This window comes from Mixophyes fleayi, chromosome 7 (assembly GCF_038048845.1).
Source record: "Mixophyes fleayi isolate aMixFle1 chromosome 7, aMixFle1.hap1, whole genome shotgun sequence".
Lineage (NCBI taxonomy): Eukaryota > Metazoa > Chordata > Amphibia > Anura > Limnodynastidae > Mixophyes > Mixophyes fleayi.
The window spans coordinates 4,164,757-4,236,845 of NC_134408.1; the positions used below are offsets into that span (position 1 = coordinate 4,164,757).

General features: G+C 39.0%; 1 protein-coding gene across 1 annotated transcript; it reads right to left on the reverse strand.

Moving 5' to 3' along the window:
- Positions 1-994: 994 nt before the first annotated feature.
- LOC142098579 (uncharacterized) lies at positions 995-36,854 on the reverse strand. The gene is made up of 8 exons (XM_075181418.1): positions 36,794-36,854; positions 28,188-28,258; positions 23,312-23,659; positions 20,510-20,731; positions 15,797-15,834; positions 11,122-11,172; positions 3,863-3,913; positions 995-2,008 (listed from the first exon to the last, which is right to left on the reverse strand). Exons 3-8 carry the CDS (start codon positions 23,577-23,579, stop codon positions 1,754-1,756), a joined length of 885 nt encoding a protein of 294 aa, XP_075037519.1. The 5' UTR covers positions 23,580-23,659; positions 28,188-28,258; positions 36,794-36,854; the 3' UTR covers positions 995-1,753.
- Between the last annotated feature and the right edge of the window lie 35,235 nt (positions 36,855-72,089).

A 72,089-nucleotide genomic window follows, 5' to 3' on the forward strand; every position in this document is an offset into this window, starting at 1 on the left:
TTGATGAAATATATATACCTATAAAAATATATGTATAGAGAATACATCTTAATAGAAAAAATAATTTCATTACCCACTTTTGGCCATTTTAATTTCCCCCTCCTACAGCCATTGCCCCCCTGCAGACATATTCCGCTCATCATCCCCCCTGCACACATTTTCCACTCATCCGCCCTTGCAGACATTTTCCGCTCATCTCCCCCTCCCCCACAGACATTTTCTGCTCATCTCTATTCCTCTCCCACCCAGCACCAATTTTCCTGTGAAAATTAAGTTAAAAAAAAAAATGTTAATACACTTACCTCATCAACCTGTGGGAATCCACTGTGTGCCCTCTACAGCTAATCCTATACGGCTGTGTGTGACGGCACGATGTCACGCACATCCGGCACGCGAAAATGTAATTTAAGATCCCGGGAGCACAGTGAGTCGGACCGGCCCACACTGCCATCGGCCCTTCTGGCATTTACCAGAAGTGCCAGATGGTCAGTCTGGCCCTGTCTGCAAGGATACTGAGATGGCCACATAGGACCTCCCTCCTTGTACAGACAGGACTTTGGGAGCATCTGTGAGAACACGTGGAACACTAACCGCCGGACCGGGGTTCTCTGGGTACATCATCCAGGAGCAGGTTAGTTCCATTAGCCCCTGTATGGACTGAGCATTCACTTCCTCAGAGTTATACTGGAATGGACTATTTCCAATATGTCCTCATTACTTCACACTGAGTATGATTCCATTATAATCTATTTAGATTTATACACTACATGATTACGAGTATATTTTACTTTAGTTTGTTTTGTCATCTCCGTTTATAGGCATTTACCAGACAGCCCAGGCTTGCATTTATTGCTATGTTATATCTATCTACATTTTCTTTGATTCAATTGTTTATCCAGTGCACTGGTTATTATTGTATGTCCACTGTTTGTGGTTATATTTAAAACTGGCAGCTTTTAGCTATTCACTGCTTCAATTGCAATATGGTTCACCTTATCTCCATCTAACATATCGGCACCTGCTCCTGGGAGTTTTTTTTTATCTATTACTGGTTTAAGTTCCAGTCGAGACTTGTTAATAGGCTTTAAAATGCAAGTATTTGGAACCCCCTTTATATTTTTTTGCGTTTAACACTACTGTGCCACTAATTCCAGAATTGTGGACCCTAATGGAAATACACATAGTCCAGGCATTTTAGTACCTTCCACGTCACTAAGTTCAGTTTGATCTGTTACCTGACATTAGAGCATCATCCACGCCTGAATTAAGTCAGTGAGAGGATATCAGGATCTTGTGTCACCTTTGTACATTTCAGCTCTCATATTACAATGGTTTTTGTGTGATATCTTTAGTACATCAAATGCACCTGGAATATGCAAAAGGCATCACCCAATCTCCACCACATCTGTTGAATACAGATTCTGCAGCCACCACCTGGGAACTCATCCGTCATTACCTGTAGTCTCCACCCTTTGGATCTCCTTGAATTATCTTGTTACACAACATAAGATCTTCTGCTCGTGGGCTCAATCACTAATAAATCCATCTCCTCCAAACTAAAGGAAGAAGAGATTGAATCCCTGATGCTTCCTCCATCTTAACCAGCTAAGTGATGCTCTTATTAATATAAACAGCTGAACAAAAACAGGAGCGTGATGTCACAAAATGACCTTTGAGCTTCAGGACCTTATTTCTACAATTTTGCAAATGAGCCTTAATGAACTTGGAAAGAAATAACTGTTGTTTATCAACTCTAGAGATGAATTCTGAGTAGTATAAATAGATACCCAGTTGCTACGGTATATTCTTGCGCTATATAAATAAATGTTGATGATGATGATGATGATGATGCCAGCACTTTCTGAATGATCAAAGGTGTATTGTCGTGTGTAGATGTGTATCCTGGAGTTGTTGTGCCATTTACTGGAGGGGTGTGATGATTCAATTGTGTCACCAAAACAATAATAAAAATGATGACACATGCAGCTCCACTGACAATGACACATATCTGAAAGAGAGGAGAAAGCTTTGGGTAGAAGACACATCACAAGGACCTCGCTGACTCTTACAAGAAGAAATGATCAAATACAATGACAGTGTGTGCTCTGAGCTGCTTTATGTATGACACATACGTGCTAAGAGCTTCCACGTGTATCATACACATGTGCTATGAGCTGTACTATGTATGACACACACAGACACAGTTCACTTGTCATCCAATTCATTCCTGTTCTTGTCACAAGTCTATAAATAGAATCCACAAAGCACAAAATGGCTCCCTCTGTATTGCTATGTGCTTAAATTTTCAGAAGGGCAACTATATTGCTGCCAATGTGCAGGGGACAAGTTGGAGATTATTGTGGAGGATCAGACGTTTGCACTGGCTAATGGGAAGAGTTAGTATGTAATAACGACAGTCACAATACCCCCCACCGCTCTTATGATTAAATTATGACGTTGATGATGGTGACAGGTGTCTCATGAGGATAATGATACACATAATAGCCTATCATCATGCCTTTTGTATTAACACGCAATTATATTCTATTATTTGTTTTTGTGTTAGTGCCTTTCACATCTGGGGTTTTTGATGGACATTAGTCTAAGTCAGCATCAGATTGTGCTCATTGTGCAATCAGTCATTATAAGTTTCCTTCACCACACCAACAAGGTGGGACCAGTTAGGTGTCTTTTAAGACAAGGAGGCCCCAGTATTGTTAAATGTTACTACACCCCTCTATACATATAATATGCCTGGCATTTAGCTGCACAGCTTGTAGGGTGGATATTCCCATTTTGTCCACTGTCTCATACCCCTCTCCAAACTGTGCCTGTTGCCCCCACACCTCCCCTGCAGCTGGGTACAAGGAAAACCAGGTATATATGTAACTTTGTTCTCAATGTTACTGCAAACTATTATTATCTGATAAGTAAAATATGATTATTCTCATCAGCATTATTACTATATTTATTATATTACTATAATTATTATTACTTGATGCACATAGGGGCATTTTTAGTAAAAAGCTACCTGACATAACCATAATGTCTTAGGACAATCTACTATACAAACCTTCTGCAGACAGCACACTGGGTTGGAGTTGAATTAGAACCCCCATCAGTACAGGGCAGCAATGCCAATGAGAGAGGTTTCCATGGGGTCACCCACAGAGTCGGAGGTGTATAGGAAGCAATGACATCTCCATGACCAGGATAATGTAGCAGTGACACTCACTATAGTGCAATATTATATTATTATTCCATATTTATTGACAGAGACAGTTTGTTTCGACTGAAGCAAATTTGTGCTTCTCTATGTAATTGTGTCATTATATACAGGATAACTTATTTGTGCACTATAGGGATCTGCTATACGTTATTGTCCTGTAAATTGAACTATGGATCTCTGTATAACAAAACTGTTCCACAGAATTTTCATTTAATTCCACATGTGACTGTGGAATTTAACAATTTTCACCTGTGGAATTTGGACTTTAGTGACCCACACAGAATTCTGTCTATCATATTTGTTCCACCCCAAAATCAAACCTCACCACACAGCAGAATGAATTGGTTTCCCAGCTCTATTTATAGACTGTGAAAATCTATCAAATGCAAATTTATAAATGCGAAGCAGGACGGTGAATAAAAGTAAACATTGTAGTTTTTGCTGCAACTTCCAACATCTGTTTGCTACCCACCAGAATTATAATGAACTGTGACAAATCATTACGACAGTTGCGTCTGGGAATATTATACCCAGAGTGAGATTTGGTAAAATTGCTGCTGGAAATATACTTTCACAAAATTTCCTTTGTAGTAAATTTCACAGATCAAATCAAATAGATATATGTGACCTTACCTTACATCTTCTACTTTGTGGTTGCTGAGGCCCCCCTGATCTTTCCACGCCCTGTTATAATATACAGACATGATAGTGAGACCCCACCTAATATGTGCGTGTGTTACCTGTCATGTACCATGCTTTATAATATTACCTCTCGCAACACAGTCATGTGTCACCTACCCTAATAACATGCTACATACTATCTTATCCTTCAACACAGTCATGTGTCACCTGCTCTAACATGCTACATACTATCTTATCCTTCAACACAGTCATGTGTCACCTGCCCTAATAACATGCTACATACTATCTTATCCTTCATCAGTCATGTGTCACCTGCTCTAACATGCTACATACTATCTTACCCTTCAACACAGTCATGTGTCACCTGCTCTAACATGCTACATACTATCTTATCCTTCATCAGTCATGTGTCACCTGCTCTAACATGCTACATACTATCTTATCCTTCAACACAGTCATGTGTCACCTACCCTAATAACATGCTACATACTATATTATCCTTCATCAGTCATGTGTCACCTGCTCTAACATGCTACATACTATCTTATCCTTCAACACAGTCATGTGTCACCTACCCTAATAACATGCTACATGCTATCTTATCCTTCATCAGTCATGTGTCACCTGCTCTAACATGCTACATACTATCTTATCCTTCAACACAGTCATGTGTCACCTGCCCTGATAACATGCTACATGCTGTCTTAAGTTAGGTACACACTACAGGTTTTTCGTCCAATAATTGGACAAATCAGCCGACGTCCGACTGTTTGATCAGATATCGTGTAGTGTGTATTCTTACACAATAATCTAAAGTCACCCCAAAGTGTCGATCATCGTGTTGTTTGGTTGGTCGTACTGTTCATTTTTTGCCGACCAATCACCTTCCAATCCTGCAGTGTGTATGAATTCACCCGGCTATCGGCCAATAATGTATCTCAGAGTGACAGGTCTCAGTCTGCCTGCTGCTGATCTTGTCATGATCCAAGGTCTCTGTCAACTGTCTGCTGCTGTTTTGCTTTAGAGAAGAGACTGATATTGATGGTATGGGCTGCTCCCCCCCTCTCTCCCCCTGCACATGTAGTCTTAACCCTCTGTGTGCTGGCTGGAATGGATAAGATTAGTGCAGCATGAAAAGATTAGAGCAGCGTCCGTCCGTTCCTGGGGTTAAACTTCAGCTGCTGGAGATAAAGCTGTCACACAGAATTTACGGCCTGTTTACAGTTCGGCACTTAACACAGTGCTGTGTCAAGACAGGCTGCCCAATACAATTGCCGGGCTCCGCTGAACATCTCTCAATTAATTAAGACCTGAGCTGTCACTTGCCTTTTATGGACTATCTTGCAGCCGATAATTTTGACAGATGAAGAGCAGAGATCTGATGATAATCGTGTATAGTGTGTACACGTCAATCGGTATGCTGATCGGGATTTTTTTAATTTATTCTGTCGTTGGTATATCGTTAACCGTTTACTTCTCTGTAGTGTGTACCCAGCTTTATCCTTAAGTTGTTATTTATATTTAGGTGCACTCAAATTGTAAGTGAAATAAATCATCTTTATTGGAAGGCATTAAAAGTGATATATAGTTTCCATTGCGAGTGTGAATCCCCAATAAAGCTGGATTTCACTTTAAGATATCATGACAATGCTTTAAAGTAATCTAAAGACAAAAAGTGCTACATTGTTGATGTTATTGTGAATGCCAATTGTACCTGCTTTGCTTTGTTTATATTTGCATGTGGTATTGTACTGTGAATTGTATATTTGAATGCCATTTAAACCAAGGGCTACATTTATAGCCAATCCTATTACCATGACAAGTCTTAGAGTCCGCAGCATAGTTGCCAATTCCGCCTATAACAAGCGGAATTGGGCTTCTTTTTTAGTGAAGTAGTGGGGGGTTTTTTTCACTGCCGCGGGTAGCTTTTTTTTGGGCTTGGACACGTTCTCCAAGTCCTCAGGCTGCATAATGGTTTTTTTTTTTTTTTTTTTCCCGCTGTTATCGTTTTTGATTGGTGCATTCAGATTTATTTTTTTTGTGGGCGGGTTGTGCAGCGAATTCCTCCAAAGAAATGGCGCTTTGTGGGTGGGCGGAGTCCGAGGAGGATGTGGAATAAATCACAGGAAGACGTATCTAGAGCAACCTACTGAAATAAGTGCTGTGACAGACACACGATCGCTGCACTTATAGCAGGTATCGCCCTCCCCTCCCCTCCCATTCAGTAAGCTGCTCATGTCAGAAGACTGCTTTCAGAGCCCTGGGGCTGTGTGGTATAGACATACCAGTGTCCTAAATTACAGCATTTGCTTTTTCATTTGCCCTATCAGTTTATAAATGTGTCCTCTTGTGTTTATAAAGGTTTTCTAAATGGAGATTCAGTGTAGAAATTTGTGTTATAGAAAAGGACAGTCCCCTGTAAGTTGGGCTTTTTTGGGGGCTTTTTAGGATTGGTTTGGGCTTGTTTTTGACTAAGTGGTTGCTTGTTTTTCATTTCAGAGTTGGCAATCCTAGTCCGCAGGCTTTCAAATAAAATTGTGTTTGTTAAGCCCTATAGTGGCGCTCAGTTGTCCCTTTGCATTGTTAGGAAAAATCTTGCTTCTCTGCTGTGGCGTGGGTCCTATTAACTCTGGCCAAAGTCAAAACCAATGACGAGACTCAGAGAGAGAAGAAGCCATAAGTCCACGCTAACCAAAGATACCAATCATCTTATCCTAAACAATTGTGCCCACACCATCACCCCTGGGCCACAACAGGAGTATAAATCAAAGTTACAGATGTACATATGTCAGAAATAGTGAGATAAAATCAAAGCAATTTTTACAAATGCTGTGTGTTTCCATTTTATTATTATTATTATTATTATTATTATTATTATTATTATTACTTTTTATATTGTGTTTATATTGTTATCATATGTTCGTATTGTACAGATTCTTAGGGGGGTATTCAATTGACGGCGTGATCGCCGAAAAACGAGCGCTCTAAAAATATTACCGGTATACGGTAATATTGCACGTAAAAACCGTTCATACGGTAATTAACCTGCTGAATTTCAGCTCGCAGCTCCTGAGCCGCGAGCTGAAATTCAGCGAGTAATTACCGTATTAACGGTAATATTTTTAGAGCGCTCGTTTTTCGGCGATCACGCCGTCAATTGAGTGTCTCTATACTTTGTCTGTGAATGTTTCCTGTTCCTATGCTGACAGGTTGGATTTTACATTTATTAACCAACTTTTTAGAGATGTGTCTTGTTCAGACTCTTACAACAATTAAACTCAAAAAGAAACAGGGATTTTACTGACGAGGATCCAGAGGAAGGCAGAGCTCAGAGCTTTCACTGCAAAAAGTCTAAGACTGGTTAAGAACAGATTTATATTCAAACTATTGACCAAAGATTTGACCACACATAACTTAATTGTATTCGAGGAAGGTTGCAAATTTGCACTTTCTACAAGACCTAATTTCATTGATCTGTTTGTGGATCTCAAAATGTGTGTACATGCATTCAGCTGTAAAATATATTTTGCCCATAAGGATCTAAAACAAAAAGATTTTCGAGGGTCCATAATTGTTTTAGATATAGTTGATGAGGGGCTATTGATATTTTAGAATCCCTTTTAGAGGAGATTGGTATGTAAATCAGAATGTTAATGAAAATGAAGTAGATATATTTAATGTCAATGAGTCCTTTGCACTACCTCAATTGATGAAAAAAAATCAAAATGTTATCCCCTTCTACATGAGAGTGTTTATATAGAGAGTTTTTATGAAAACATGTTAGATGACTTTAAGAAACTGTTTAGGAAGGTTGGTAAGGAATAATTGAGAGACAACCTTTCCTGTGAAGAGAGAAAAGCAATATGGATCTGATGGCCCAGTTAAAGTGGTCACTAATTTTGCCTATCTGCGTCCTCAGAACATAGAGCTGTGGCTGGTGTATTGTGATCGGACCCCCCCTCATAAGGTACCAGTTCTTGGTGGTTTTAAGCGCATGCTTGGTGTGATTGGCTTGGATAGTGTGCTGTTTGGTACATATTCCTTTAGGATTGGGTCTGCCACGTCCAAAGTGGTAAATGACGCCTCTGTCCAGTGCATTAAAGATTAGGCAGGTGTAAGTCTAATGCTTACATGCGGATTGTGTGGTCTTCTCTTCCTCTCTGATGCTCGTCTTGCTTTCTGCTACCTCTCTCCTGCGGTGACACAAGGCTTTGGTTGCTTGTTGGTTTTGTGGGCAAGGGCGCAGACGAGGGATTTCACCTAATTTTTCCTCTATATGTGGGCCTGGATTGGCTTTTGGCACCACAAGGTTTTTTTTATGGTTTTACCTGCTCTTGTGTCTTCCACTCCCCCCTTTTTCTCTTTTTCTATTCTTTGTTTCTTTTCTTTGTCCTTTTCCTACTTTTGCGGTTACCATTATTCTTGTCCTTTTATTTTGCGGTGGTTTTCTGACATTTTCGTCTCTGTCGTTTTCTGCACGGACAGCCAACGGTGGTATTTTCCTTACCCTTTTTCCATGTTTTCCTCTATGTGTGGCTCCTGCTCTTCACATATATTTTCATATCTCTCTATGTTTCATTAAGGGGTTGTTGGTTCTTTTTCCTGCCTTACAGTTCAATGGACCCCACTGCAGATCTGAGTGTTGGGCCACTCCTTCGTATACTAGGCTGTTTTTTATCGGGCAGCTAGAAATGCTTCCTCCTTCCTGGGATCTTTAGTGTTTTCTTGGTTGGGTCAGTGAGTTTGTGTTTGCCTGGGTTTAGGGGACTACTTTCTAGCAAAATCTCCAGGCAGGGGGTGCCCCATATTTTAGTGTCTTGGGGGGGGGGGGGAGGTAATGATTTTGGCCACATTAAATCCATGGATTTGAATTTGCAGATTCAATCCGACTTGGCTTTTGTTAATTCATCATGGCCAGGCCTGCTACTTTGCTGATCCGATATAGTTCCCTGGAGGGTATGGTGGACCTTTCCTGATGGGGGGTAGTGGATAAAGCTTGGTTAATTTACTTGTGGCCAGATTTCTATGGTTTGTGGATTGAGCACTTGTTGATTAGGTTCCAAAGTTCTGCCCTTTAGCGGCCTGATTGGGGTCATTTGACCAATGAGGGCATGGGTTTGTTTATTGGGGAGATTTATAGTTCAGCTAGATTAGGTTTAGGTATGGGGGAGGGCCGTGGTTCTTGAGATACCAGGCATGGCTGGTTAAATGCTGTGCAGTCGGTGGCCAATGCTTGGTGAGCGCACATTACTTTGGTTTGGGGCATTCTGAACCTGTTTCCCTTCAAAGAGTTGGTTACAGTTTTGGGGCAGGTACCACCCTTAGGGGCTGGCATGTTGGTTGCACTTCCTTCAGCCCACAGGGGATGCGGCTTCTAGGATGCCCGGGATAATTGATCCTCAAAGTAATGTGAAGAATAATATGTGCACACAGGTGAAAATGTTACCCACGGTGATTGAAATCCAGAGGGTAAATGACACGCTTTGGGATATCCGGTTGTTGGGCCTTGCCGTACTACCTACTGTTTTCTCCTCCACCATACAGTTTTTGGTTCCTAAATAATCTCCTTTTATTTTCCACAATTATGTCTGATGTCAATTATTTATGGTAAAGTGTTAAGAGTGTAAGAGGTTAGTTAGGGTAAGAAAATCAACCTTTAAGGATTTTAACAATCATCTGGGAGAACTGGAGACACTGGTCTGTGGATGAGGAATTGTCTGAACTAATCATACATTATTTTATGTAGGACATTTCTCTGATTTTGAAGTTATGGATTTTTTATACAGATACTGACTAACATTGTGTGTTTTACAGAAGCCTTTTCTTCACATTTGCAATCATGTTAAAAGGCTATTTTACTGTTTTGTACATGTTTTATATCTATTTTTAAATGTCTTTGGGATGAGATCTATTGAATAAATAAATAGAAAACTTTTTGGGAAAGTGAGTTATATGTTTTTTGTATATTAACCATACACGGGCACACAAGAGTATTTTACACTTCATCTTTTCTTCTACTTTTTTGTTTATCCTATATTAGAGGGGTTTAGTAAGCAGCATACTCAGGGTTTTTTCCCATCTAATTAGTACCTTTCATTTTATAATTTTAAAATTGAGCACCAGTGTTTTATTTTTCTGTTTTTTATGTGGACTGTTTAAAGATCAATCTATATTCTATATGACTACTTATTATACTATTCTGTGCCATCTCTCACATTAAAGTAGTGACGGTGATGAGGTATTATTCGCCGAACTGAGAGATATCAAGTGAGGTATTATATGTTTGTATCAAGATACATTGTTACAAGATAACAAAGCACTGCTATTTGTTGACACCACCAGGGGTTCAGAGGTTTGCCAGTACATTAATACATACATATTAGTACACATACATAAATATATTAATTAGTGATTAGTGTGTTTATTTTTTATTTTTTATACATGGTTTTTGTAAAAGAAAATCACCTTTTTCATGTTATGCATTACTGATAAACATCATTTATCTTTTTTTGCATTATTACATAATTACAAACAGTTTTCTTATTTTTTTTTATTTTTAGCACACCCATATAACTATATATTTGCCTATTTAACGTGCCTCGTTAAAAAACAATTGAATAGCTTTTAAGGCGGCTGCCTCTCGCTCACTCTATACTTTCAATAGATCTTCTACTTGAGCGTGAAGCGACCGTTTGAGCAAAAAACAGGTGTGTTAAAAAATGAATTGAATAGTGGGTAAGGTTAACCCGCTCCAAAATTAGTGAAAACCACATTAAAATGAATTAACACGGTGCAAAAACAAAAATCACGGTCAATTCAATACCCCCCTAAGTGTTCCGTGCAGAATTCCACCTCTCATGTCTAAAATGCAAACCTCACCGCACAGCAGAATGAATTGAATGTAATTATCCCAGCTCTATTTATAAACTATGAAATTCTGTGAAATGCGAATTTATAAGTGCAGACATGTTGTGAAAAAAGTAGAACTCAGTTTGTCGAACATTTTACTCATATCTGTTTGTTACCCACAAAAGTATAATGAAATGTGACAAGTCAATGATAATTAAACATGACTTTGTGTATTGATCCATGATTCTGCGGCACAAATCATTAAGACATGTTCATCCGGAAATGTTATATGAATTGTGAAATTTGGAGAAATTGGCGATAAAAATGTACAATTTGACAAAGTTCACCTTTTAGAGAATTTGCCAGTTCAAATCTACAGAAATAGATAAATGTCAACTTACATAATCTCTTGTACTTAGTGGTTCTCCCGGCTCCTCTGATCTGTCCACGTCCTGTTATAATATACAGACATGATAGTGAGACACCAGTTGATATGTGTGTGCGTTACCTGTCATGTAACATGCGTATTATACTATATCCTCCTTCAACATAGTCATGTTTTACCTGCACTGATAACATACTACATACTATCTTTTCCTCCAACAGAGTCCTGTGTCATCTGCTATAACAACAACTCTGCCACCTCTCACTTTATTGTAGCTACAGTAGTGAGTTATTGCTCTCCTAATTTAGAGGTATCAAGTTATATAATAATATGTTGTGTTCCCTCATTATTTTATCTCATGACGGCTCTTCCTAAAACATGGTTAGGGCTGTCTAACTTTCTTCTCTGTATTAGAAAATAAATGTTTGTGTAAAGATAAATAGTTATAAACTATCAAGGCACTCCTATCCTATTCATAGTTATTCATCCAATATCAATTATTTAACTCTTTGATTCAATTGTTAAGAGTGTTAGCACACAGTCACAGGTAATTAAGTTCTCAACTATTAAGGTCACTCATAATCTTCATGGAAACTTCATGACTTGGTCAGATTATTCTTTGTCATACTCTTCTGTCTATCACGGTTAGAAAAATGGTTCTTAGGGAAAATATTAGCCCATATTCATAACCACTAACCATCCAACTGTGTTCCATTAAAGTGAGGTCTCAGTATGTAACCAGTAATCAGCAGCTGTATAGCCTCTGTCAGCTGGTGGTCGAATGAACAAATTCTATTTCAGATTTTCTGCTCATATGGCAGTGAAATAGCATTAATACATCACATCTGTTATGAATCTCCTCCCACTTGTCTACAGAATTTAAGTTATGTCCTGTTACCCAGATCAGAAATTAATATATATATATATTTTACAATCTCTTATTTTGTGTTCTCTGTTACCTCTCACATAAACACAGTAACACCTAATACTGTGTTACTATAGGCGGCACCGCTCCTAAGCTTACTCTACAGATAATCATATGGAAAATAAGGATATAATAAGGGGTAACCATGTATTGACTTATTATTACTAATTGAACAGGTGCAGTTGGAAAATAATTCAGCCAACAACATGCTATATACTATCTCCTTCTCCTTTAACACAATTTGCCTTTCATAGCCCAGTAATGCATGTGCATTGACTACACTAACTAATGTGCATTGACTAATTGGTCCACTAACAATATGCAGTGCTGTGTCCTTGGCCCTCTGCTCTTTTCTTTGTGCACCTCTTCACTGAATGATCTTATCTGCTCCTTCAGTCTTCAGAACCACCTCTATGCTGACGACATCCAAATCTACCTCTTTTCTCATGTTCTCCATCCTCAATAAGGTGTCCTGCATTCTCTCTGCCATTTCCTCCTTGTTGTCCCAACATTTCCTCAAAGTCAATAAGGCTAAATCTGAACTTATAATCTTCCCTACCTCTAGAGACTTCTTCACTCCCACCCTCTCCATCATTATTGGTTCTACCATCATCTTCTCTTCACCCCAAGTTTGATGCCTGGGGGTCACCCTTGACTCCTCCCTCTCCTTAACTCCTCACACACACAATCCCTAGGCCAATCTTGCCACTTCCATCTCCATAATTTTTCCCAGATCAGACCCTCATCTCCACTGATGCCAACAAAACTCTCATTCATTCTGCTCATCTCCCTCCTTGAATACTGCAACTTTCTCTTTACTGGCCTCCCCTGCACTCTTCTTGCTTCTCTTCAGTCCATACTAAACACTGCAGCCTGACTTATCTTCCTCTCCCGTCGGTCCTCATCTGCCTCCTCTCTCTGTCAAGTGCTACACTGGCTCCCCCTCGTTTCAGAATTATCTTATTACATCTAACCCTCACCTATAAAGCTCTCTCTCTAAAGCTGGGTACACACTACACTGTTTTCGTCCAATAATCGGCTCAAACAGCCGACATACGACCGCTCGTTCAAAAGTCGGGTCAGTGTGTGCAGTTACACGATGGTCGAAAGTGCCCAAATGAACGATTATCGCCTCATTTGGTTGGTCGTAACTTTTAATATTTTCGTTCCAATCTCGTTTCCGCTGTGTAGTGTGTATAAACTTCCGACCGATCCACAACAGTGAGTACGAAATTACAGTCATTGCCCACGACAACATGGCTGTAAAAAGTCGCTAATGGGACGTCCGCTCTTCCCTTTCTCGTCCTAAACAAGGCTAGTGTGTATGCAGTCCATGGACCGAGCGATCAGACCATCGGTCGCATGTAAAATCGCTGGGCATAAAAAGTTGGTCGAAATTTCTGTAGTGTGTACCCAGCTTAACTCTACTACTCCTTATCTCTCCAAACTCATCTCAATTCATACTCCTTCTCACCCTCTGCGGTCTATTATTATTATTATTATTATTATTATTATTATTATTATTAAGTCCCAAGTGATTGAACAATTGAGCCACCTGGCTAGAAGTAATCATCATTAACAAAACAGGTCTTATTCAGAAACATTTATTTGAGCACAATAGATACTATTAAATAGCATGACAGAAGTATAATATTGATATAGAGTGAACTATACACTTAACAGGGAACACCAACATCTTTTAAGAACTCGGGGTAAGCTCAACCCTCAAATAATGGGACATTGTTCTCTTCCACCATCCTGGAGATTTGGGGACCATTAAACAGGGCTATAAATGTGCCAGTTATTTTCTATATTATGTGAGAAGCGAGGTACAGAGTAAAGTGAAAGCAAGTCCTCGTTTCCTCACACACAGGTGCAAATTTGAAATCTTATTTGAATTTGCTTATAAATCTAAATAGGGGTCATAGAACATTTTAGCTGCAGTGTCCCAAGCTCTATAGATAATAGATCCTGGACCTGTACTGAGACTTATACTTGGCTTATACTTGGCTTCTGCACAGCTCCCACCATCCACAGATACAAGATTGTGCAGCTCCATAGAAAATGCACTGATTCTTATGCTGTAATAAATGTTGCATAAAGATGAGGGAGCAGAAAGCGCCCTCAGAATGATTATAAGTCGGATGGGACATAGCAGAGAAAGGCAGGAGAAGGTGCCTCTCTGGAGGTCATTCCAATCCTTCACTTTCATAGGAGGCTTGAGCCAGCTGAGCATTCTTACATGATTCTTATACCATGGCTGGAAGGTGATCTGTCACCTCTCATGTATAAGCTTCATTCATTGGCCACTATCACAGTCAATAATTTTAAACATCCAATCATCATTGATCAGATAATTATTTCCATAAGACTGAAGTCAGAATATACCGCACATTGTATTAGTTGTCAGGTGGACGATATAGGTAATCACTGTTCAGGCTAATAAAATTGTAAACTTAATCTGTAACTATATGTTGCTGGTTTATACACTTGCCAATCATCTATCCAGGATGTCATCCTCCAACCTGCAGCAATGGATGGTGTAAATTGCATCATCTGTCTCTGACCAATCAAAGCTGAGGTGGAAGTTTGGATCCTTAAATCCAATTCCACCATTAATTTAGCATATTTAGCATACTTTTAGGTGTAGGTGTGTGTGTATGTGTGCAGGTGTGCAGGTTTGTTATTGTGTGTACGTGTATCTGTAGATGTGTCCATACTGTAAGATCTAAAATTCTGACCCAAGTCTGCCTGTGGTGTCAAGTATATCTGGAAGCGCTTCAATCAGCTGGAGAGAATTGACACAGACCAAGTTCTGTATACAAGGAATATTCTCTAGTTTATTGATACAATGATACAAGTTTTTATAGCCTACTGGATAAATGAATCTTGCGTCATAAGCATAGTCTATACCATCAGTTATGGGAAGCGCTACTGATTAACTTTCTCGCGTATTCTAGAGGTGTTTATTTTTCTCCCCGTTCTAAGGACAGATGAGCCTATTATTTTTATCTAAAAGGGAGCCGGTGGTGCCACAAGGGCACAGCTCCCACACTACGAGCTGAATATGAAGCTACTTATTGTTTTCATATCTTGTTACAGGTGTTCTCTATGTCATGTTAACTTCAAGGCTATAGGCTTACATCTTGGAAGACTGCAAATCAGCAGAAAAATGAATAATCTCTTTTAGCAACTAATATTTCTATGCAAGTTACAATAAATGGCTGAACAAAGGCCTTATGAGGCCTTAACAAAAAATCATATTTAACAATACCTTCCAACTGTCCAGATATCGGTGGGATAGTAAAGGTTTTAGAGCTCTGTACTGCTGTCCCTCCCATGGACATGTCTGTCCCGTGGGTGGGGCCATACCCCCCACTGTGAAATGAACACACCCCCATCGGGATGGGCCCAGGACCTCTGTCCCGATGTCAGGTTCTCCAATGTCGGGAGGTATATGTGTGTGTTAGTGTGTTTGTAGGTGTGTGTGTAGGGATGTGTGTAAAATAGATGAAACCAGTGAAGCACGGACGTGACGTGCAGAGCTCCTTGGGTGAGGGCTATAGATAAAATTGCATATTTAATGAAACTGTAAAGTAAAAACTCTCAAAAGAATGTAAGCGAGAACTAAGGCTGCAGAAACAATGTGTAATATGGTATGGTGTACCAGCAAACTGCACTCTTACAGTGTTACTACTGGAGGGAATAATGCACTCAGTGTATGGAAAGAAAGACAATTCCCAGCTACTTCCTGTATGTTACTTACAACAACTCCATGATTTCCACGAGACTTGACCTTCTTCCCTGTGGAAGACAGGAGAAATAATTAAGACCTGTCTCATATCAGCAATCAGCTGAGATCACTGGATAACACAAGGGGAATGAGCTGACATTCACAGTGTTCTTGGGCTCAGATTGATTTCTGCCTCTTCAAGTTGCAGAACAATAAAATACCATTGGAGCAAAGTTCTTTGAGCTTAATGACATGACCCAGCTCATGTTATATCCCAAACATACAGATCTAGGAGGACAGGTGGAGTTAATACTGAGCCTTTGCGCCACTATGAACATAGTTGGATCACTCTATTTAACATTAATCATTTTCCATTTGTATTAAACCATATCCCTGTCAGATCTGCAGTGGTTTCCAACAAAGAAAGGTGGAATTACAATAACGAGTCCAGAGAAGCCTCATCCTTCCCTTCTTGGTCCAAGAACGCTCTTAGGAGGAAAGTTACTAAATTGCAGCTTACAGAAACCAATGTTTTTTCTGCTTTTTTATGTGGTTTTCAAACCTTTATATTCAATAAAACCCAAACCGCTCAAAAAGCACAGCCTTCTAATTGCCACATTAGATATCGTTGTCACAATTTTTTTACATGGTAAGGATACAAAGAGTAGATGTGAGGTTGCACAAACAGCGACCTGTTTGAGCTATCAGGACATTCAGAAGATAAGAGGAGGAACAATACACTTACTAATTATAAGGGGAATTATTATTTATTGATTAAGAGGGCAAACATAATGGATAATTATCTTATCAGGGCAAAACTATTTGCTGATTGGGGCATTAATAATTTATTTATGACTGGTGCAACACTTATTATGCCACGATGTGGGTACACTTGTGATCCTACAAGTGCCAACATGCACATGGGTGCAAGCAATATTGCCCTCTTAATATAATCATACATTAATTTGGCTCCCATAATATTAATAATTATTTTTAGCATCTTAATAAATAATCATCATCATCAGCTATTTCATATAGCGCCATTAATTCGGCAGCGCTATACAGAGAACTCACTAACATCAGTCCCTGACCCATTGGAGCTGGGAAATATGGGGAGTGCATACAAACTCCTCACAGATAAGGTCATGGTTGGGAATCTAACTCATGACCACAGTGGTGTGAGGCAGAAGTGCTAACCACTAAAACACAAATAACTCATAACTTTTCAAACCGCTACACATATTAATTGAGAAGTCAGACTAACAAACTATCTTTAATTTTCTCACCCATTTATATATATACATATATATATATATATATATATATATATATATATATATATATATATATATATTGTAGCAAAAGGAGGCATTTATTTGACAAGATGCAGAGAAAGCGTGCAAGCAAAGTAAAACATTGGTGCAGTAATGCACCTAGATTGATGATAAATCAGGTAAAGACTTATGTGTAACAAACAATAGTTTAAGTTTGGTTAACTCACATGGGGCCTGATTCATCAAGGTACGCAAACTCATGTTTCATACTTTGAGTGACGCAAACCCTTATATTTGCATTGGAGTTTGAGATTGAGTTGACTTTGAGTGCAGTATCTGCTCTGTTTGCGCTGTGTATGTGGTGTTTTACGTAGCTCAAGTCCCGTTTAGCAGATGCGTATGAGTTTGCGTACCTTGATGAATCAGTCCCATGGTTTGGAAATCTCCTTCCTCATAGCAAACAGACAGGGTGTGTCTGTCTTAGTGCAAACAGAAGCACTGATGTGAGTTTCCTCTTAAAGGGAAGGTGGGTGTGTCACCTGCCCATCAAGCTAAGGCTGGGGGAGGAGTATCATGTATAAAAGCTTGCTTGTTACATTGTTCAGTGAGTACAACGCTGAGGAAGCTGGCTGGTCCTGATATAGCTTGTCTATCTCTAGCTAGCGTTTAGGGTCTCCATAATTGCTGTGAAATTCATACGGTGTCAAATACATTTTAACCATCCTGACAATAAAGCTGCATGAAAAGAAGAAGTTGTTTGCGTGTGCTTTAGCAGTAGCGGGCTCTTGCCACAATATATATATGTGTGTATGTATATATATATATATATATATATATATATATATATATATATATATATATATATAATGTTTATGTTACTTCCCTTAAAAAATAGCAAAAAGACAGAGGGATTACATCTAAATTCCTTAACTCTCACAGAATAGTGTAAATTTAGCCAGAAGTGTGGAAGGAAACCCACGCTAACACAAGGGGAACATACAAACGCTATACAGATAATGACCTGGTAGGGAATTAAACTCATGACCCCAGTGTGAGACAGAAGTCCTAACCACTGAGCCATCACTCTATTTAACATTAGTTAATCATTTTCCATTTGTATTAAACCATCTCCCTGTCAGATCTGCAGTGGGTTCCAACAAAGAAAGGTGGAATCACAATAACGAGTCCAGAGAAGCCTCATCCTTTCCTCCATCTTGGTCCAAGAACGATCTTTGGAGGAAATTTACTAAATTGCGGCTTACAGAAACCAACATTTTTTCTGCCTTCGGATTGGCAAGTTGCCTAACCACAGTATTAGATTTATGGACAGGAGCCCTACGATAAATGTCTGTTTTATAACAAAATAGGAAAATAAAACATGTCAGATATCAATAGCTTATCAGCGGCTACACCATATTTTCTATGCAGATTGAGCCAGATTCATTCTCAGGTTAACGTCCATTTGCATTTGTGTCTGAATGCAAATGACACTTACGACTGCCTATGAGACAGAATGGGGGGAGGACAGGGGACAGGGGCAGACTAACAAAGCCCATATACAGCAAGGGCGCACCGAGGGTGTGCTAACACAGACGCAGCCCATTCAAGTCCAGGGATTCTCGTCAGCATGATTGGATTCAGCTGTATCCTTTGCACCAGCTACATTTGTAAGTGATGACTGACATCTTTGTTATAAAAACTACACGTATGTGTGACTCTAGCTAGCACAGAACATGTGTATGCAAGTAATATGGGGCCTGATTCATTAAGGATCTCAAATGAAGAGGATACTCATTTCAGTCTCCTGGACAAAACCATGTTACAATGGAAGGGGTGCAAATAAGTGTTCTGTTTTACACATAAGTTAAATACTGCCTGTATTTTCATGTAACACACAAATACTTGATAGCGTATTTGTGCACTGAAATTTAAAGTTGATATTTGTGTGCTACAAAACAGTCAGTATTTAACTTATGTTTAAAACAGAACACTTATTTGCACCCCTTCCATTGTAACATGGTTTTGTCCAGGAGACTGAAATGAGTATCCTCTTCATTTGAGATCCTTAATGAATCAGGCCCATAGACTTTTAAAATGCATTGTATGTACAGTATACATTGTAAGCATCTTTATTTGTGTATTTAGTGTTAAAAGAAAAAAAAAAAATGTTTAAAAACAAATCTATATTTTTATTAATGATTATACTATTAAGAGTTGTTTATTTAATTTATAATATAATTTTTATGTGTTCTGATATGACTTTATATTGCACATAAGCTTGTGCCTATACTGCAGTCTCTTCAGTGCGCCTACATATGGCAAGTAACGTTTAGGTAGTGCGCAGGACCGTAACTAGGGCTGTGCGACAGGGACGACCGCCCAGGGCGCAACGCTGAAGGGGGGTGCAATTTCAGAATATTTTAGGTTAATTTGGTTAAAATTGAGGGCTAGGGGGGCAGCATTTTTCTTTCTCGCCCAGGGCACTAGAATTCTAATTTACGGGTCTGGTAGAGCGTGCTTACACCCAGATTCAAATGGAAACATATCTTGAGATCTGCTTGGATTTAAATACAGTCGGAACGATGCTCACGTTCTGCGCTCTTTTTTAAAATGCAAATTGCGCGCCGGTTACGTCCGAACATGAGTCAGGTCCATTGTGTTCAGAAAGTGATATCTCAATATAAAATTTAAAATGCAGTTTAAGGAGTTACGATCTGATTTAAATATACCCTGGAGGTGGAACTAATAAGCTTAAATTTATGAATGTCAGCAGATCACCCTGTAAGATATCTTATTGGTTATTGATTAGTTTATATTTTTTGCTCCCTCTGCTTACTTTTTATCACAACATCCCTTTTGCATAAAATAAATACATAGAAAATAATTCAGCACAAACTGAACGTACAGCTAAGTGTTTAAAATATATAAATGTATAATAATTTGCAAAATAAATATTTTTTGCAAAATTCCAAAAAGAAATGTAAGTGTGTGTCAATGCAATGACAATCTGTATCATAGGCTAACGTGGGGGTCCTTAATAAAGCATGTAAATCATGGACAAAATATTTCACAATCTCAGTATTCCCGGATGACCTCACGGAAGCGTAGATTGGGAAAAGCCCATCAATAACAGGGAAAGTAGTATATTATCCAGTTATAAGATAATACAATCCAAGATCTGGAGATCAACATCAAGGAATTTTGAGGTCACCCGCGCATATTGAGACTGGGAATCTTTTTGTCCATTTAGATACCTATGGTAAGGAGTTTGGCATTTTCACTTTATCCTTGAATAAAAATCTGTTAGCAGGGTCACACACACCTGCTTTTGTTATAACTAATGTCATTGGATCTTTGGAAGTCCAACCAGATCACCTGTAGCCTTTCTCTTAATTAAATTGCTCTTTAAGTTCTTTGACTGATTCCTGTTTTATTTCAGCCTTTTCTAAGCTCCAAGACTGACCCTCATTACCTTCAATTGTTTTTTTCAAATCATCCATCTTCTGCGTGAGGTCAGTCTGGGTCTGATATCTGTCTTTCTGGTGGTCATGAAGAAATGCTTTTTCTGAGGTGCTGAAGAGGAACAGGTCCTGGGCCAGCTCTCGGATGCTCGGCTGAGTGTTAAGGATTGCAATCTTCTTCTCATTATCACTGTCCTCCAGATCATCAATTACAACTATAACGTTTTTCTTTCCTGCAAAGCAAAGCCATAATACATTAGACTTAGTGTGGACAATTGGGGACAATGCTACCTGTGGTACACTTCTAATTATCCATAGTTATACTAGCAGGCCTGTAACTCAGAACTCCAGTAGGACGTATAGACAATAGTTAAAATATTATTTTGTCTTATTTCAGATCCAGATTTATCATAATCACGCTGTGATTTCTTCCTTGATTGCCTTCCTTAAATAGCGAGAAGTTCTGCAGTATTGTACAGTCAAGGAGAGCAACAACAATCACTGAAGAGCAGATTGACTGCTTTACATAACATACAGAACTTCTTTTCAATCACAAACCACTGAAAAACATATTTTTTAAATTTATTTAATAATAAAAGAATCTTTAGATAATGCTACACTTTATTGTCATATCTTTGAATGAGAAAGTGCTTTAGGGACAGGATAAGGCTGCAACATTAAGTCGTCTTCTTAAGTGGCCATGACAAGGAAGCTGGATAATGTGACCCCACTGTCACTGTCCCCCTGCATCATTGAGAGCCAGTCCCAGACTGTAACACTGGTGCTGGATACTGATTTGCGGGTAGAGCTCATTCTTTTTTTCATAATGTGTTTAATTTAAAAATAATAAAATATACAAATATATATATATAGATATATATATACAAATATATATATATAGATATATATATACAAATATATATATAGATATATATATATATATATGTATATATATGGGCCTATCTCCCTCCTCAACGTGGATGCCAAGATATATGTCAAGATTCTGGCCCCGATTGAACAGAAACTTCCCGCACTTGATACACTATGGTCAGGTGGGGTTCATTTCAGGCCGTCAGTCCCAGGGTAATACCCTCCGTGCGATAGACCTGATCCAGATTATCAATCAGAGACGTTTCTACTTTCCCTAGACGCCGAGAAGGCATTCAACCGGAATTCATTGGACTTTATGTTTCTTGCATTGAAGGAGTATGGCTTCTCGCTGATGGATCCTCAAGGTTGGGTGAGCTGCTCTTTAGGCAAGCGTTATATCTCTGTTGTTCTGCTCCCAACAGTATTAGTTGACCCTCTCCTTTCATATGTATTTAATGTTGATTCCCAGTGATACTAGGTTCTGTACTCTTAGTGTCTGTCTCACCACTCTTCCATCCCACTCTTCTACCTTCTCTGTCCTCTCTCTCCACTTCTGTTCCCTCTCCCTCCCTCCCTTTTATAAAAATACAAAATAAGAGAAAGCACCTTGTATACTCATGTTACATTGTTTATTATGTTAAATGTTTTTTTTTCTCTGATGGCAATCATCATTATGATGATGATGATATCAGGCTCCATACCTGCTTCCGCGTTCTGTTGCAGGGGCGGTCGCCATCACACCGCCGTGCAGGTGCGTCTGTTGACTAGTAATGGTGCGTGATTCCCCCGGCTCCATGCTGTCGCTCTGCACATGGACGTCCCCATTTCTAGGCAATGGGGCACTATTCTCCTTCCTGACGGCGGTCAGTGATGTCACTGACTGTCAAACTTCAATTTGCATATGCCTACATAAAGCAGACTCTGACACATCTATGGTGCCAGAGTATTAGGTCTTCTTAGTCTGCTCCAGCATTATTTCTGCATTATCCTGATTCCTGTTTTTTGATGGCTACTCTTCCTGACAACCCGTTTTGGATCCTGATTCGGTTTTTCTGTCTACCTGGTTTTGACCTTGTTTCTCTCTGACTACACATACTGGTATCTAATTGGCTCCATTGATCTTTTGGCTCTCACCATTTGGCTGTTCGTGACTACCCCTTTGGATTTCAATTCATCTCCTGTATCACTGCTTGGTTTTGTCCTCGGCCAGCCTGACCTTTCTATTCACCTACTGCATCACTGACTAGCTCTGGGGGCCACGACCTTCACTTACCATGCAGTCAATTCCATACCTCCTTGTGGGGGTCCCTGGTGAACACCAGGGGCATGTTAGACTTCGTGCCTCTTTGCTCAGTAGCGCTAACTACTGGTAGGCAGCTACCATCAAAATCAGCAAAATTGGGACATATGACTAGCAAGTGTCCACAAGGACAGAGAGAGATAGGGTAACACATTGAATGAGAAACATCCACATGTGAGTATAGGATAAATTACATAGAAACAAGGTGAGTGAGTGTTAGCTCTAAGACATATCTGTGTATAACAGATATTAGCTACATGTAATAAATGAATGAGCTGGAGGAGTGAATCCAATACAAGATGGCATCAATGTAACATCTGTATATGTACTGATCTACTACCCCTGTCCCCCTCAAACATGATAATAGGTTATTAGACTTGTATTTACAATGGCCTTTTTTTCACCTTGCCCTCACAGATTCTAAAAAGAGGGGAAAAAGGACTGACCTGTAGATAACTCAGGGCCAGAGGTAAGTGCTTCTATCAAATTACCTACATATACCTACCAGTGTAATACGGGCTCTAATAATATAGTAAAAGTGAATTGAAAGCAAACATCCATATTGCACCCACATCTTATATGCAATTTCATTCTAACAAAGGTAAGGAGGTAATACATACAGTGAAGTGGGACTTGTACTTACCATGTTGATTATTGAGATGTTGCAGTTCGTCATCATACAGAGAGTCTGTGACATCAGTGACGTTGATCCTCCCTCGGTTCTTTGAGTGGTAGAGAATGGCAAAGTTACACTTGGAAGCCTCTTCTCTGAATTTCTGGTAATCATTGGAGATATGTACAGGACGGACATCTTTTACTATGCCAGTGGTCAGAAAAAAATTGATCAGCCATTCATAACAGCTCTGATGTTCTCTTGAGAAAATAGCAACAGTTTTCTTCTTTATGGCCATTTTGACCTATAGCCAATGAGGAGCCCTTGAAATAAAATAGAATCCCAAAGTCTCCACCAAATTAAGCAGAGTTTATGTTCCTGTTTGACACAAAAAGTAAATTATTAATAGACTATAAACATGTTTTCAGATTATTATTTATACTAATGAAGATAACATAACTAAAGTTTGTCCCTATAGATTGTGGTATATAAAAGCACATATTGCACTTGGCCAATCCACTGGCTAGTCTGAATCTATTTATAAGTAAGTTCCACCCTCTTGTGTGACATCAGTGATTGGTTGAGATATTTCTCCTGATGAAAACTTGTATAATATAAGGAGCTCAAAAGCCACATAATACAAAAGCTATGAACAACCTGCTACTCCCTGTTACAATATTATATGAGCTTGTAAAACTATTAAATTGCTATACAAAACACAAGCTTGCAGTTCTTCCTACATTTGTCTCTATCTAAAATACTCAACAAGCAGTGAAAGTTATTTCTAAGTGAGTCCACAGTTTTAGATTGGGCTGTGGGGAAGGAAATCTCAAAATTGTGTAGGTGTCAGGATAGGTTTCACCATAAATGTACAGGAAATGGTTCCATGTGGGAATACTAAACACTACTGTCACCGACTGACAATTCATCCATTAATCAATTGGACAAATAGAAGTGATATGCTAAAAGGCGAAGCCCAAGAGACCCTTTGTGAACAAGTCATAGGGAGATTAGATGGGCTCATATACAGAGACTCATTACTCACTGACAGTCTACCCCGTTCATACTTTGTAATAGACGTCATTTATGAAGTACAACGCAGCATTCATTTTGCAGACATAAAATATTGAAAGAGATAAAGGGATGGAGAGAGCAAATGTTTAGTAACTTGTGGTGCAGAAGGGTGCACGGTTTTTGCAGTCTGCAATAACATTGAAGTTTACACCAACTCAGAGCTGGCAGATTTTAGGTCTTGTCTGATACTTTTAATGGAACTTTTTTTGCATCTTCATGTTGCAATGGTGGAGAAACGCATTTCTAGCCACATTAGGAGCAATGTAATAAAAGGTTCACACTCAAAAAAGTGCCACATAGACAACAGATGTTCCTGCACTACTATGACTAATGTAAACCATATGAGAGACTTAAGTATGATGTTATCTGAGCAGTATTTTAGGAGAAATATAGAAATAATTGAAAGGAGCAGTTATCGAGTTTGGATGTTTGCTGTTATATTTACACTGTCTCACGTTGCTCCTCTTCAAGATCCCCCTCCAACTACACACATCTAGGTGCACGTCTTGTTAGCATCTCCTGAGAGCCTGCAGATTAATTTACTCTGGGTGGTAGATTGAGGCAGAGCCGTGCAATGCCAAAGCATTTTAGAGTGCTCTTTGTAAATGAGACCCAATTTGTTTTCAAGAACAATCAATCATTAAAAAATATTTTTTTGCACGAAATATCATGCGGAACTACCAGTATATTATATAAAATAAGAGGAAGGGGTACGGTGCTTTAAATCATTAATAGGTATTTCTTTCTTTGTACTCAATATTCTATAACATTATACCACCTTCTTCTCACAATGCCATGTTTGTAGAATTCACAAAATGTAATTTTTCTGCTATGTGTTTTCTTTCCGGGCTAATTCATATAAAAAATAGTAAACAATCCTTTCCTATGAAAACAGCTAATGATTATAAAAATATCTATTTTCTTTCAAAACCACTGAGGAAAAGTAAAAAGGTGTAAGTGTGGCGATTATGTAGTATATCTAATGACTGATTGTTATTTTCTGTTGAATTCATGAACGACAATGTATATTGTATGTAACCTTGTAATGTAATCCTAATGTGACCTTTGCTAGATGACAGGAGTTTGAGCTTATGCACGTGTCATTAATCTGTTGAAAAATAGCCAGACCAGGGAGAGATAGGATCTTGGGGGAGTTTGAACCCAAAGTTGTAAACCATCTAGCCAGCAGAAGGAGCAGAGGTGAGAACTTAAGTTCTTGTGAACATTCCTAGCTCATTTGGAAGATCAATCTGTCTTTATTGACAGCTAAACTACAAAGGTGGGGAGTGAGGTTTATGTGGAAAAAAGTTCTGCTTTAGACTTCAGATTGTGCATTTCATGAGGGGTCTGTCAAGACTGGAATGTCTCAACCATTTTTCAATTGTGTCACACACAGCAAGTCTACCTCTTAGGTAATGCTCTGATTTTATTTTCTATTTTATTTTCTGAAACTTATTGTGCAACATATTGTATGTCTTTGTCCAAAATTTTTGTAAATAATCCTTGGAAACATTTTTCAGATTAAACATATTTTATCTAGCGCACTCCCCGTGATTCTTTGTGAACTTACGAAGCACAGGCAGGCTCATGTTACATGTGTATGTGATTTAAGTGTGAAACATTAATAAGTAGTTCTGGTGAACGTAAGCACACAATATCATCCTCATCAACATCATTTATTTATATAGCCCAACATATTCCGTAGCGCTTTACAATTGGGGACAAACACAGTAAAATAATTAGCAAACTGGGTAAAACAGACAAAGAGGTGAGAAGGCCCTGCTCGCAAGGTTACAATCTACGGGACAATGGGAGTTTCATACATGAGATTAAGTATACATTTTGCATTTCGGTCCAGCCAGACTGCAAAGGTAAAAGTGACTCATAAGCTAAATGATGCTGTTACACAACAATGTTGGTCAGGGGGTAGTTGTCTTGTGTGAAATTGTGTAACGAATGGTAATAGGGTAATGTAGTAAGGTTAAGAGGGTGGTTGAGGAATATTATAAGCTTGTCTGAAGAGGTGGGTTTTCAGAGAACGCTTGGAAGTTTTTAGGCTAGAGGAGAGTCTTATTGTGCAAGGGAGAGAATTCCATAGAGTGGGTGCAGTCCGAAAAAAGTCCTGTAACCGAGAATGGGCGAATGTAATGAGGGTGGATGAGAGACGCAGATCTTGTGCAGAATGGAGTTGCCGAGTTGGGAGATATTTTCAGACAAGAGAGGAGATGTATGTTGGTGTAACTTTGTTGATAGCCTTGTAGGTTAGTAAAAATAGTTTATATTGGATTCTGTAGAAAACAGGCAACCAGTGTAGAGACATACAGAGTGATTCAGCAGAGGAATAACAATTTGCAATTAAATTCAATTTTGTCGCTGCATACAAAATAGATTGTAGGGGTTTGAGTCTGTTTTGGGGAAGACCAGTAAGGAGGGAATTGCAATAGTCAATGCGGGAGATGATAAGTGCATGAATTAAGGTTTTTGCAGTGTCTGGCGTGAGATATGTGTCAATTCTGGAAATGTTTTTTAGATTTATATAACATGATTTAAATATAGTCAATGTGGGGATCAAAGGATAGGTGTGAGTCGAGGATTACACCTAGGCAGTGAGCTCTTAGGGTGGGATTTATGGTCATCTATCAACAGAGATAGAAATGTCAGCTATGCTCTTGTTGGTGGGTGGAAATATTATTAACTCTGTTTTAGAAAGATTAAGTTTGAGTTGGCGAGAGGACATCCAAGATGAAATGGCAGAAAGACAGTCAGTTACACGGGACAACACAGATGTCGAGAGATCAGGAGAGGATAGATAAATTTGGGTATCATCCACATAGAAATTATACTGAAATCCAAAATATGTTAAGTAGATTCAGAGACAGTTGGAGGATGGGATAACCTATACAAAATAGAGAATTGATCCAACGATAAACATTAAGAGCAGATTTGATAAACTAGTCGCTGAGAACAAATGTAGAAATTCCATTTCAAAGGGGGTAGCTGACATTTTGAAAATCGATGCATCTACCAGTCCATATTTGTATATTCTACCGAAGATCCATAAACTTCAGACAGATCCCCCAGGACGCTCGATTAATTTGGGAGTAAATTGTATTTCCATAAACTTTTCTGCTTATATCGATAGTTTCCTCCAACCACTATTTAAAATCACCCCCTCTTATCTAAAGAACAGTTGGGATGTCCTCAGAAAGCTTAATTCTTTAGTATGGAAATAAGAATATTTTCTGATTACTGCCGATGTGACCTCTCTCTATACTATAATATCACATGAGAAGGGATTACAGTCTATTGATTTTTTTCTCAATAGCTCTGACTATGAGCCAAACTTTTTATTTTGGAAGGAATACGGTTTATTCTGTCGAAAAATTATTTTTATTTTGATGACCACTATTATCTGCAGAAGGCTGGCACAGCCATGGGTACCAGGTTTGCCCCAAGTTATGCAAATCTATTCATGGCATATTGGGAACATCTTTATATTGACCATGTTGTTGTGATCAAGGCAGGCCTGGTATCCTGGCTGAGGTACATAAATGACTTTCTCTTCGTCTGGTGTGGAGAAGATGAGTCTCTGAAGAGTAACACTTGAATAGTAACACTTGGAACATCCATTTTACCTTTAATGTCAATAAATTTACTGTCATTTTTTTGGATCTAGAAATCTATATTAAAGGTGGAAAAATACATAGCAAGTGTTATAAAAAAACCTAACAGACTATAACATTTACAGAAAACAGTGAACATCATGCCACTTGGCTGAATGTTGCCCCATTTAGCCAATTTCTAAGATTAAAACACAATTGTACAGACTTACCAGATATTTTGGATGATCAGATGGAATCAATGAAAGCCAATTTTATGAGGAAGGGCTATGATAAAGAACACCTGAAAAAGGCAAACATAGAGCAGATAATGTAGATAGATAGTAGTTACTGCTTTATGATAAAAAATTAACAGATAAATCATTGGTGAGGCCCGATGTACCATGTACAATGAGATATAACTATCATCACAAACAAATGGAATATGTTATACATAAACACTGGCACATTTTATAAAATGACAGTATCTTATCTGAGATACTCCAAAACCAACCCACCTTCATCTATAGACGAGCTACCAATCTGAAAGATAGGTTAATTAAAGATACCTTGTCGAGTAAAAAATCCACTAGTGGTATTAAGAGTAAAGGTTTCTATAGATGTCAGACCTGCCTGACTTGTAGATCAGTCAAAAGTGATTGGAGCAAAATTGATAAGTTCTCTGTTCACGACCAAACTTATAGGATAAACCACTTCATTACATGTAATTCTAAAAATGTGATTTACATATTATACTGCACATGTGGATTAATATATGTGGGTAGAAGCTCTAGACCTCTCAAGATCCGCTTGGGTAAACACCTAAAAAATATAAAAAAATTATGTAGTCTCACATGCAGTTTACATACATTTTAAAGAAAAATGCAATAATTCTGTTTCTGAGATTTCATATTTTATGGGGATTGATATGATGGTAAGCAACTGGAGATTAAGAAATGTGGATGACAAATTAGCCAATATTTAGAAACAAAATCAGCGCTGAATCAGTGGCCCATATAGACAGCCTAATGAGTAATTGAATCCACGTGATATAAATAATCACATTTATTAAAATATCAACCAATGTACAACACACAAATATAACATTAAAATATGTATCAGTGCACTGATAATAGAAGCTTCTACTTATAACCAATGAACATCTGAGATAATTCTCGTTGCTAATATCTTATGATGTATCAATAAACTTGATAATGGATAAATGGAACTCTCCTTCCTAACAATAGGTAATAGAATATGATACACCAAAACAAAAGAGATTGCCAATCTCTATGATGCTCAAAGTATCATATCATGGATGTAATTATTGCCATCACTGACGACTCCTCATGACATGACATATATAATAGTAGTTTACTAATAAATGTCCATCTGCCCATATTCTACTACCATCGTGTGAGTAGCCTGACATTGGGGGGCAACAAGTTGGGGACGGCCATCCATCTTTGGATTCTGTCTGAACTTTTTGCTGCTGCTGTTTGCAAATAGACTGTATGTCATATAACCTCTATAGTATTACACTATTGTCTATTTTCTTCCTCTTTTCTATGTGAATATGATCCTACGGAATGGTTCTTCCATGGGAGTTGCACTGACATCAGATACATAAGAAAAATCATTACGCTGAAATATAAGTATTCCCTTTTTTACGAGATTTTGATTGCGCTTAATGGGGTTTCATATTCTATTTTGTATTATTTTCATAAATAAAAGCTTTTAATAAAATATTATGTAAAATTGTTTTAGTTCAGGAAAATACATTTTTAGATTCCTCCAGTTTTATAAAATGTATCTGATATTACAATCAGATTCCTTAAATATATATTTTTTAATACATATTTATATAGGTGCAGTAACCATAGATGTGAGGCCATATACAGGAAAATAATTAATTGTCCGTCATCAGAAGTAAGAGATACATTTCTAGACAGATGTTTAGTACATAATATCACATACTTCATTTTCATCAGTGGTGAGATTTACTCCGGAGTAGCCCATGTGACTGCAATTTGGCCCAGGGGTAAGAGGGGCCTTGGTCTTCTAACTCATGTGCTGAAGCCCTGTTTAGACTTTCAGTTCCAGAACCATAGCAAAAAACAAATTTGGGGTGTAGTTTGGGGCAATACTTGTTCATCTTCTCCAGAGGCCCCCGCTCTTCTCTCCTGAGCATCCATGGAGTTCGGTACATACATAGTAAACCCTATTTTGGGGGTTCAATCCCAGAACTGTAAGCACAAATGGGGCTTCACAACATATTTGCCAACCACCGTGCATATTCAGAAGAAAAGAGCAGGGGCCTTGAGAGAAGATGGACCACCATTACAGCCCCCCAAACTTTGCTATTGTGCCTGGTGATTGAGTGTTATGCCCCTGATGTAGCTTCCTGAGATATGTCTGCTTTAAACATTCCGGAATCCAAAAGTCATACAGGTCATCAGTAACGAATATGTGTTATTTATACAGGGGGAAGACAGATATAAGATAAAACACCTTTTCTCCAGGTAGCTAACAAAGATATTCATCTATTTTAAAATGCTCACTATGTTTATTTTATCTTTCTATTGTGTCATGAGGTATAACTAAGTAATATTCTATTATTAACTTTTCAGTTAGATATTATTCCTTTTACAAAATATGTGCATTACATTTATGTGTATATGGTTACAGCTTAGTTCTGTTACGTCTGTATAGAATCGCTGCCTTGCAGAGCTGGGCCCCACCAGAGAGCTTGTATGTATCAGCGCAGGTTTCCTCCCATAACCTGAACACTTACTGCTAGAATAATGGACAATAAATTAGTGGCAAAAGTGTTTTTCCCAACTTCAATTGCATTCATATCCACTATTTCGTATTATTTTTTGTTGCACAATAGTTCCAAATTCAGAAATTGTTTTCATGTGTATTTTATATAATATAACTGCGTCTATATCCATTGTATAGAAATGTACGTTTCTGATATTGTACCATCCCACCGATCTTTCACGTTGTTTATATATGTTATGTGTGTTTATGTATATTATATATGTTTATGTATGTTCTCACATCACTCTCTGATCTCGGGAATTCTTGTACTATAACATTTTGCCACATATCCATGTTCTGTAAAATTACTCTGTATGAAGCGCGGATACCACCACAAATCACTGATAAATATTAGAATTTGTGATATGTAATGGAGCCCGGTCTATGCATTAAAAATTACCTGTAAACATTTAATGGATATTTCAGAATTATTATAAACTGATTTGTCATGTAGGACCTCCCTGAAGTAACTTTTTCTACAACATGAGGGACATATTTCTGCTGCCATTTTCCTTCCTTTCCTCCCCTGACTCTTCAACCTCCAGATAGCTGATCACATAAGTATTTAGGGGTCAAATACAAGAACGCAATATATAAATTAAATGGAATAAGTTTAAGGGAATCTATAATGGAAAAGGATTTGGGAGTGCTCATAGATAGTAGACTTAGGGCTAGATTTACTAAGCTGCGGGTTTGAAAAAGTGGGGATGTTGCCAATAGCAACCAATCAGATTCTAGCTTTCATTTATTTAGTACTGTCTATAAAATGACAGCTAGAATCTGATTGGTTGCTATAGGCAACATCCCCACTTTTTCAAACCCGCAGCTTAGTAAATCTAGCCCTTAGTGCTCAATGTCAAGCAGCAGCTGCAAGGGCAAATAAAGTATTGGCATGCATAAAAAGGGGCATAGATGCAAGGGAAGACAGTGTAATTTTGCCACTGTATAAATCATTGGTAATACCTTAGCTTGAATATGGAGTAAAGTTCTGGCCACCGCTCTATAAAAATATAATTTGGAACTAGAAATGGTTCAGAGAAGGGCGACAAAATTGATAAAGGGTATGGAGTCATTAAGTTATGAGGAAAGGTTAGCCAGTTTAGGTATATTTACTTTAAAAGAGGTGTCTAAGTGGAGATATGATTACTATGTACAAATACATTAAGGGTCAATACAGAGAACTTTTATGGGAACTTTTTACCCCAAGGACTATACACAGGATACGCGGTCACCCCCTAAGGTTAGAGGAGAGGAAATTTCACAACGAGCAAAGGAAGGGGTCTTTACAGTAAGGGAAGTGAAGATATGGAATTCACTGCCAGGGAAGGTTGTGATTGCAGATTCAATAGATATGTTTAAGAAAGGGTTACACAAATTTTTAGTGGAAAAGTGTATCCAGGGATATGACCGGTAATTTAAATGAAGGATAGTAGTGGATATAGGGTAAAAAATAGGACTGCAATATTGGGTCTGGGGGGATTTTCACAATTGAAACAGATTGGCAGTTGCTTATTCTGAATCAATTTCAAATATAAGTGCAGGATTGCAAGAGATCCAAAATAGATTGAACTTGATGGACTGGTGTCTTTTTTCAACCTCATCAACTATGTTACTATGTTACATTCCATTGTTCAATATTGACATCACATCAGAGGTCTTCATACCTATCTATGACTGGTTATCTACACATATAGGAAGCCATGTTTAATGTACACATGTTGCATATTGCAAATCAGCTTTCTCTACACACCTAACAGCCTTCAAGGTAGCTACTTTCTGGGCTTTGGGGTCACTTCAACAAATTAGATCTACAACTAGGTTTGCGGGTCCATGTAAAAGTCTAAAAATATTCATGGAGCAAAACAGTAGACATCATTTCAAAGTCCAACCACTGACCACTTTAAAACCACCTATTTTATTCAATAAAACTTTTCAGTTTTTTTCTCAATTACTGAGTTTACCCTAATTTATGTCTTAAATTAATCATGAGAGTGAGGGGATATCGGGACTGTCTTCATGACATGTGGCACTTTTGTGCATTGGAACCTTTAATTTATCTTGGGCAAAGTGCACCTCAAAATTTGCTTCTCCACTGAAGTTAAACTGGAGACAAGACCCGATCTAAACCAGCTCGGAGTTGGTTCAAAATTATTCTTTTTGCAGAGTTGAAATGACTATGTGTCCCTCTGCCAAGTAGGAAATGACTCCAAAATGCACTTATTAACCATTGATCTCATTTAAATAACTGCTCCACTATAGAAATCTCTTAGGTCCACAAGACCTCTATATCTGTCGGTTTAAACTTTTGCACCTTCATAAATGCTGCCTTTTTGACGTTTTTTGGTCTGCTAACCCATGCACTTCTTCATAAATCTATGTGCGCTTGTGCAGACATAGAAGTGTGAGGTCACCAATGAGAACTTTGCACTGGCCTATGGCAGTTTTGTATGTTGTAAATGACCTTGGTAACGTGTAGGCTCACCCACTAGCTGTAGGTGCATCATGGTATGTCTTTAGTTACAGAATTGTGGGTCGTTACCAAATACCTAAATACAATGGGCAGCACGGTGGCTAAGTGGTTAGCACTTCTGCCTCACAGCACTGGGGTCACGAGTTCAATTCCCGACCATGGCCTTATCTGTGTGAAGTTTGTTGTTCTCCCTGTGTTTGCGTGGGTTTCCTCCGGGTGCTCTGGTTTCCTCCCACTCTCTAAAAACATACTGGTAGGTTAATTGGCTGCTATCAAAATTGACCCTAGTCTCTGTCTGTGTGTATGTTAGGAAATTTAGACTGTAAGCTCCAATGGGGCAGGGACTGATGTGAATGAGTTCTCTGTACAGCGCTGCGGAATTAGTGGCGCTATATAAATAAATGGTGATGATGATGAATGGGTCTCTGTGCTGTACTGTTCTGCCCTCCCCCTTTTTTATTATATAATAATACTCATGTGCCCTTTTCAGATGATTCCACTTTCTGTTTCTCTCTCTGTTAGAAGCAAAAAATTCCTAGTGGACTTTGCACCTCAGGTCATGTTTATTACACTGTGGAGAGGTGCAATGTGTAAAACAGAAACTCTGCTTCTCGGATTTATTGTCTTCTGCCCATTGTAGAGTATAATGGAATAAAGAAGAACTTTCACAGTAGAACTTTGTCACTCATTCCATTAAAGAAGGAATGCATAAACACACATGTATTGTGAAAATACACATATTGTTATAATGATTAAACAGCTTGAATATGCTTTAGAGGTACTTCATACTGAAGTTTATACTGATAGTTACCATCACACAGTTTTTTATTATGAGTCTCATTACTTAAAATTTTTGATTTAGCTTATTTTTTCTGTTTTCTTTCTTTTTGAAATTCTGTTTATCAGTTTCATTGTTTACAAAATAAAGCGGCAAAACATATAAAGTCCAGTAATGGTTATAAACAGTCAAGCAAAGGGCAAGATGTTTTTTGTGAAGCTTCATACAGAGTCCTCAATGATCATGCCCTAAGAATGCACATACACAAAATAGTAACAGTGTTCTGGAGACACCAGCAGTGATGTATTTTTATCATTTATCAGGGAGAGAGAAGGCAAGGCAGAGAGGGAAAGAGAGGAATAGGGGGAGGGAAGGGGGGAGAAAAACAGAGTAGAATTTAGAGACAAAAAGAAGGTTAACAATAGAAAAGGAGAGAGAGGGAATATTCACATATAGGATGAGAGAGTAGAGTGTCAGTGGGCTATATTTGCTTGGGTTAAAAGTCCAACTAGTAGCAGAGCAGTGGTTGATTATGGTAAGATACTCATGGAGTACAAACTTCGTGAGAGGAGACGGAGAAGCCCCTAAGTATGCTAGTGATATTTTCCATCTGGCAAATGTGCCACACCCAGTTGCAGACCGTATAGAGTGTTGGTGGTGAGGGATTCTTCCAGAAAGCAGCAATCTGGCAGGTTGCCGCAATCATGATGTGTCTGAACAATCTAAGCATGTGATATGAAAGGTCAGAGATAGATAGACGGGGTCAGAGGGAATGGTGACACCAAGGACAGCAGAAGCAAAGGAGTGGACAGTGGGACAGCTCCACCCTACATGCAGTAAAGTGCAGTGTGGTCACAGTTCCTCCAGCAGGCAGTGCTTACCTGCGACCAGTGTAGATATAAGGCCTATTGAGGACAGACCAGGGAGGCAGAGATTCTCAAATACAGTGGTCAGTCTATCTAGGACTTGAGATTTTACTGTATGATAAAAGTTCCGGATCTGCAGATATTGGTGTAACTGTCCCATCGAAAGACCAATGAGCTTGGCTAAATCGGAGAACTGTGGGAAGGGCGCTGTCCTGGAGTTGTGGTTGAGGAGTAGGAATCCCAGTCCAGCACGGATGAAGTACATCTGACAGGAGATGTCTGGTTCAAAGGTAGAGTTGTACCAGAGAGGAACTATGGGTGGGTGGAGATGGGAAAAGAGAGGCCATCCTATTACAGTGGAACCAAATGGATAGGGAGAGGGCATCCACCGGATATGTGCAAACAGTGACTGGGTGGTGTGATGTAGGCAGCCAGAGGGTGTCTACCAAAACTCTGGTAGAGAGTGCCACTGGACAGATTGAGCTAGTTGAGCTGCATAATTGTCGTTCAGTAGATTAATGAAAACCACCCTGGGGAGCGTTGAAGGGTACATGCCGGGATCCTAGGGTGTTTAGATTTAGCTTATTTTAATCATCTACATGTGTTACTATTGTTTTTACTGTGCATGTAAAGGTTTAGCCTGTGACTAGATGCCCTCCTCACTTGCACAATACCTTCTAGCAATGCACAACTACCACCAATTACCCTTCAAGTGGGAGTTGTACCTTGGATTTCCCACTATTGCCAGATTGCAGCCAATCACTAAGGCTCATTTAATAACATTGAATTTAGGGGCACAATTTGCTCAAAATCATAGCAACCAATCAGCCAACCAATATGTAGAAAGATTGCCATTTCCTCAGATGATCCCTACTGATGAGTCCTACTGTCCGCACTGACTGTAACAAGACAAGAGAGGTAAAAATAGATAGACTGAGCGAGAGGCAAAAGGAGAGGGAGGTAGAGATAAAGAGAGAAAATCAGTGGGATAGAACATAGCGAGAGAGAGAATTAGTTAGAAAAATAGATAAAGGATAGAAAAAGGACAAAAAAGGAGAGTAGTGGTTGAGAGAGAGATAAGAAGGTACAGAGGTATAGAAGATAGGGAGAAACAGATTGGTGAAAGAGAGGAGGATAAGAAGAGAAAGTGAGAGAGTGAGGTAGGGTGAGAGTGAAAGATGTTTAGAGAGTTAAAGAGAAGGTGAGAGTAGGAGAGAGAGGGTAAGTGGATGGGAGAGAGAGACAGGGTGAAAGAGAAGCAGAGAAGGAGAAATAGAGAGTGGTACAAATAGAGAGAAGTAGAGAGAGGGAGAGAAGATGAGAGAGGCTGAGCGAGAGCAGGAGAGAGACAGGGTAAAGTGAATAAGAGAGAGGGAGAAATTGAGAGTTAGAGTGAGTGTGAGAGAGAGAGAGGGGAAAAAAGAGAGAAATAAAAGGAGTAAAAAAGAGGCAGAAAAGGAGAGAGAGAGAGTAAAAGAGAGAGAGAGAGAGCAGATCATGCTACTGTGAAATCATAGCGAGCCCAACTATAGGGACTGTAAAGTGATGACTGGCTGCTCCAAACTGAGATAGAATCTTATATGTTAGGGCAGACATTTACATTATTACATTTAAATATATCCAGGGATTGCATTTTAGGAGAAGGTATTGTACGTTCCAAGAAGGTTTAGTTAAACGTTATGTACTAGATTACAATTTATTTCTACAACTAAAAGAGAAAATCATAGCAAAGATTACTGCACACATAAATACACACTTATGTCCTAACTGCAGACATCTGCCACTTCCTTTTCATGAAATTCATTTGATAAAGTCGTTGCCAGGCACAATGAATATATGTACAATATGTATAGCAGCTCCGATCTCTGTAAATTAACAGTTATGTATTTAATAACTACTCACGTATTAAAGGGATTTGCTTCTTTTCTTCATCCAGGACAGCTGAAGCTCCTGCTAGTTTCACATACACAGTGAACTTTGGTGCTGTGAACACACCCTGCACAGCCACATTAAAGTGAAAACCTATATTCAATCATTCACAGAATTATTGTTATACTTTGTATGTTTACCACATACGTTAGAGTACAGAGAATGTACTAATTCCCATCTGTCCTTGTCCCATTGGTGAGTATTATCTAATTTCCATTCTAATAGCACACAATAAAGTCAGTTAAGATAACAGTATGTGTTTGGATTATGCAAGGAAACAAAACTATTGGGAGGAAATCAGTGTGAATATTCGAACTCCATGTATCCATTGCCCTGATCACAATCAAATGGATGTCGAGTGGAGGAAGATCTCAATGCTAACCACTGTGCCACTCTGACACTAAGTAAGCAATCTTAATCCCCTTTGTAGGGTTAATAACAGGTTTGTTCCGCATTAGGTGTTCCCAGCACTTGGTGCTTTTGATCCTAGAAAATATAAAACTGTTAAGGAACGCTGCAGAAAAAAAGTTTTTTTTATAATCTGTTTATTGTCCCCTGTCTTATTTACATGTAATATCACGATCATAAAAATACAATTTTAGCTAAAGATCATTCATATATCTTCTTCATCCGATGTACAAAATAAAGGTTTAAAAAGTTGTTGAATGTTAAAATATGCCCACTTTAAATTCCATAGATTTTCTGCTAAAATCACGAAAGATCTTTGTAGTCTGGACTAACAGTAATCCAAGATCTCTCCAAAGAGAGCTATAGATCCTTTCGAAACATCTTTTCCTCTTGGCTTGAATTACATCTAAAAATGGCTAAGAAATCTTTTGGCGTAATCATCATCATCATCATCATCAGATATTTATATAGCGCTACTAATTCCGCAGCGCTGTACAGAGAACTCACTCATATCAGTCCTTGCCCCACTGGAATTTACAGTCTAAATTTCCTAACATACACTCACACATAAAGATCGAGAGAGACTAAGGTCAATTTAATAGCAGCCAATTTACCTACCAGTATGTTTTTGGAGTGTTGGAGTAAACCGGAGCACTCGGCGGAAACCCACTCAAACACGGGGAGAACATACAAACTCTACACAGATAAGTCCATGTTCGGGAATCAAACTCATGCCCCCAGGGCTGTGAGGCAGAAGTGCTAACCACTATTGTAAAGGAGGGACGGGAAAATGACTGTGATGATGTGGACTGAGTTTTGTTCACCTCTGTTGTTTTATTAGATAAGACCTGAGCTCAGCCAGTGTTCTAGGTCTGAGAGAACATTTCATACCAAAGGTGCGTAGAGGATATAAAAAGGACTCATCAGAATCAGCCCATGTGTGCTGCTAACATTGCACTTATTACAATGACTTTATTTGTGAATGAATGTTTCTATTACAGATTACCACATTACAGGGGAATTCTAGAGTCAGCAATTTAGCAGAGCCCATCCACTCCTGATTGCTGATTGGTCTGTTACTGGGTATGACAGTGTTCTACACTTCTAGATCCTAAAATCTGTCGGACTATGAAGCAAATAGAGTTGACATCATTTGAATATTTTTTTAAGGGAACCATTTTATCTGGCCAGAAATTCCATAGCTGTTAAATGGATTATGAATAAATCACAAAATTGTAATACTATTGCTTTTTACCTTACAGAACCAAGATCTAACCAGGTTTATATGAACACCCCTAAGTGGACATCTTGTATACACTAGGGTATAGAGCAGTGTTGGCTAACCTGTGACACTCCAGGTGTTGTGAAACTACAAGTCCCAGCATACCCTTCCAGCAATAAGCTGCTATATATTGGCAAAGCTTGCTGGGACTTGTAGTTTCACAACACCTGGATTGTCACTGGTTAGCCAACACCGGTATAGAGCAATGGATCTGTGTATATCATAACGTCACATATGTCACAAGAACAGTCACTGATTCAGTCAATCTGACACCTGGCTAATGGTTGTGGAAAGCCATCTCAGTCATTGTTCCAAAATATCCAAAAAATGCTTGGTTGAGTTCAGATCTGTTGGCAGAGAGGATCATGACCTGTAGATATCATTAGTGTCATGCAATGAAACCACTGGGGGACCACATGTTCTATTGATGGAGCATTGTTATTGTGAAAGACACCCATCCTGTCAGGTCAGAAATGCTGCTAATTGGGTGAAGATGACTATTAAGATTAGCAATGACCATTTAGATTATCAGTGACCTTAAAAGAACACCTACACCCAAGCAATGCCAGGAAAATGCAGCCATGACATTATGGAACCACTTGAACACTTCCATGTTGGAAATGAGCACTCAGAGCTGTAGAGTTGCTTAGGTTGGTGCCACACGTGCACTCCAGGATGATGGTAGGAGCCCCTCTTTAATTTAGTTTCTAGCTTCAAATTTTGATTAACTTTCGGATAATATTTTAAAATAGGAGCTGTGATTATTATTATTATTATTAATTTTTATTTATAAGGCACCACAAGGCGTCCGCAGCGCCGTACAGAGACAAACAAATTACAATACAATGGGAGACAGCACAGTACAGTAAACAGTAAGCACAGCAACTCAGTAAGCTCAATGCACAGCTAGAGAGGGCGGGAAAGGGGGATGGAGGATCCGCAAACGACGGGGCCCAAGAAGGAGGGCGCGGAAGACAGGGAGACCCCCAGGGGGGAGGAGGGAGCGAGAGTGGATGTTGGGTGGAGGACCCTTGAGGAGGAGGGCTAAGTATCTGGAGAGCAGAGTTAGAAGTGGTGGAAACAGGAGGAGAGATGGCTCTGCTCAGAGGAGCGTACAATCTAAGGGGAGGGGTGGATAGACAGAGAGACGCAGGGGAGAGAGGGAGAGTAGTGGGACGGAGGTAGAAGATAAGGTAGGAAGTTAAATGGGAGACAGAAAGGCTTTAAGAAAAAGGTGGGTTTTTAGGGCCCGTTTGAAACTGGAAAGATTAGGGGAAGTTCTGATGGAGGGAGGGAGCATGTTCCAGTGGAGGGGGGCAGCGCGGGCGAAGTCTTGGATACGCTCATGGGAGGAGGTTATAAGGGGGGAAATTATTATTCATATGATAAGATTATGATTCATAAGTATTTTATTCTAATGGTATACTAATACAACTCCTAACAGAGATTGAGAGTGGTACTCCCTTTTTGTTACAAATTCATATTAACTACTATTTAATAATGATTATTCCCATATATTATACTACTGCTCCTTAATAAGTGGATAGTAGTAGTCCCTAGTAGTCCTTCTTCTATTACTGTTCTGGTAGTACGTAATTAGTACAAACTGCAGTTTCTGACTGATTACATTTATATAATTCTTATGTAATGAATTTTCTATTCTGAAGTTTAGTTTGCTCCTATATGTGGTATTAGTTAACATATTTTTATTAATTCATTCATTCATTTGTAGACTTCTTTAACTGTTTTAAAAATTTGTTAATGAGACTGTAATTAACTTAAAATGAGCACCAATTGAAATTAATTGTGGTAATTTACTTAAGGTTATTTAAATGTTCTTTATGGGACAATGGGCCATCTCTGATGAGGAACCTGTAAGTGTCCAAAATGTTTTTTGTTTCAAGCATTTCATAAACTCATGAACTCTGTTGTAGCAGCCTGTTCTGCACTCATGTAACTGGGGTGCAGTTCCAAGTGGAAGCAAGAGTCCCTGAAATAGTTTTAAAGTAAGGGGTGCACTCTACAGGCTTGTAGTGGTACAAAAAACATTTTTATAGTAAAAATATGGAAACACTATGTTTGCCCCAAAATCTTCACATCATATGCAATGATCCCCAAAATATTATATATATATATATATATATATATATATATATATATATATAGGTTGGCGAAGCTCAGAACAAAGCTGGTGCCGATTTACGTGCCGAGTTTAAAGGAATAAATGAAAAAAAGTCCAAAATAAATTGTCTTTTTTTCTCCTGAAATACCCACATCACCACAAAGAATATTATGTATACTATTCAATCGCAAACAATGTGGGATATTTCTGTACCAAGACTGAATACCATCTGTAATAAGGTGACATGATTGTTTCCACTTTTTATAGCTGATCAAACATGAAAAATGTGTTTTATCCTTGATGTATGATGTAGATCTAACAATTATAGAGATTGAACAAGCCAATCTAACTCACTTTAAGAAGTGTATGAGGGAAACTAATTGGATATATAATTTTGTCTTGATGACCTTAGATGGTCATAATGAAATGTTAGATTTTAATGAATTGCTTTAAAAATAGATGTACCGTATATACTCGAGTATAAGTCGACCCGAATATAAGCCGAGGCACCTAATTTTACTACATAAAACTGGGAAAACTTATTGACTCGAGTATAAGCCTAGGGTGGAAAAGAGCGCTAATTTAAAAACCGAAATAAAAATGATAGGTTCAATCTATGAAATCATTTTTAGCTAAACCATAAATAACAGTAGATGACAAGGAACATTCATAAATGATTATAAAATCATTGGCATTGGGTACAACCTAACCTAAATAAAGGGGTATATAAGGGGGTAGGGATATAAATGTATGAACATGGTGGCTGTATTGTTTGTTCATTATGTAATGAGAGAGAGAGAGAGAGAGAGAGAGAGAGAGAGAGAGAGAGAGAGAAGATTTTTCACTTACCCGGCAGTGGAACGCATATGCGTTCCAACAACAGGAAGTTCGGCATTTGGAACGCAAGTTTGCGTTCCAAATGCCGAACTTCCTGTGTTGGAACACATATGCAGAAGTTGAAGCCGAGGGACCGGACACCAGGTAAGTTCACCCGTGTATAAGCCGAGTGGCCTTTTTCAGCATACAAAAGTATGCTGAAAAACTCGGTTTATACACGGGTATATACGGTACTTTAAATGTATAAATATCTATTTGCCCTTTATTGCATTGTATTTTATTTTTTTCCCTATTTTTGTCGTATATTTATGTCATTATTTCTTTGTCCATTCCTCCTATTCAAGGAGTATTCATTATAATATGAACAGTTTTATAATAAAAACTATATTTTTAAGATAGGGCCAAAAAAATAAAATGACATAAATAATAATATAAATATGGAATTATATATTTGTTTCAGAAATGCATTAAAATAAAATATTCAGTATATGATGTACTATACATGGAAGATAATAAATGTGTATAATATGTAAAATTATATTTTTATTTTATGGTTATTACATAGATATTTGAAAGCAAAATGAGAGAATTCTGTTTAAAAGTATCATGATGTGTGTTATTTAGGGGATTATGGTGGATTAATTTAAGTCCACTTTTTATTGGACAATGGCAGCTAAAATAACTTTTCTTTTCCCCTCACTTGGATACCACCTCACCATAATTAAGTGAGGAAACACACGTCAGGTGAAAAACTGTTTTTATAGTCCACCATTCTGTTACATTTGTTACACGTATACCTCTGCAGAATTACATACAATATACTGTATTAAAGAGCTTAGGGTACTGAGTGCTGAATCATTATGTAAGACGGGATCCTGCCTAACAAGCACCAAGCTCTCCTTTCCATCACAGAACTACCAATGAATCGAGATACATTCTCTTCAGTTCCATCTCCAGCTTGCTGGCCCAGACAGAGAATAGAATAGGAAAAGTCACGTGTTCCCATAGACTTAAATGAAAAATTAAGTCCACAGCATAGAAGGGTGAAATAAGTCTGTTTGTATCTATGATACCCATTAACCAGAGGTGGCTGTATGGGCTCACCTAAGAGTGTTGTAAAATGACTCTATCTCCTAACTGCGGTAGAAGACTTGTTTTTTGATATAAGCTTGATAGGGCCCAAGTGAGTAAGTAAGTGTGTGGAAACAAGGGACAAAGACTCAGTTCCTACTGGAAGTTCCAGGGGATTTACCTGGCAACTGTTATGTATTACAAACATTGACTGATTGATGTGAAGTATTTTAAAATGATGGAAGAGATAACACAGGAAAAAAAAACTTTACTGAGAAAACACAGGATTAGGGAACATTTTAGTTAAAGATACTAGTGAATATAGGATGTATTGTTTTTGGTTTTTAGAATTTATGACCATGTCCCCCAGTCTGTCTATCGCTACACTATAGTCTAATTTTGTAGAAAGTGACACACAAGTGCTTTAATCAAATTGACTTTATGGTACTTACATTTAACATAATGTTTGTTAAAAAACGGAGATGATATTTTTGTAGTTACTGTAATACAGATATTGAGGTAAAAGAGGTATTTTATAGTCTGAATTACAATATATTAGATTGATGAAAGTACTTGTTTTAATATAGAACAAACATTACAATTGCAAAGGATTATGGGAAGGTATGCTCACATGTGCAACCAATAAATGACAGGTCCCAATCATTTCTTTGTTTCCTCTGTAATGGTGTGTGACACATGTAAAAGTTGTGCCCTAAAGTGTTGAACACACTCCAAAGTAAAGTAGTAACAGGATACTCGTAGTGAAGTGATACGTGAGATTAGCTGATGTTTTTTATTTTAATAATTTCCCTTCTCATTCTTCAGAGTTATATGAACTTATAACAATGACTGGGGTTCTTATAGTTTCAGAGGGGGTAAGTACTAATATTTATACCACCATGTTTAGTGTCCTCCATTATATTTTGTGGCATTATCGAGTAAATGAGGTTTTCTCACATCTAGAAACGGTGGGCCTGATTCATTAAGGATCTTAACTTAAGAAACTTCTTATTTAAGTCTCCTGGACAAAACCATGTTACAACGCAAGGGGTGCAAATTAATATTTTGTTTTGCACATAAGTTAAATACTGACAGTTTTTTCATGTAGCACACAAATATCAACTTTAAATTTCAGTGTACAAATAAGCTATCAAGTATGTGTGTGCTACATGAATAAACAGTCAGTATTTAACTTATGTGCAAAACAAAATATTAATTTGCACCCCTTGTATTGTAACATGGTTTTGTCCAGGAGACTTAAATAAGAAGTTTCTTAAGTTAAGATATTATTATTTCTCTCTGAGCAATAATATTTTTAGTTATACCTCTAGGTACACATTTTAAAATGTATGTTTCCAAGGCAATGTTTTAGCTGATGAAGTAGCAAAGGCAGGTGATCTGCAGCCATTTTTCTCCTTGGTGCACCCTTATAGCTGCCATCACTGCCGATACTACACCGGTTGTTATAATGTGCACATTTTGGTCTTTAATATAAAACACATTGCAGTGGATTGATGATGATTCCATATTATGTGATGATGTTTGGTGAATCATGGATGGCCGACCAATGGCTCCAGATGCTCTTTAGCCCTATTTAGGGGACATGCTCTTTTCTTACATGCTTATACTACATGGGAAAATAATTCACAAACTGTTGCCAAATAGAGTGTCCAAAGATTCCATACTTGCCTGGCCAGATGTATTTCAATTGCTTTTAAGGACCATAAGGACCTTATTTAATAAACTGGACTTAGTCTATTAAAGGTCATAATTGATCAACTCATGTCAACTTAGATGTTTTTCTTTGGATCTATGGGGGTAATTAGGCATCAAGTACCCCTAGTACATTATTGTCAATAACTGACACAGACATTTTTGACCTTTTACAGAAACGAGCTAAAGCTACTAAGTTCAAGTCATTACAGACTCATATACACACATATTCCTACACGTACAGGCTGAGTTTAGCTTCCATCCTTGGGTACAGCAATATATGTTTTACCAGTCTCTTATACACAGCCCTCACAGAGGTACTCTTGGAATCTGGGAGTGTAAGAACTATGGCCGCTGTCACTGTGATACAACACTAAAGGAGAAAGACCTTTACAAGCCATCGCCGCTTTAAATTTTACCTGCAAAGTCGCCGATTTCCGGTGGCTTGCAGAAATCGAACATTCATACATTTACCCCATGGTATGGAAATGGTTAGGGGCTAATCAATTACCTCACAAGTTCAGACAAATATAATAAAAGAATACTTAATTTTGAATGAGATGTGTGTTTCAATTTTTCTCAATCTTCACTTTATATTTCACATTTAGTCATAACAAATAAAAAGAAGAAAAAAACAGTGCAATCAAATTTTTCAACCATAAAACATAAAGTAATATATTAAGTGCACAAAATTCTAAATAGTCCATTTATTAGCGAAACAGGGTTATGGAACATTAGTTCCCCTTGTAAAGTGAACACTTACTGGATCCCCTCTTTTATTAAATTATCAAAATATTCTTGAAGATGTGATTGATGAGATAAATAGCACACGTGCTCCCCTTGTGTTTGGAATCTTACTAGAGCTTTTCTTCCAAGGTATCTCTCAGATAATGTTTCTCTACACACCACCCAGAGTATTAAGACTGTTTCACTCTTCTTTGCAGATTTTGGCTTGTAGTAGAAAGATAAAAACAATAATAAAAGGAGAGGATTCTAGTGTGATATTGTTTTTTCTCAAAATCCAGATTGATTACTGCCATATATTATACTATTGTTCCTTAATAAGTTGATGGTAATAGTCCTTAGTAGTCCTATTTCTATTATTGTTCTGGTAGTACCTAATTATTACAGAATGCAATTTCTGACTGATTACTTTTATATAAACCTTATGTATTCAATTTTGTATTATGCATTTTAATTTGCTCCTATATATGGTATTTGCTAACTACTTTTTAAATTAATTTGTTCTTTTGTATACATTTTTAACAGGTTTGAATTTAATAAGACTTCATAATTATCTTAAAAAGAGCACCAATTGTAATTAATTGTGGTAATTTATATAAGGTAATTTAAATGACCTTTGTGAGGAAATTAAACATCTACTGTAGCAGCCTACTCTACTGTAGCGAACTCTACTGTAGTCTCTGCTTTAGACATGCTAGTACATGTCTAAAGCATAGTCATTAAGATTAAGAAAAAAACAAACTCACAATCTTTGTCCCTAGTCAATGTCAATCTGCACTCAATTAACTGTTGTTCAGTTCCAAGTGGATGCAAGAGTCCATGAAATAGTTTCAAAGTAAAGGGTGTACTCTCCAGTCTTGCAGTGGTTCAAAAAACATTTTATAATAACAATATGGAAACTGCAGGTTTGCCCAAAAGCTCTAACCCATATGTAATGATCCTCAAAGGTGCCCAAACAGAGGTTGGCGAAGCTCTGAGCAAACCTGGTGCCCATTGCTGTGCCAAGTGTCTATAATTTATAAGTCCTGTCAAAAAAAAATAGCTGTGTTTTAAAATAAAGGAATCCATAATAAATTGACATTTTCCTCCTAAGATACCCACATCACCACAAAGAATATTATGTATAATCTCAAACAATGTGGAATACATAGAATGAGCATCACATATAATAAGGTGATATAATTGTTTCCAATTTATGTTGCAGATCAAACACTAATGTGTTGTATGCTTGATGTAGAATGCAAAATTATCAATTATAGAGATTGAACAAGTCAATCCAATTCAGTGGGGGATCAGTTTAGGAATTGGTGTATAAGTGAAACTTATTGGATGTCATGGAGCGGAGTCTCAGCCCTGCTAATGTCACTCAGTGCTGTCATATCATCGTGCATCTCCCTCCTGTCAGAATGCAGCATTCCAAATCCTGGCACAAAGTGTGACTTCTGTCTTCTGCACTGAAGGCTGCCATCTTGGGTGAGACATTTTGCTATATCCTGCCTATTCTGAGCACCTGACTTTATCTACCAATTAGCTCCCTCTGGAAACTATAAAGGTCACCTCCTACACTCAACAAATTGGCAGTACAACGCTTTCCTAATTCCTGGTTCCAGCTCACTACTGTTGTCGTTTATCTGCTGCTGTACAGACTCCAGCCATTAATCCTTTGAAAGGTTTCAGCTTTCTTCTGTTATTTCAGTGCTACCATCTGTTGCTGTTCAAAGTCCAGCTATTCACCCCTTGTGATGATCCAGATCTGTTTTACCTATTCTTCTGAATCACTTACTGGCGAATTGGGTAGTAGGTTACTTTTCTGAGTCTTCCAGCTTTTGGAGCCATATCTGTGTCCCTGGGTATGGTTTTCCAGTTCCAGGCTGGGTTCTGGGGTGGTCTGATCCCTTTGGGGTTGCTCATTCTGAGTCCCTACTTTCTGATGCAGGTCCTGAGTTCTGAGTTGCCCAGGGCCAGTTCCAGGTTTATTCTGTCCAGGAGGTAGCCACCCCTGGTATTTCTCTACCTGAGTTCTGAGCCTTTCCAGTTATAGTCTTGGTATGATAATCCTCTGAGTTTCTGGACTTTGGGGGTACTGAGTCTCTGACCATGGGTTCTGTCTCCCTGTTCTTGCGTCCAGGTTCCAGTCCACTGCGTCCAGATTCTACTTGGTTATTCTACTACAAAAGCCCAGTTTTCCCCTCCTGTCATCTGGTAGTCACAAATAGAGTACACCTTCTCTCCATGAGCAAGGTCTTATTCCGGCCTCCTAGTTTCCACTTCACCTCTGCTGCAGCAAGTCCCAAAGGGTCCTGAGAGGGACCCCAGAAACCCTATTGTTGTGGCATTGGATATATAATTTGGGAACAATGACCCTGGATGGTCTTAATGAAATGTTAGATTTGAATGAATTGCTTTAAAAATAGATATACATTGAATATATAGATAACTATTTGCCATCTAGTTGCCCTTTATAGCATTATATTGTATTATTTTTTACCTGTCCTTTCCAAATATTTATGTCATTATCTATAAGTCCATTACTCCTTTTCAAAGAGTATGCATTATAATATGGACAATAAATAATGATAACTATATTTTTAAGATAATGACAAAATAAATAATGACATAAGTAATAATACAAATATTGGATTATATATTTGTGTGAACAATAAATTAAAATAAAGCATTCAGTATTTGGTGCAATATATATGGAAAATAATATATGTGGATAACATGTCTGTTAAAAGTATGAAAAATTATAACATTTTATTTTAATTTTATGTTTTTTATAAAAATAATTGAAAACAAAAGCAAAGAACATGGTTTAAATGTAATATGATGTGTATTATTTATGGGTTAACAATGGACTAATTTATGTCCAGTTGTAGATTGGACAATGGTAGTTTACATAATCCTGCTTATACCCTCAATTGGATACAACTGATGACACCATAATTTTATGGGGAAATGCGTCAGTTGAAGGACTGTTTGTACGGTGCACCTTTCTGTTACATTTGTTACAAGTATACTGCTGCAGAGTTACATGCTCTATACTATATAAAGAGCTGATTGTACTGAGTGCAGAATCATTGTATAACATGGGAGCCTTCTTAACAAATTAGAAGCCAACCCTATCATCACATAACTACCACTCTGGGCAAAATGTGGATTGCCATCATTACATTGGAACCTTTCTACAAATACTCCTTCCTCATACACTGGCAGTGTAGAGTAGTGTGGTGCTTTCTAATAAATTAGTCTAATTTCTGGATTTTGTTATTTTGTTTGTTGTGAAGACTATATAATCCTGTGTGTGACCCTCATTAAATGTCTCTGCTTGTCAGAAGTTCAGAGACAAATGTCTTCATCTGCTCTCTGTGAAGAGAATTTAATTTTCTTGTATTTCTGCTGATTTCTGTATCACAGCCCATTTTTTCCTTCTGAGTAGATGGATTTCTCCTTATGCCTCTAGTGTTCTTTCATGTTATTGCCATAGGACATCCCCAGCAGGTCTGGAAAATATATCTATTGATCAATGTACAACAAGTCATACTGACAGCTATGGTTTAAGCATGGAAAGACCATGGTCAACACACACATGCTCTTGTGGCCATTCATACCAGATCCACAACAACATCTTAACTGAAGGGCAACAAGTTGCTAAAGAGTGTGGTAATCAGTGGGTGAACACCTAGTACAGGTTGTGACAGAGGAGAGGTTGAATTATATTGTTTCTCCTGGAGTGATTGGTTATGGGTGGCTGTGTTTTATAAAGGACATATAGGAACTCTAGTTGTCTGGTGCTAGCAGCTAGCCCAATAGTGATGTGACGGCCTTTACTTGGCTTTCATACCTGAGTTACAGAGGAATCTGTTGTATAAACATATTTCCATGCAACACTATTATGTTTTATCTAAATGGGTTTAAATATCTCGGCTAACACAAGGGTGTGGGGATTTCCTGAGGAAGCGCTGAACGTGTTAATCATGGTCTGTATCGTCACATGTGTGGTTTCCTGAATATGTACTGTGTACCTGGCTGTGGTTTTATATCTAAAAAATTAGCAGTACAATGCACAATGGTAAGTAATTACACTTGTATAATATTATGATGGAAATTGCATAAAACAAAACAAAGCAATTTAATCCACAGTAACCAGACATTTCATTTAATCAGTCTAATGTAAAATTGTACAAATATTAATTAAGCCCGGGCATGATATCAGAGGATATACAAATGTCTGATTTTACTGACTTTAAATCTTGGTATTACATTATCATAAAACACTACAACTGAGCAATATACGTCTCACAGTATGTCTGAGATACAGACAATAACTCCAGCAGCAGATGATGACATTACTGTTAGATATCAGTTTCTATGTTAGTAGAGAGATCCGAGACTGAGGTATTTAGGTTTCATCCCATAACTGTACATAGAGCAGAACCTCTACCCCACCCATCACCACTGTATCCAGTCCGCTCAGTAATATCTGTATAAGGAGAGATAAGTGCCATGTAGACAATGAGGCCTGATGCTGAGCGTCTCCAATATAACACAGGCTTATTATAACAAGTTGGTAGAAAAGAAGGTTAAATATGTTTTATGCAAAATTAACTTGGCTAAACTCATAATTACCTCTTAACATGGCTGTCTTATGTGCCAACAGAGCCCCCATAATCAGTGCATCATTTAGTAAAGATTATAAAAGCAGAAAGAAGTTATAACTGAGACAGAAGAGTGCAGGTTGCTAGTAAATTGAAATTAAATTATAAATATATTATGATGGTCAGAGTGTTCACAGTGGTATCATCTTGGTCCTGTCTCATCTCTACAGCTGTGGAAATGTGATAAAATAGGTTCTTAATCTAGTGGTGACAGTTACAATTAAGTAGCAAAACATTACAGAGCTAATTAGTATTTTTTAATCCCTATACATACTTTATTACGATGATGATTGCTGTTATTATTATTATTATTATTATTATTATTATTATTATTAATAATAATAATAATAATAATATAATTTATTTATAAGGCACCACACAAATTTGCAATGGGAAAATGAAGCATATGTGGATGTATGCTGGTATAATATGGGGCACTGATGGTATAATGTATTAGGGCACTGATGGTATAATACTGGATATCTGTTTGTATTATTGTGTGGGCAGTAGTATGGGTAAAGACCCCTGGACTGCAGTGTAAATTCTGTGCTGAGACCCCTGGACGCGTGGAAGCTTCTGTACAGTATATATTATGTCAAACAATGGCTTTACAGCTTGTTAGGACCCTGCTCCATTTCTGTAACCTTCTTTTTTCCCTGTTTTATTAATATCTATTATTGAGCACAGACTTCATAGTAGGTATTTTGCATTTGTCTTAACTCAAACTTAAGACACTTGATCCTGAATGTAATAAATGAAGTATAATATGTCAGTGCTTTATAAATAAAAAAAATAATAATAACAATAATAATTAAAATTACAATTTGTTTATTTATTTGCTTGATCTCCTCTGTAACACATACAGTTCATTTATATGTTTCATAAGTTTTACTTGGTTGGGAAAATAGTAAAATCTGTATGACAATGTGAGTTATTTTTGAGTCCCTCCATAACCCCCTCTTTCATTGTTCTCTATCCCTCATCCCTTCAAGATTTCTACTTTGAAAATTCAATAAAATTTATTTAAAACAAAATAAATCTCTTTTTGCAACTGAAGTCTCCAAAACGGCACATAATAGTCCAAATTATGTCTAACTAAATCTCTATATAGTGGAATAAAGACGTCACTACTGCTAATCCCTCTGTCTATGCAGCCAGGAATTCTGCTAGTCTTGCTACCTGGCTACACTGTTTACTAATTTTACAATTCCATGAATTAGGAACTCCCGAATTTTTCTATTATTTCTCCTGTGTAATTTTGACCCCAATGTATCCCCAGTAATACTATGCTCTGATCAGTGACACATTGGACATAGACCTCTCAGGACGTATCTCAGTAGGTCGGCAGCCCCTTTAATGGTATGGGGAAGCCTAAGAAATTTTGTGATTTTATTTTTTTCCCTTCCATTTTCCGTGTAGAAAATCAAGCAAAAAATCTATGAGAGAGGACAGCTATCAGATATACGGGCACTGATTGGTGCCTTGAGTTCCGTAAATTGTTTCCCCAATGTTTTGTTTTAGCAGAGATCCCATTACTTTCCCTATTACTGGGGTTCTTCTCACTTTGCTGAAGGTTCTACACTCCTCTAGAAACTTAAGTTTTGACCAAGTCACAGTTGAGATTTCCCCTGCACTATCTTTAGTATCATGACATCCATCTAAAATTACAGAATAAAAATAACTATTCAGATGGGTGCAACCTGTTGTCTCCTTCAACATATATATTCCCCTGGTCTTTGTTCTGATTATTATACACCATGGGCAAAATGTATGATCCTCCGATTTCTGCAAGTTGCCGGAAATCAGCAACTTTGTAGTGAAATTTTAAAGCAGCTTTGGCTTGTATAGGCTAACTGTGGTCAGATGTAGAGTTTACCATAAAGTTGTCACTTTTACGTACACTTGTGTTTTAATAGAATGGTTGATATACCTGAATGTCCAGAAAAGTAATCTGAAGCAATAACGTTTTATTTCAAAATAAAAGATAAATAATAACAGCAAGTAAAACAGCCATCTCACAATATGAGAGTATACATCTCTGTTGGCATCAGTCAGAAAAGCTTAGCCTCAATTGTCATAGTTCAGAGACATCTGTCATACAACAAAGCTCGATCTCCATTAATTGATCCCTTTTCAAATTCCAGGAATGGGACATCAAGCTTCCAAAGCTCATTAACATAATGAGAGATAGTTTACTTTGCCAGCCTTTGTCCATATAAGATTGTTCACCAAATAGGACACTTACTATGGATGTTAACCTAATGTCATATATTACATGAGTGTCTATTTTCCTGTGTATAATTTTGAGGCATTTAGCCATAGGAGAATTGTTTCAGCATTTATAGTATACAATAATTAACTAATTGTTCATTAGTATTGTTGGATGCTTTTTATTGGATGGGCAGAATAGGTAATCCCAGAATAGGATGTGAGCCGATTGCTGCTGGGGCCAGTCACATGAATAATGCAATGTGTCCCCGGTTTCCATCTGCTTTATGGGTGTTACCATGTTTCTGGCCATCATATTCTATTTTCTGCTCTCCAGTACAGACCTTCCCCAGCTCTCTTCTTATCCCTCTCGATAGTGGGCTCTGTGGCTTCAGTGGGAGCATGGTTATCCTATTTATGGGGTGTCTCTAGTGCACTGAGGGAGTGGCTAGCCTTTTACAATGACTAGATGGCCTGTTGTGGCTCCTTATTGATCTTAGTGCAATGAATCTTCCACAGAGTCCCAGCGCGTTCAACGGAGCCACCACGTGCCAGACGTATAAATACAATATTTTTGTGAACATTACATCCCAGCGTTGGCAATTGATGTACTGCAAAGTGTGCATAACACTGAGGTTTGTGTGCAGCACAGCCCCTACGTGAGCCACTATGAGCTAAGGGCAAGCATAATAATTATATCACTATACGTATTGTATAGGTCCTATTTCAGACTTTATCTGCACAACACTTATTCACAGGTCCACTTAATATACTTTCTAGCCTCTAAAAAAAGGCTGCTTCACTAAACACGATAATAAGAGATGACTTATTTCCTCAAGAGTGCAATGTGTGATTCCATAAGGGCAGATGATGAGTATAGGAAAAGTGTCTGTCCGGTAACGAGAAATAGACACCGCACTTCTGCATACTCCTAGATAGACAAGTTATGGGGAGACCTTAAGACTCCTGGGAAAGCATGCAGCCCTCCCAGAGTGAACTTGCCTGGTAGAAAGTGGGCAATGGTGTTGATAGGCAGGCAGAGCAAAATATGGGAGATAGAAATTATCATTGTACAATTTGAAGTTGGAGGTCCACACCAGATGGAATAGCTCTTTCAATATGCTTGTGCCATTATGCAACATCAGTGGCAAATCATTGGGAGACTTATTCTGGCTGCAGACACCCTTCCAATAGATGCTGATCTTATTCTTCTGTAATATTTTGTGAGTTTGGATGTGTCCTTGTCCACAATTGGCATTGAGTGTACTGAATATTTTTGCATAAGACATGTCAACAATAACCTGCTCCAATGTTCCTATGGCCGTAAGAGAGCCTTTTTGGGGTGCACATGATCAATGCTGATTTGTACCTTTTTGATGCAGCCACCAAGCAAAACTTATGCAGATAGCACACTGGTTAGATTTGATTCCGATCCCCCAGAATGATAGGATTTCAATGCAAATGAGAGGTTTCCATAGGGTCACCCACGGAGTCAGAGGTGTATAGAAAACAATAACATCTCCATAACCAGGAAAATGAAGCAGTGAGTCTCACCTTAATACAATATTATATTATTATTGTATATTTATTAACACAGGCAATTTGTCTCGAATGAAACACTAAACAATTATTATTATTGTTTATTTATAAGGCGCGGTACACAATACAAACAGTTGACCATACAGGATAAAACAGTGCAGAACAAAAACCGAGTAAACCAAGACTCCAGAAGCAAGTGCAAAGAAGTTAGAGCCGAAGAAATGGTATAAAAACAGGAGGGAGGAGGGCCCTGGTTTTAAAAGCTTACATGCTAAAGGGAGGGCAAACATACAGCAGGCACATAGGTAGTCAGAAGAGGGGGTCAAGCGCAGGAGGAGTGAGTAAGGTCCATGGAGGGGGTGAAGAGAATGAGCATGGAGAGAGGATTAGGTGAAGGCTGGTAGGCTTTGAGGAAGAGGTAAGTTTTAAGTGCCGTTTAAAGGAGCATAAGTTAGGGGACAATCGGATGAAGCATGGAGATCATTCCAGTGGAGAGGTGCAGCTCAAGAGAAATCTTGGATTCGGGAATGGGATAAGGTGATCAAGATGGAGCAGAGGCAGCGTGCACAGAGTGTGGATGGAGAGATAAGGGGTAGTTGTGTGGGAGAGAGTCTAGCAAGTGATGGTGTGGAGCTTGAAAATAATTATGCAGGAGAAGGGTGGCCAGTGTAAGGCCAGGCAGAGAGGAAAGGCAGAAGAAGAGTGGCATGATAAGAAGATGAGTCTTGCAGTCACGTTAAGTATAGAACAATGGGGGGGCGAGGTGAGAGCAGTTGAGGCTGGTGAGGATAAGGTTACAATAATCAATTTGGGAAATTATGAGTGCATGGATGATGGTTTTTATGGCATCCTAAGCTAGGAAGGGCGGGATGCGGGTATTGTTTTGTAGTTGGAAGCAACAGGATTGGGCAAGGGCTTGAATATAAGGTCAATTGTTCTTAAACTATGTGCTTGTCTAAGTGTATGTGTCAGTATATATAGGATAAGTACTTTGTGCAATATAGTGATCTGCTATACATTATTGTCCTTTAAATTGATTTATGGATTACTGTATAACTGACAGCACCTAAGCTACCTTTATCCATTGATGTGATAATTCAAGACTACTATATTGTCTTTCCAAGAACCATTATAAGGGGCCTATGTTTCACAGTGCTTGTTTTTATGTGTCCTATGTACTAATGGGGTTATAATATATAATGGGAGAAGCTATTTATTAAGTATCGTGTTGGCCATCTAAGGGGAGTACTGAAAAAATAATGTATTTATTAGATATGTATTTGGGAAATTAGTTTTAGTATAAATCTCTTTAAAATGAATAGAACTATTGTTTAATATTCATTTCCAGGTGGGGAGGGACAAATGTAGATGTTACATACCTTATATATCTACCTCGTCCAGGTCCACCCACACACTAGTCCCCGACCCTCTGAAATTACTCAGTAGATTAGAGTGTCGGCCTCAATGAGATGTTTCTCTGATCACAACTATACCTGTGCCTGGGTCACCCATCTGCTATGACAATATAATATTGTTAAATAGTTATCACACCTATAATAAATTACAATATTTTGCCTCAAAGGGGTGATTAATAATGAATATCCCACTAAATCTCAGATATATTCAGTTCCGATAAGGGTCTCTCTATACATAGAAATATCTGTAGATGAACATTTTTCTTTATCCATATTGATTTGAGTTTTTAACCAACAGATGGAAAAATTGTAGTACATTGTGTATATAATGTAATGTGCTATTGCCACCACCAGGGGTCCCGAGGTTTGTTATTAGAATGAGCTACATCTTCAAAGATGTTCAACAGACTTTTCACTCAAATCCACACGTGGCCCTGAAAATATGCATTTTTCACCTGTGGAATTTGAACTTTAGCTTTCCACACACAATTCTGTCTGTTATGTTTTTTCCTCCCAAAATTCAAATCTCACTACGCAGCAGAATGAATTGATTTTCGAGCTCTATTTATAGACTATGACATTCTTGAAATTATAATTTATAACTGCAGAGGAGGGCGGGGAAGAAAAGTAAAATTGTAGTTTGTTTGCTGCAACTTCACTCATCTCTGTTTGTTACCCACAACAATTATAATAAAACATGACAAATCATTAAGGCGCGTGTGACTGGAAATTTGTTGCAGAAAAAGTACGATTTGCCAAAATTTCCTTTGTAGTGAATTTCACAGTTCAAATGTAAATAAACATATATAAGAACTTACCTTATTTCTTCTTCTTTGTGGTTGGTACGCCTCCATGTCCTGTTATAATATACAGACATGAAAGTGAATCCCCGCCTAATATGTGTTTGTTACCTACCTGTACTATGCTTCATACTATTACCTCCTTCAACTGAGTCATGTGTCACCTGGCCTAATAACATGCTACATACTATCTTATCCTTCAACAGACTCATGTGTCACCTGGCCTAATAACATGCTACATACTATCTTATCCTTCAACAGACTCATGTGTCACCTGGCCTAATAACATGCTACATACAATCAGTATCCTAATCAAGAACAAGTGATTATTTCTATAGAGGTGCACTCAATTTTCTTATAAAATTAATTATGTTTATTGGTTGGGATTAATATGCCATATATCATTTCCAAATTGCCTATAACTCTTCCCCCTTATTTAATTCAGTCCTCTAATAAATCCAAACTGTTTTTATATTTGGCACAACCTATTTTCTTGTTTAAACACCCAGGTCATCCATTGTTTGCTATCGCTGTATGAACAGGTGTAATGTATTATAATGCACATAAAACTTCCCCATAGACAATGCACTAATTCTTATGCTCTAATAAATAGAGAGTGTAAATGCTGCATAAAGATGAGGGAGCAGAAGCCCTCAGACAGTATGATTAAAATGAGGTGGGGCAAAGGGGAGAAATCCAGTGAAAAAGGTATCTAGAGGTCATTCCATTCCTCCACTTTCATATAATAGAGATCATTCCATTCCTCCACTTTTATATGATAGAGGCCATTCCATTCCTCCACTTTAATATGATAGAGGCCATTCCATTCCTCCACTTTAATATGATAGAGGCCATTCCATTCCTCCACTTTCATATGATAGAGATCATTCCATTCCTGCACTTTCATATGTTAGAGGTCATTCCATTCCTTTATTTTCATATGTTAGAGGTCATTCCATTCCTCCACTTTCATATAATAGAGATCATTCCATTCCTCCACTTTTATATGATAGAGGCCATTCCATTCCTCCACTTTAATATGATAGAGGCCATTCCATTCCTCCACTTTCAAATAACAGAAATCATTCCATTCCTTTATTTTCATATGTTAGAGGTGATTCCATTTTCCACTTTTATATGTAGCTTGAGGCAGCTGAGAATTATTATAACATTTTTATACTGTTATTGGAAAGTTAGGGATGTGCACCGGCGACTTTTGAGGTCTCGTGTTTTGTGTTTTGGATCCGGATTTTCGTTATTTTTGAGGTTCGGATTTGTCTCGCAAAACACTTGACGAAAGGTCTCGGTTCGGATTTAAGGTATTGGATTCGGATTTTTTTTGAAAAAAACATAAAAAGTTTAAAAATCAAGTTTTTGGGCTTATTTTCACTCCTAGGCTATTATTAACCTCAATAACATTCAATAACAAGCATTTCCACTAATTTACAGTGTATTCTGAACACCTCACAATATAGTTATTAGTCCAAAACGTTGCAAAAAGGTATCTTTCTGGACTGCGTAGAGGAGTGGGTCACCACAATATCTTAAAAACCCTGAACTTTTATGATTCGCACCAATAATTGTACCTGGACTGCGTAGAGGAGTGGGTCACCACAATATATTAAAAACCCTGAACTTTTATGAATCGCACCAATAAATGTACCTGGACTGCGTAGAGGAGTGGGTCACCACAATATATATAATAAGAAAACCATCAACTTGTTTGATTCGCACCAATAAATGTACCTGGACTGCGTAGAGGAGTGGGTCACCACAATATATTAAAAACCCTGAACTTTTATGAATCGCACCAATAAATGTACCTGGACTGCGTAGAGGAGTGGGTCACCACAATATATTAAAAACCCTGAAATTTTATGAATCGCACCAATAATTGTACCTGGACTGCGTAGAGGAGTGGGTCACCACAATATCTTAAAAACCCTGAACTTTTATGAATCGCACCAATAAATGTACCTGGACTGCGTAGAGGAGTGGGTCACCACAATATATATAATAAGAAAACCATCAACTTGTTTGATTCGCACCAATAAATGTACCTGGACTGCGTAGAGGAGTGGGTCACCACAATATATTAAAAACCCTGAACTTTTATGAATCGCACCAATAAATGTACCTGGACTGCGTAGAGGAGTGGGTCACCACAATATATTAAAAACCCTGAACTTTTATGATTCGCACCAATAATTGTACCTGGACTGCGTAGAGGAGTGGGTCACCACAATATATTAAAAACCCTGAACTTTTATGAATCGCACCAATAAATGTACCTGGACTGCGTAGAGGAGTGGGCACTGGGCACCACAATAAAATATATAAAAAACCTTCAACAGGTCTGCATTACACTACACATACGGCTGCTCCTCCATCCTCTCCATCATATACATGTTGGAGTTTTAGCGTGTGACAACCTCTTGTTTTTGATAATGTCAGTGCATTTTGAATATTTTTCAATTTGCCCCACACCACTGAATGTACTTTATCTATGATACGCATCTATCTATCTTGACTGCGTAGTGTGGTGGCCCCGGTACACAATTTGGTACCGAGGCCACAATATAATTAAAAAACCCTCCACGTGTCAGAATTCCACCAAACAAGTATCTGGACTGCGTAGTGGGGTGGCCCCGGTACCCAACTTGATACCGGGGCCACAATAAAATAAATACACCCTCCACGTGTCAGAATTCCACCAAACAAGTATCTGGACTGCGTAGTGGGGTGGCCCCGGTACCCAACTTGATACCGGGGCCACAATACCTCCTCCAAACATGCTACAGACAATTCGTCATTGAGATCCCATTAAGTATGTTAAAGACAGACAGGGTCCAAGTGTTATTAGTTGACTTTGTAAAGAAAAAAACTGTCCCTGTTGCACATAGTCGTGCAATGAAGACTTACTTTTTCATTTAAAGGCACGATCTTTCAAGTGTAGTGTTTGTAAGTCTAAGTCATATTATACTTTTGGTAAAATTGGTTTTTTTTGTTCCTCTTTATGTTAATTAATTAGTAATAGAATTAAAGTAGGAAATAGAGTGGTATAGAGTTGTAGTGTGGTATAGATAGAGTGGTCCACACAATATAATAATAATAAAACCCTCAACTGGTCTGAATTCCACCAAACAAGTATCTTGACTGCGTAGTGTGGTGGCCCCGGTACACAATTTGGTACCGAGGCCACAATATAATTAAAAAACCCTCCACGTGTCGGAATTCCACCAAACAAGTATCTGGACTGCATAGTGGGGTGGCCCCGGTACCCAATTTGATACCGGGGCCACAATACCTCCTCAAAACATGCTCCAGACAATTCGTCATTGACAGACCCCAGACAGACAGGGTCGTAGTGTTATTGTTTGACTTTGTAAACCCAAAAAAATGTCCCTGTTGCACTTGCACATAGTCGTGCAATGAAGACTGACTTTTTCATTTAAAGGCACAATCTTTAAAGTGTCAGAAAGAGAGAGAAGACACAGGAGAGGAGAGTTGTAGCTGGGGACCTGGGGTGGAAGCTCCCAGGCTCCCCCAGCATTGCCTGGAAGTCTGAGCGTGGTGACTGAGCCAGGGCAAGGAATGTGTGCCCTGGATGAGGGGGAGAACTCCATGCCACTATAGTGAACCCAAGAGAGAGGGGGACACTGCACATGGAAGAGGCCCTGGAGTGAGGGCTGCTACAAGAGGCATGGTAGCTGTAGTGTCAGATCCTGAGGCTGAGAGTACACAGAGTGACGTGTCAGAGCACAGGAGACATTATCCCCGCAGAGGAGGGATGAGCTGCAGTTGAGAGGTCTGTTGTTGAAATAGGACATGCACACTTTAACAAACCAATCATTTCAGCGACAGGGCCTACCAAACAACTTTGACTGAAATGATTGGTTTGTTTGGGCCCCCACACCAAAAAAGCTATTCATCTCTCCCTGTACAGACTAAACAGGCTCTACTGAGGCAAGATGTCGTCCTCATCCTCAACCTCTGATTCCTCTCCCCCTACAGTGTGTACTTCCTCCTCATCACACATTATCAATTCGTCCCCGCTGGACTCCACAACCACAGGTCCCTCTGTAGTATCTGGAGGGCAGTGCTGTACTTCATTGAGGAATTGATTATTCATTTTTATAAACATCATTTTTTCAACGTTGTGAGGAAGCAACCTCCTTCGCCGCTCACTGACCAGGTTCCCCGCTGCACTAAAAACTCTTTCCGAGTACACACTGGAGGGGGGACAACTCAGGTAAAATAGAGCCAGTTTGTACAGGGGCTTCCAAACTGCCTTTTTTTCCTGCCAGTAACAATATGGACTGTCTGACATGTCTACTTGGATGGTGTCAGCAAAGTAATCATCCACAATTTTTTCTATTGTGACAGCATCCAATGCAGCGAGAGTAGACATGTCTGCAATGGTTGGCAGGTCCTTCAGTCCGGACCAGATGTTATCAGCATCCCCGCCAGTGCCTCTTTTGGGAAAACTGAGCTTTTTCCTCGCAGCCATAGATGTGGAAGAAAATGAGGGTGGAGCTGTTGGCATGTCACGGTCCTCTTCAGAGGACAATCTCCTGACCAGCAGGTCTTTGCACCGCTGTAGATTTGTGTCCGCCGGAAACAGAGACACAACATACGCTTTAAACCGAGGATCGAGCACGGTGGCCAGAATGTATTCCTCTGACTTTAAAAGAGTGACCACCCTCGGATCCTGGCAAAGCGTACGAAGGGCTACATCCACAAGAGCTACATGCTTGCTGTAATCGCAATGGCTTACCAGCTCCTCCCTCACTTTCTCCAGCTGCTTCTGCAACAGCCTGATCAGGGGAATGACCTGACTCAAGCTGGCAGTGTCGGAACTGACTTCTCGTGTGGCAAGTTCAAATGGCTGCAGAACCTTGCACAACACGGAAATCAGTCTCCACTGCGCTTGACTCAGGCGCATCCCCACTCCTTTGCCTATGTCGTAGGTGGCTGTGTAGGCCTGAATGGCCTTTTGCTGCTCCTCCATCCTCTGCAGCATATAGAGGGTGGAGTTCCAGCGCGTCACAACCTCTTGTTTGAGGTGATGGCAGGGCAGGTTCAAGCTTTTTTGATGTGCCTCTAGTCTGCGGTAGGCACTGGCTGAATGCCGAAAGTGTCCAGCAATTTTGCGCGCCACCGCAAGCATCTCCTGCACACCCCTGTCACTCTTCAGGTAATGCTGCACCACCAAATTAATGGTGTGGGCAAAACATGGGACGTGCTGGAAATTGCCCATATTTAATGCCCGCACAATGTTACTGGCATTGTCTGACACCACAAATCCCCATGAGAGTCTAAGTGGGGTAAGCCACTGGGAGATAATTTCCCTCATTTTCTCTAATATGTTGGCAGCGTTGTGCCTCTTATTAAAGCCTGTAATGCACAATGTTGCCTGCCTTTGCATGAGCAGCCATTTTGTAGATGCTGCTACTGATGCAGCTGTTGCTGTTGCTGCGGAAGGGGATGCATCTACCCAGTGGGCTGTCACAGTCATATAGTCCTTCGTTTGCCCAGAACCACTTGTCCACATGTCCGTGGTTAAGTGGACAGTGGGTACAACCGCATTTTTAAGAGCACTGAGGACACTTGATCGTACTTCTCTGTACATTTTTGGTATCGCCTGCCTAGTGAAGTGGAATCTCGAGGGGATTTGGTACCGGGGACACAATACCTCCATCAACCCTCTAAATCCCACTCCACTGATGGCGGACACCGGGCGCACGTCTAACACCAACATTGCAGTTACAGCCGCAGTTATACGCTTTGCAATAGGGTGACTACTATCGTATTTGGTGGTCATGGCAAACGACTGTTGGACGGTCAATTGTTTGGTGAAAGACTTAGCGGTCTTACGACTTCCCCTCTGGGAAGATGACCGACTAACAGCAGCAACAGCAGCAGTGGCAGTAGTAGGCGTACCGCTGCAGGATTCCTCGGATGAATCCCGTATTGAGGAGGACTCAGTCTGGCTGGTGACTTGGGCTGCAGGACTGAATCTGATGGAGATTGTGGAGGAAGTTGACGAGGAGGGTGTTGCTGGTGTGTATCCAACTGGACCACGGGATTTAGGTGTCCCTGTACCGATGAGGGTCCTAGCCCCAGTTCCTGAACTAACCACTGAACTATGAAGGTTATTCAGGTGACGTATAAGGGAGGATGTTCCTTGGTGGGCAAGATCCTTACCCCTGCTTATTTGAGCTTTACATAAGCTACATATTGCCATACATTGGTTGTCTGGATTTGGATAAAAATAACTCCAGACCGAAGAGGTGCATTTTTTGGTCTTCTGACCAGGCATGACGATGGGCTTTTTCATCCCATGGACATCAGCTGTTTCCCCCCCTGGTGCCTCATTTACAATAACCACATCACCATCCTCATCATCAAGTTCCTCCACAGCGCCAGCTACATCATCAATAGCCTCCTCCCGAGCCACCTCTTCCCGTACAGTGATGGGAAGGTCAGGCTTGACAACCACCAACACGCTTGGACTCGCCTTGGGGATTTGTGATAATTTCTCTTTAGAAGGCAGAGTTGTTTGCTGTTTTGTTGCTGACAGCATAACTCTCTTCAATTTTTTGTAGGGGGGGGGAGGAGGAGGAGGGCTAAGATCCGTGGGTGAAGCTGAACCACTAGTCATGAACACGGGCCAGGGCCTAAGCCGTTCCTTGCCACTCCGTGTCGTAAATGGCATATTGGCAACTTTACGTTTCTCCTCAGATGATTTTAAGTTTCTCTTTTTGCTACTTTTTCTTAACTTGGGCTTTTTGGATTTTACATGCCCGGTACTACGAGATTGGGCATCGGGCTTGGAAGACGACGTTGATGGCATTTCATCGTCTATGTCATGACTAGTGGCAGCAGCTTCAGCATTAGGAGGAAGTGGGTCTTGATCTTTCCCTACTTTATCCTCCAAATTTTTGTTCTCCATTATATGTAGCACAAGATACTGCAGAATGTGTGAACTTGGTAATATTGCAGTACCAATGGACTTATAATGCTGGATTGGTTTTGCAAATTTGGTTATAATTATTATATATTTTTTTTTTTTTTTAATTTTTTTTTTTTTTTTACTTTTTTTTTATTTTTTACAAACTTGGGAATAATGGGGAAATAACTATGCCCTTAGAAGCACAGAGCACAGGACACAGCACCACTGGACTGAACAGGACACGGCACAGGACCCAGCAGCACTACGGAACTCAGCAGGACAGAGCACAGGACACAGCACCACTGGACTGATACTGCAGAATGTGTAAACTTTGTAATATTGCAGTACCACTGGACTTTTACTGCTAAATGTGTGAACTTGGTAATATTGCAGTACCAATGGACTTATAATGCTGGATTGGTTTTGCAAATTTGGTTATAATTATTATATATTTTTTTTTTTTTTTAATTTTTAATTTTTTTTTACTTTTTTTTTATTTTTTACAAACTTGGGAATAATGGGGAAATAACTATGCCCTTAGAAGCACAGAGCACAGGACACAGCACCACTGGACTGAACAGGACACGGCACAGGACCCAGCAGCACTACGGAAATCAGCAGGACAGAGCACAGGACACAGCACCACTGGACTGATACTGCAGAATGTGTAAACTTTGTAATATTGCAGTACCACTGGACTTTTACTGCTGAATGTGTGAACTTGGTAATATTGCAGTACCAATGGACTTATAATGCTGGATTGGTTTTGCAAATTTGGTTATAATTATTATATATTTTTTTTTTTTTTTAATTTTTAATTTTTTTTTACTTTTTTTTTATTTTTTACAAACTTGGGAATAATGGGGAAATAACTATGCCCTTAGAAGCACAGAGCACAGGACACAGCACCACTAGACTGAACAGGACACGGCACAGGACCCAGCAGCACTACGGAACTCAGCAGGACAGAGCACAGGACACAGCACCACTGGACTGATACTGCAGAATGTGTAAACTTTGTAATATTGCAGTACCACTGGACTTTTACTGCTGAATGTGTGAACTTGGTAATATTGCAGTACCAATGGGCTTATACTGCAGGATTGGTTGTGAAAATTTTGTGGTAATTAAAAAATATTAAAGTAGTTTTTGGTATTTTATAAAAAAAACTTTTTTTTATTTTTTTAAACACAGGGGAATATTGGGGAAATAACTATGCCCTTAGAAGCACAGAGCACAGGACACAGCACCACTGGACTGAACAGGACACAGCACAGGACCCAGCAGCACCACTGACCTCAGAAGGACAGAGCACAGCACACAGCACCACTGGACTGATACTGCAGAACACAGCACAGCACAGCACAGCACAGCACAGCACAGCACTAAACAGCACAGCACAGCACAGCACAGCACTAAACAGCACAGCACAGCACTAAACAGCACAGAACTAAACAGCACAGAACTAAACAGCACAGAGGACCACCTAACACACCCTCCCTCTACCCTGATCAATGCCCGAGTGAAGATGGCGGCGACTAGCGGGGAATTTATAGGATCCGAGTATCGCGAGATCCGACAACGGGATTATGAGTCAGAGCCTCAGTTTCACTTTTGAATTTGGCGCCAATACCCGGATCTGTCTCGGATCCGACTCGGATCCGCAACGTTCGGGTGGGCTCGGATTTCAGAAATCCGAGCGCGCTCATCCCTATTGGAAAGTAATTTTTTTTATTCAGTGGCCGCTATCACTGACAACCATTTTGAGCATCCAATCTTTGTTGATCTGTTAGTTATGTCACTACCACTGAAGTCAGAATATACTGCACTTTGTCTCAGTTGCCAGGTAATGCACCTACATGGTATGCTGTAATCACTGTTTTGGCTTGTACAATTGTAAGCTGCATCTATAGCTCTTATACATTACTGGTTTATACACTCGTCAGTCATCTATATAGGATGGCATACTACACCGAGTAGGAATCACTACATTGTGGATGATGTGTTTTGCTTTATCTCCCTTTGTCCAATCACAGGAAATGTAGACGTTTGGAGCCTTACATCCAATTCCACCATTAATCAAACATATTTACCACTCTTGTAGGTATAGATGTGTATGTAGGTGTGTTGCTGTGTGTAAGTGTATCTATAGGTATGTGTAGAGAGTGTGTGTTTGTGTGTGCTTTTGCGTGTATATGTATATTTGTATGTGAGTGTGTGTGGAGTGATCTGTGTGTGTAAGTGTATTAGTAGATGTGTGTAGGGAAGTGTGTAAGTGTGTATATATGTGTGTGCATGTAGGAGTGTGTGTTAGTGTGTGTATATGTGTGTGCATGTAGGAGTGTGTGCATGTAGGAGTGTGTGTAAGTGTGTGCATGTAGGAGTGTGTGTAAGTATGTGCATGTAGGAGAGTGTGTTAGTGTGAGGTTTTGGTGTACATAAGGGGGTTGATTATGGCTAACAAGAACATATGAAAAGAATTCAGTGGCTCTTGCATTGTATTTCAGGCCATTAATATATTACACGAAGAAGAAAATATTCTGTTTGATCCTCTCTTTACTATAGACTGAGTTTTACTTAAAATACTGAACAATTTATCAAAGATTGTTAATGAAATAGTAAAAGAAAAGAATATTTGTGAAAAGTGAAAAAAATAGTGATCTGTGTTCACTAAATAAAATTGTTTCAAAATCCTGCTTGCTAGTGAACTGATAATGTATTTCATTATTTGGTTATTAAACCCCTTTAACTTTGTATTACCACTTAAAGGTTTGTGATAAAAAGGTCTATATTTTCTGGGTTATTGATAATTCCCTAAGTATAATGACCACCGCAATTAATTTCATTGGGGTGATATAAAAATTCTTCAGAAGGTGTATATCATTTCAAATTAATTACTGTGAAGGAACTCTTCTGAATTAATTACCAATTATTGCCAAATAAGTAAGACAAATGTAGTAACCCTCATTTGCCACTTGAGGGCAGTGTACTTTCCAATATACTTTAGCATCATATGCTGGTTAATGTCCTCCTGCTTTGTCATTTATAACCAAATGATCCTGTCAATTAATATTAGTGTAGTGGGGAGCAAGTGTCCCTCCTGTGTATTTCTCATATTGAGAGTATATATAATATATTTGAGAGGTATGTGTTCATATACAGTAACTGGTATGGTGGATATTCCTCTTATTTGCAGTCAACTTGAATTATCCTTTTCCACCACCAGGGGGCAATGCACTTAACAATATTTTTGAAATATACATTTGTGGAGACAGTTCTCCCTCTATATGATTCAAGATGTTTGCACATTCTACACTACCTCCTAATAAGAGAAAATATTTCAATAGGCATTCACTCATGTAGCCTAGTGGTTAGCACTTCTGCCTCACAGCACTGAGGTCATGAGTTTGATTCCCAATCTGTGTGGAGTTTGTATTTTCTCCCTGTGTTTGTGTGGGTTTCCTCCGGGTGCTCCGGTTTCCTCCCACTTTCCAAAAACATACTGGTAGGTTAATTGGCTGCAATCAAAATTGACCCTAGTCTCTCCCTCTCTGTCTGTCTCCCTGTCTGTCTGTCTGTCTGTCTGTCTGTCTGTGTCTGTGTCTGTGTGTGAGTGTGTGTCAATATTAGGGAATTTAGACTGTAAGCTCCAATGGGGCAGGGACTGATGTGAATGAGTTCTCTGTACAACGCTGCGGAATTAGTGGCGCTATATAAATAAATGATGTTAATGATGATGATATTAACCACTATCCATATAAATTGTCCTAAAACAGCCTAGTCTTGTAAAGAATTGTGTGGATTGAAGTGGATTGTACACGCTGACAGTGTTTTTTAACCGACGCGTTTCGCTATCATGCTTGTTTCATAATAGCCCACTTATGTTCCAGGATGTTTGATTCATGGCTGAATCCACCAATCATCATGTGTTTCCAAATTATCATGCATAATGAACAAAGTTCTTTGAGCTAGATTACATGACCCCTCTGTTGAGCATTAGTTGAGAGTTCCCCATTTGTTTAACCTATTAGATCATCTGCTGTAAGATCTGCAGTGGGTTCAAGTAAAGAAAGTTGGGACTATAGTAAAGAGTCCAGAGAAACCTCATCCTTCCCTCCATCTTGGTGCAAGAACGCTCTTTGGGGGAAATTTACTATAGTGCGGTTTAGTGAAACCAACATTATTTTGGCGGTTTTCAAACCAGCTTTACTAAAGGACAAATCGCTCAAAAAAATTCTGGTTTTCAGTCCACCGCATTAAATATCGCAGTCCTGATTTTTTTTACATAGTAAGAATACAAAGCATCAAATATATGAAGCTGCAGTTTGACAAAAAAAGCCAGAAAACAGAGATCGTTGTGAGAGGTGAGAGGGAGAATCTGCGACCTGTCCCAGCTATCTGGTCGATCAGAAGAGGCACACTACACTTATTAACTATGAGGGCTATCATTATTTATTGATTACACAGGCAAAAATAATTAATATTTATCTTATGGGGACATTTTTTATGGATATATTTGGGGGGGGGTGAATGCATGTTTATATTAGATAAGAGGACAATATTATTTTAAAATGATATTATGGCAGCAATATTGTTTGATTGCCAAAGCACTAATTATTATGTCATGATTTGGGCACACTACAAGTGACAGCATGCACATGGGTGCAAGTAATTTTGCCCTCTTAACATAATCATACATTAATTTGGCCACACTATTATAATCATAAAATAATCCCCCTCCCCATAATATCATTATTAATTATTTTGGCTCCTTAGTAAATGAATAATTAGTGCCTTCATAACTTTTCAAACCATAACACATCGCTGCCAGTTTGAATTTTCAGCCTCCAGACTGCTCTGCAATAAATCCTGCAGCTTGGAGGTGAAAACCAGGGCGATGTCTGGCGGATATAAAATACTGTTAAATGTTGTCTCATAATAGGGTTTAGTTTCATATGTGACCAAATGAAACTTTGCTTGTTAAGCAGGCATTAAAATGAATGTCTCTAAAGACAGATTGGCAGATAAAAACAGGGTTTCTAGAATGTAAAAAAAAATGATATATGTTTACATCAAAAAGACTAATTTACAAAGATTTTGTAACATAAGATCAAATCTTGCATGCCTTCCTTATTTCACTCGTATATTTTTTTATGCAGTGCAGCTATCTGGTTTTATATATTTTAAATATTTTACATATATGTCATTATTAATAATTTAATATCAAATAAATGTATTTTCTGTGCAAATTAGTGGTATAGATTATTTTCTTATTATTACTTGTAACAAGTAACATATTAACCATACTTGCCAGCTCTCCCAGGAAGTCCGGGAGACTCCCGAAATTCGGGTCAGTCTCCCGGGGTCCCGCGAGAGCTGGCATTTCCCCTGCATCCCGGAATTCACTGAGAATTGCGCCATTTGACGCGATTCTCGGTGAATCACGCCATTTTGGAGGGCGGGACAAGGTGGGGCGAGGACAATTGCGTCATTTTGGCCCCATCCCCATGATGGAAATGACTGTTTTGCGGGGGCGGGGCTAAAATGATGCGATTGGCTCTGCCCCGCCCCCTCCTGGCCTCTAGCCACGCCCCTCTCCCGGAAACAGGTTTTCAGGGGTAGGCAAGTATGATATTAACATTAAGATATGAGAAATCCCAAGGATGCTGGAACCAGTAGTTCACCAGCTTTTTATATTGGGATACTGCTATTATTACTTTCTTGGACCTAGACTTATCCAATTTAATGTTAATAAATATTGTTCTAATATTATTTATTTCACTGTACTTTACTCAGGGCTCTCAAGCCACTGCAGACAACCAGGGCCTTATACCCTTCACTATGGGCCTCTCTGCCCAGCTGAATCCAGAGCCTTGTGCTCTGCCTATGGGCCCTAGCCCCCTGTCTACATTGGGCTCTGAGCCCACTGACTATGGCCTTGTGCCCTTCTACTTATGGCTTCTAGGCCACTAACTAGGGCCTTGTGCCCTGTCACCTAGGGGCACTAGCACCTACCTCACTAGGCCTTGTGGCCTTTCTACCTATGGGCACTAGCCCACTGGCTAACTACAAGGGCCTTGTGCCCTTAATACACTATGGGCTTATAGCCCCCTGACTATCTAACTACAAGGGCCTTGTGACCTTTTTACACTCTTTTGGGCTACCAGCCCACTACCTATAAGGGCCTAGTGCCCAGCTCCCCCTGTCTTGTGGCCACGGGCCTAGCGCCCGATTGTGTACATGGGCATTGTGCCTGACCTAACGCAGAGTATACTTACCTGCTCTGCGCTGGATACTCAACTTGCCCCGCAGCCTTCTTGTGCCGGGTCTTCCAGGCCCTCCAGCTGGCGGCGCCTCTTCTCCTGTTCGGCGCAGCGTCTTCGGCAGTGTTCTGGGCGGGGGCGCTCTCAGCCCTTACAAGGGCTCCCCGCCGACGTCTCCTGCGGTGATAGACAGTGGCAGGGTAGCTCCTTGCGCTGATTGGCTCGCTGCGGTGCCAATCTTTCAAACGGCCGGAGGTGAGCCGTGGATTGGATCACCTATCCGGCCGCTGATTGGCCAGCGGAGAAAGGTGAGCCCCGATTGGCTCATCCTCCCTCCGCTGCCCAGACCTGCGGGAAAGAAGATATACTCACCAACGCTGGAACGGCAAGTAAATGTCCTCTTCTATCTTCGCCCTCTTGATGGGCACCGCAGCCAGAGCCATCTTCTGTCCCTCCAGGGACACAGCCACTGCTTCCAACTTCACCCTCTTCACAGGCACCGGATCCAGGGCTCCCGGGGACACCTCTACACATACATCCCTATTTCTTAGAATATATAAGATATTGCCTCTTAAAGGAGTATGCCTCGACTCTGTCACACAGCAAAGCTCTTTCTTCATTAGTTGATCCCTTTTCAAATTCCAGGAATGGGACGTCTTGCTTCTAAAGGTCATTAACCTAATGAGAGCTCTTTTCCTTTGCCACCAAGATTGTTTGTCCAATTGGACACTTGCAAATTGCAATGGATGGTAACCTAATGCCTTATACTACATAAATGCCTGTTTTCCTATTTATAATTTTGAGGCATTGAGCCATAGGAGAATTGTTCCAGCATTTCTAGTACACAATAATTACCTGTTCATTAGTGTTGTTGGAAGCTTTCAATTGGCTGGGTGACGTGGCAGCAGCCATCAGAATAGGTAATCCCAGTGTAGGATGTGAGCTGGTCGCTGCTGCTGCTGAGTACCTCAGCCAATCACATGAAAAATGCAATGTGGCCCCTGAGGGCATGACTAGCACTTTGCAAGTTCTAGATGGCCTGTTGTTGCTCCTTATTTATCTTGGTGCAAGAAATCTTAAACAGCCACAGCTCGTTCAATGGGGCACCACATGCCAGATTTATAAATACATTATTTTTGTGACTAGTAGAGCTCAGCACCAGCGATTGCTGTGTTGCAGAGTACTGTTATTTGTGTGCAGCACAACCACTATGTGGTAGTGCTGCACATCAGTTATTTATATAGCACCACTAAATCTGCAGCGCTGTACAGAGAACTCATTCACATCAGTCCCTGCCCCCTAGGAGCTTACAGTCTAAATTCCCTAATAAACATATACACAGACAGACAGAGAGAGGGATACTACAGTCTAAATTCCATAACATACAAACACACACACACACACACACACACACACACACAGAGACTAGGGTCAATTTTGATAGCAGCCAATTAACCTACTAGTATGTTTTTAGAGTGTGGGAGGAAACCGGAGCACCTGGAGCAAACCTATGCAAACACGGAGAGAACATACAAACTCCACACAGATAAGGCCAAGGTCGGGAATCAAACTCATGACAAGAGATCAAGCGAAAGAAAGAGAACATTAACAAAGGACATTGAAAACTACTGAACTGTAAGAGACATTCACAGTATAGTACATACTGTATATTGTACCCTATATAGTAGAACCACATCTACATCACCAAATAAAAACACCACATAAAGGATTTAACCTTTTAGCAGTGCCAAAACCCTTCTATATTGCTGTATATGTCAGCAATGACCTGCTTCACTGCTCTTAGGGTATGGTACAGGTGTAGGAGGGCCTTGTTGAGGTGCACAAGATCAGAACAGATTTGCAAATCAAATGGGTCCGGGATCATTTCCATATTTTTGGACTAGTACGCCTTGGTTTTGTACGTTCCCTTGAGAAGTGACCCTTCTTTTGACAGTTGTAGCAAGTAATTGCAGATTTATCAAAGCTGGGTCTGTGACTCTGCACATTTGGAGCCCAATCAGCAACTTTCAATTATACATTCATTAGTTTATTTTGTGCTACGATGGATTTGTGTATTTAAATTATCTTCATGTGCCTGTGCTTCCTGGACCAATTCATGGAATTCAAGCTTCCTCCACATTGGCACACTCGTGGTTACACAAGTTTTAATGGTTGGTCTAAGACCGTTTAGAAATGTTTGCCACATGAGAGATTCTACTACACTATTCTCCAACAAAATTAGTTTCAACCCACCATAATGTTCAGCCTCTTAACAGTCCTTAATAATTCCTCACTGACTCATTATATTCTTGTTTAACTGCCTGTATGCAAGTCTAGACTGGTTTACAAGGAAATAACTTTTTAAACTGCATCTGAAAATGTTCCCATGCTTTGTCAATGTTTGCCCTGTCATTGTCCACTGGCTCACTCGTCAAATGCTTTTCTACTTCCGCAAGAAGCTTAACACTTTCCGTAGTTGCGAGTAGTGCAGAAAATGGGTGGGGTACGAAATATAGGTGGTGGTGTCAACGACAGTGAGTACCACGATGGTAGGAAAACAAAAATGACTTTGCCGACTTGCAAGAAAGGAGGACAGACCTTAAGAATGACAGATTAAGTGGGCAGCTCTCTGACAACAAATCACGATCCGCAGTAACAACGGCATGTTGTTACTACATCATTTTCAATTGTGACTTGTGTCTCACTATTTTTAAAGCGCCAATGTCACTTGTGATCCCACCTAATACACTTAAGCCTTAGTGTAATAGTTAGGTGGGATGATTTATACACAATCAGTTTATACTCGGATTATACTTGAAAAGATGGAACACAAAATATGCTATTTGTTTAAACACATCAATAAAAATGTATACAATTTTCCTTTAGCACTCTGGATATGTAATATAATGAAGAGACTTACATGAGAAACCTACCATAAAGCCTTACACAACAGCAGAGGACCAGCAATTAAGCACTTGAAACAGAGTAAGAAAATGCCTTACAAAGTACTCAAAGACGATCCTCCTTAGTGCGTCGGGTATTATGGAATTATCTCGGACAGGGACCTCCAACTGTTAAGCCAGTTTTCAGAAATAATTTAAAAAAATCTCTTCGGAATATGCTCAATTTATTCTTTTGTATGTGCAATACAGACCATACAATTCAATTAGAGCAATGGTAATTACATATTAAATTTGCAAGTATTTTTTGCCCTAAAACACAAAATAATTCGTAGATAAAGCATCATATAAGAC

Bases quoted from the DNA above. Each gene is read 5' to 3' on its own strand.
- LOC142098579 (XM_075181418.1), bottom strand. From the start codon at position 23,579: ATGGCCATAAAGAAGAAAACTGTTGCTATTTTCTCAAGAGAACATCAG. The intron at 20,732-23,311 runs GTAAGTACAAGT...TTTGCTTTGCAG, and splicing joins ACATCTCAATAATCAACATG to GAAAGAAAAACGTTATAGTT. The intron at 11,173-15,796 runs GTAAGTAACATA...ATATTATAACAG, and splicing joins GTGGAAATCATGGAGTTGTT to GACGTGGACAGATCAGAGGA.